This window comes from Monodon monoceros, unplaced genomic scaffold, assembly GCF_005190385.1.
Source record: "Monodon monoceros isolate NGI ecotype Baffin Bay Population unplaced genomic scaffold, NGI_Narwhal_1 Super_Scaffold_16, whole genome shotgun sequence".
Taxonomy (NCBI): domain Eukaryota; kingdom Metazoa; phylum Chordata; class Mammalia; order Artiodactyla; family Monodontidae; genus Monodon; species Monodon monoceros.
This window is the reverse complement of record NW_021703772.1, coordinates 50,346,434-50,418,522: the sequence shown is the minus strand read 5'-3', so window position 1 is coordinate 50,418,522 and position 72,089 is coordinate 50,346,434. Positions and strand designations below refer to the sequence as shown.

General features: G+C 39.1%; 1 protein-coding gene across 1 annotated transcript; it reads right to left on the bottom strand.

Moving 5' to 3' along the window:
- Window positions 1–35,763: 35,763 nt before the first annotated feature.
- On the bottom strand, window positions 35,764–70,054 carry FRZB (frizzled related protein). The gene is made up of 6 exons (XM_029225596.1): window positions 68,793–70,054; window positions 61,798–61,845; window positions 45,126–45,191; window positions 40,747–40,951; window positions 40,336–40,399; window positions 35,764–37,046 (listed from the first exon to the last, which is right to left on the bottom strand). The coding sequence occupies exons 1-6, from the start codon at window positions 69,268–69,270 to the stop codon at window positions 36,930–36,932; spliced, it is 978 nt and encodes a 325-aa protein (XP_029081429.1). The 5' UTR covers window positions 69,271–70,054; the 3' UTR covers window positions 35,764–36,929.
- Between the last annotated feature and the right edge of the window lie 2,035 nt (window positions 70,055–72,089).

Here is a 72,089-nt window from a genome sequence, read left to right as displayed (position 1 = left end):
TTTTAGGTTATCAGTATATGAATGGCTAGATCTACAGAGAATGGGAAACATGTTAACTGGTACACACACCAAGACTGTTTCATTTTTTTTTTTTCTATTTTCAAATAAATTTCCTTTAAGCTTATTATTGCCAGAAACACCTTAACAGTATCATGGAACAATCATCCTTTTTTTATTTTTTTCAGTATGCGGGCCTCTCACTGCTGTGGCCTCTCCCGTTGCGGAGCACAGGCTCCAGATGTGCAGGCTCAGCGGCCATGGCTCACGGGTCCAGCCGCTCCGCGGCACGTGGGATCTTCCCGGACCGGGGCACGAACCCGTGTCCCCTGCATCGGCAGGCGGACTCTCAACCACTGCACCACCAGGGAAGCCCCAATCATCCTTTTTTGATGTTTCAAGTATTGGAAACCAAAAACATTCCTTTCTAAACAGTGAAAATTAAAGTCCTCAATCTAAACTCTCAATTTTAAATAACAATGACTATTATAATGAAAAATGCATAATTTCAAGTAATTGCATTTGGCCTATTATTCCTATTTCGTCATAGGAAAACTGCGCTGTGGGACTGCCATATTTGAGCATGCTAGTGTTTTTGTGTTCTAGACTCAAAAGTACTAGAGACTTGAAAATTGAGCAAGCCAGGAAATTCATGTTCAGATGTGAATAATTCAAAAATAAAACAATAGTTATGATATTGCTAATAAAAGTTTAAGGGCTTCCCTGGTGGCGCAGTGGTTGAGAGTCCACCTGCCGATGCAGGGGACATGGGTTCGTGCCCTCGTCCGGGAAGATCCCACATGCCGCGGAGCAGCTGGGCCCGTGAGCCATGGCCGCTGAGCCTGTGCGTCCGGAGCCTGTGCTACACAATGGGAGAGGCCACACAGTGAGAGGCCCGCGTAGCGCAAAAGAAAGTTTAATAATATTTCCCCAGTATGAACAGTGGATTTTTCCTTGTATTCTTAGCTGCAATACGTATTTCAGAAGAACCATTTCAATTGGCTTAGGATACAATAAAATCTTAAGCCCCAGACTCACTCAAAGCTCTTAAATAGAAAGTTCTTGCTTTTAACCTTTATTCTAAAAAATTAAATGAGGTTAAGTCGTTTCCAGTCTGGCATGTAAGAAGCTTAGAAGTCACTTCTTCATCCTAACAATAAAGAAAAAGCTGAATAAACTGAAAAATCAACAATTCAGGGTCAGAAGTTGGGAATGAATGGGTGGAGCACAGAAGATTTTTATGCAGTGAAAATACTCTGTATGATATTGTAATGATGGGATGGATACATGTCATTATACATTTGTCCAAATCCATAAATGTACAACACCAAGAGTGAACCCTAATGTAAACTATGGTCTTTGGAGAATTATGATTTGTCGATGCAGGTCACCATTTATAACAAATATATCAGTTTGGTGGGGAATGTTGACAATGGGGGGAGTCTATATATATATAGGGGCAGGGAGTATATGGGAAATCTCTATATCCTCCTCTCAATTTTGCTATGAACCTAAAACTTCTCTTTAAAAATTATCTTTAAAAAAATCAACAACTCAGGGAATTCCCTCGCAGTCCAGTGGTTAGGACTCTGTGCTTTCACTGCCAAGGGTGTGGGTTCAATCCCTGGTTGGGGAACTAAGATCCTGCAAGCCATGTGGTGTGGCCAAAAAAAAAAAATCAACTCTTCTTAGATCCATAATGGAAGTGAATTCACAGGGTCAACCACTGTTTCCCCACCTCCAAATTGGAGAGACCAACAGGTGAATGAAGAGAATCAACAACTTACCAGAGCATAAACCTATAAACAAAACCTCCATGGGAACCCATGCAGGAGTATAATGGATGAATTGCTAGAGGCTAACTACGGACAAGTCAGAAAGAAAAACTCCTAGGGGATTCAGTCATTAGGGGCCCTCACACTCCTGTGTTTTACCTGCTGAAACTCTACCAAATTCTCACAGTGACTATCAGAGAAAAATCTCTTCATGCTTCCAGCAGGGGGAGGAATAAAGAACCATTTTGAAATATAGTAGAGCATCCTGTTCTTAACAAGACCTGCCCTCAGGAGAAACAATATAACCAGAGCCTAACCTGCTGAAGTTTTGTCAGAACCTAACTGACTCGGAGGAAGGGAAATAGCCAACTCCAACCACAAAAGGCAGAAAAAGAGCAGGAGACAAAAATAAGAACAAAGAACAAGAGCAACAAATGGAAAACAATAACAGTAGATATCAACCAACTATAACAATAAAACTTTTTGCCTTTTTTGTTTTTTTTCCAATTTTATTAAGAAATAATTGACATATCACTGTATAAGTTTAAGGCATGTAGCATGATGATTTGATATACATATATTGTGAAATGATTACAACAATAGTTTCAGTTAACATTGATCTTCTCATATATATACAAGGGAAAAAAAGAAGAAAAAATTAAAAAAATTTTTCTCCTTGTGGTGAGAACTCTTAGGATTTACTCTCTCAACTTTTCTGTATAACATACAGCAGTGTTAGCTGTAGTCACTTTGATGTCAATGGTCTAAATTCAACAATTAAAAGATACAGATTGTCAGAGTGGATCAAAAATTAAGACCCAACCATATGTTGTCTACAAGAAGTCAAGGGTTTTTTTTCTTTTTGAGATAGTGATTTTATTTCCTTTGGATATATACCCAGAAGTGGGATTTCTGGGTCATATGGTAGTTCTATTTTTAATTTTTGGAGGAACCTCCATACTGTTTTTCCATAGTGACCACACCAATTTACATTCCCACCAACAGAGTACAGGGCTCCCTTTTTCTCCACATCTCCACCAACATCTGTTATGTTTTGACTTTTTTTCTTTCAGTTTTATTGAGATATAATTGACATACCACACTGCATAATCTTAAGGTGTACAGCGTAATGACTTATAAAAAACCCACTTTAAATATAAAGTCTACATAGATCGAAAGTAAAGGGATGAAGAAAAATATATCATTCTAATACCAATCAAAATAAATCAGGAGTAGCTATATTAATTTTGGACAAAGCAGGCTTCAGAGTAAGGAAAGTTATCAGGGATAAAGAAGGGCATTGCATAATGTTAAAGGGGTCAATTCTCCAATAAAATATGACAATCTTTCACATATATGCACCTAACAATGGAGCATCAAAATACATATGGCAAAAAAAATGGTAAAACTGGAAAGGGAAATAAACACATAAGCTATTGTAGTTGGAGACTTCAACACTCCCCCTATCAGAAATGGACAGATCCAGCAGGCAGAACATCAGTAAGAACATAGTTGGACTTAATACCACACATCAGTCAACTAGATATAATGAACGTCTATAGACTATTTCATCCAATAACAGCAGAATACACATTCTTCTCTAGCTCACATGGAACATTCATCAAGATAGAACACATTCTGGGCCATGACACACACCGTAACAAATTTAAAACAATAGAAATCACACAGTGTATGCTCTCAGACCACAAAAGAATTATACTAGAAATCAGTAACAGAAAAATAACTGGAAGATCCTTAAATATGTGGAGATTAAACAACACACTTCTAAATAACACATGGGTCAAAAAAGAAATCAAGAAAAAAGTTTTAATATTTTGAACTAAATGAAAATGCAAACACAAATCATAAAAATTTGTGGGGTACTGTGAAAGCAGTACTTTGAAGGAAGTTTATAGCATTGAATGTATACAGAGTTGGCCCTTGAACAACACTGGTCTGAACTGCACTTATATGCAGATTTTTAAATTAATTTTTATTGGAATATAGTTGCTTTCCAATGTTGTGTTAGCCTCCACTGCACAACAAAATGAATCAGCCATACACATACAGATATCCCCTCCCTTTTGGACTTCCTTCCCATTTAGGTTATCCCAGTGCATTAGGTAGAGTTCCCTGTACTATACAGTATGTTCCCATCTGTTGTCTATTTTATACATAGTATTAATATATGCATATTTTAAAATACATACTATGGTACTAAATGATCCACAGTTGGTTGAATCCATAGATGCAGAACTGCATGTAAGGAAAAGAAGGCCAACTATAAAATTATACCAGATTTTCAACTGCTTGGAGGGTGGGCGCCTCTAATCCCCCCATTGTTCAAGGGTCAACTGTGTTAGAAAAGATTATCTAAAAATCAATCACCTAAGATTCTGCCTTAGAAAACTAGAAAAAGAGCAAATTAAATCCAAAGTAAGCAGATGAAAATAATAAAAATTACAGCAGAAATCACTGAAAAAAGGAAATAGAGGGGAAAAAAAAAAACAAACGTGTTCTTTAAAACAATCAGTAAAATCCCTAAGGACCTAGCAAGGCTAACTAAGAAAAAAAGAGAAGACACAAATTAATAATATCAGAAATAAAAGAGGGGACATTACTACAGATCCTGCAGATGTAGAAAGGTTAATAAAAGAATACTGTGTACAATTCTATGCCCACAAATTTGGTAACCTATATGAAGTGAACCATTCCTTGAAAGACACAATTTGACAAAACTTACAAAGAGAAAAGAGACAACCTGAATAAGCCTATACCTATTAAAGAAATTAATTCAATAATTAACAACCTTATAAAATAGAAAGCACCAGGCTCAGAGAGGTTCACTGGCAAATTCTATCAAACATTTAAGGAAGAAATTATACGATTTCTATACAATCTCTCTCAGAAAATAGAAGAGAAAATCAACTAACTCATTCTTTGAAGCCAGTGTTACCATAATACAAAAACCAGACAAAAACATTATAAGAAAAATACAGACCAACATTTCTCATGAACATAAATATAAAAGTCCTCAATAAAATATTAGAAAATCAAATTCAACAATGTGCAAGAAGAATTATATATTATAACCAAGTGTGATTTATCCCAGGTAGGTTGGTTCAATATTTAAAATCAAATAAGTAAAGGTAAAAAGTATAAGAGTGAAGAGTACAAAGTAGAAGTAAGAATTAAAAGGTGAAAGTAAAAGTGTAAAATAAGGTGAAAATTAAAAGGTGAAAGCAAAAGTTAAAGTGGAAAGAGTAAAAATAAAAAGTAAGAGTGAAAGGTTAGAAGTAAAAATAAAAAGTAAAAGGTGAAAGTAAAAAGCGAAAGTAGAAGCAAGGTGAAAAGAAAGAGCGAGACGTTAAAAATAAAAGTGAAAAGTAGAAGTAAAATGTGAAAGTGGACGTTTAAAGTGAAAAGTGAAAGTAAAAAGGTAAAGGAGAAAATACAAGTGAAAAGTGAAAAATAAAAGTTGAAAGCAAATGTTAAAAGTAAATGCGGACTCCCCTGGTGGTCTGGTGGTTAAGACTCCACCCTTCCACTGTAGTGGGTGCGGGTTCCATCCCTGGTCAGGGAAGTTCCACATGCCGGGAGGTGCAACAACAACAACAAAAAAAAGTGAAAGCAAAAAGTAAGAGCTCCTTAGAAGTAAAAAGCTACCTAGAAGTAAGTTAGAAGTAAAAAATGTGATCCATCACCTCAATAGGCTAAAGAAAAATCACATGATCATGTCAATAGATGCTGAAAAATAATTTTTTATATCCACATCCATAATGATAAAACTTCTCAGTAAGCTAAGAATAGAGGTGAACTTCCTCAATTTGATATATACATATACACAAAAAACCCTATGGCTAACATTACATTTAATGATGAGACATGAAGCTTTCCCACTAAGATCAGGAGTAAGGCAAGGATGTTCCCTCTCACCACTGCTTTTCAACATTGTAGTGGAAGTCCTAGCTAATGCAGTAAGAAAAGGATATAGAAGGCATACAGACTGGGAAGGGAGAAATAAAACTGTTTTTGTTCATAGGTGACATGATCATCTGTGTGGAAAATTCTAAGGAATCAACAATAACAAAAAATCCTTATAAGAAAATGCCTATAAACAATTATCATAAGGTTGCAGGATACAAAGTTAATACACAAAAGTCAATCACTTTCCTACACAGGTACACCTCGTTTCATTGCACTTTGCAGATATCATATTTTTAAATTGAAAGTTTGTGGTATTAAAATACTTTATTGCTAAAGAAATGGCAATTTCTTTAGAATATTGCATAAACTTAGTTGATAAAGCAGCAACAGGGTTTGAGAGGATTGACTCCAATTTTGAAAGTTCTACTGTGTGTAAAAAGCTAACAAACAGCACTGCATGTTACAGAGAAACCATTCATGAAAAAGGAAGAGTCAATCGATGCAGCAAACTTTACTCTTGTTTTCTTTTAAGAAATTTTCACAGCCACCCCAACCTTTAGCAACCACCACTCTAGTCAATCAACAGCCATCAACTCTGAGGCAAGATCCCCCACCAGCAAAAAGCTTACAACTCACTGAAGAGCTCAGCTGAGGGTTAGAATTTTTTTAGCAATAAAATATTTTTAGCGAAGGTATATGTACATTTTTTAAGATATGATGCTATTACACACTTAATAGAGTATAAGTATACAGTATACTACAGTATAGTATAAACATAACCTTTATATGCACTTGGAAACCAAACAACTCATGTGACTCACTTTATTGCATATTTACTTTATTGCAGTGGTCTGCAATTGAACCTGTAATATCTCTGAGGTATGCCTGTGTACCAGTAATGAACAAGTGGAATGTGAAATTAAAAAACACAACACCACTTACATTAGCACCATTCCAAATAAAATACTTATGTAGAATCTAACAAAATATGTATAAGACCTATAAGAAGAAAATGACAAAACTGAAAAACTACGAAACTGTAAAACTCTACTCTTTTCTACCTGTCCTGTCTACCTGTCCAACTTTACTTTCACTCTTTTTGATCCTTTCCACCTTCATTCTCACCCACATACTATACACTCTGACCATATGCAACTAATGCAACTGAAAGGTTGTACCATTTTTTATGTCTCTATGCCTTTGCACACACTATTCTAATAAGCTCTCACCAATAGTGACTGTTATTACCTATTATAAAGGACTATAGAAATATTAATATGCCCACTTCATGAAGAATAAAAATACAGAAGCTTAATTAATACAAGAAGTAAAGTATGTCAGAGTGATCTGAAGCACTCACAAAGGCAGGACCCTCTTCATCCTGAAACTGCTCTTGTCAGGGTCATCGATGGACTCTATCCTAAGGTCCCTTTTCTGCCCTCCATTTGCTTGACCTCTCGGTAGCACTGATCACTGTCCAGCTTCAACGACACTACATTCTCCTGGTCTTCCCCTTCCTCACTAGTCTGCCTAACTAATCTGCTTGCTTCTCTCCTACTTGACCTCTAAACATTAAATGTAACCCAGGACTCCATTCTCAGCCCTCTTGTCCTCTGCTTTTCTCCACCTATGTTCACTTGTTGGACAATCTTATGTGTTCCCATGGTTTCAGATACCATCTGTCAATGACTCCCACATTTGGGTCACCAGCTCCTTCTCTTCTAGGCTCCAGATTCATTTATCCAATTGCCTATTTGACATTTTCTTTTGGAGATATTAAAAGCATTTCAAACTTTACATAATCAGAACAAAGCTTTCTGTCTACCCGCCCCCCTGCAAAAAATTTCTGTTCCTTCCATATCTTTTCATCTCAGTAAAATGGCCCCACAGTTGCTTATACCAAAAACCTAGGAATAGTCTTTAATGCCTTTGTTTGCCTCCCCTTCTATATCCAATTCATCAGGAAGTCTTATTGATACTACTTCCAAAATATATCCTGACTTCTCCTCCTTCAGCTCCCCTGGTACTATCCTATTTCCAAATTTTAGCATCTCCTGCCTAGATAGCCAAACAGCCTCCTAGCTGGACGCCATGTCTATACTCTTGTTCTTCCACAATTTGTTATTCATAGAGTAGTAGAAGTGATCTTTACAAAGTGTAAATTAAATGTCACTCTCTGGCTGAAGAATCCCTCAATCACACCCCATTTCACTTAGAATAAAATGAAACCCTTCCCATGATCTACAACAATCTTGGTGATGTAACCCCTGCCAATTTCTCAAGCTCATCTGGCACTGCTCTCCCTCTTGCCCCCTACCCTCCAGCCACACTGGTCTTCTTTCTGTTCTATGAACTCCTCAAAATCATTCTCCACCTTTAGGCCTTTGCACTTTCTGTTGCCTCTACCTAGAATATTGTCCCCCAGCTATCTGTGTGATTGGCTCCCTCTTGTCATTTAAATCTCAATTTGAACATCACCTATAAAAGCCAGTTCTTGAAAATCTTGCTGCTCTTATTTACAACAAGTCTCGTTTAAGTGATTGTGTGTATGGTGATTCTATAAAATAAAACAGGGAACACCTGAGGAGGACACAGTTTTGGAGAAAATGAGTTCAATTCAGAACATGTTGAGTTTGAGATAGAATGCCACCAGGCATTTGAATGGAAGGGAAAGAGATATGATTGAACATGTACTTACCAGTGCAGAGGGGGCAGCAGAAGGCATGACAATAGGTAGGTTTGCCTCAGGAAATTAGAAAAGTTATAAAAGGACTGGTGGTAGAACACTATGAAATGATACCCATTCATTGATGAATATAGGAAATGGTTCCAAAAGGGCCTAGGGGATAAGAAGGAATAAGAAAACTAGTGAAGAATGCGTACACAAGGCAAAGGAGAAAGAGGTTTCCAGAAGAATGAAGTGATAAACTCCTATAAGAAATTGAAAGCGTAAATAAAACAAAAAGCGTTCAATGTTTTTGGAAATGATTGATCATTGATGGCCTGGGCTAGAGCGTCAAGCTGAACTGCAATAGGTGAGAGAGAAAGAGTGTAGGTGATGATACTCGCCTGCTTCTTTTATCAAATGTCTCCTTCACCAGACTTTAAGCCCCATGAGGGTAGAGCCCAATCTTTCCAGTATAGTCATGTTTTCCGGAACTCACTACAGTGTGAGGCACCATAGGATACACCGCTACCCTCAAAAGCACTTACTCAGTGAATGAATGAAAGGGAGCAGCTGGTGGAGGAGCAGGGATAAGGAGAAGAAAGGAGAGAGAAATGGAGAAAGGAAGGGAAAAGAGGGAAAGAGAAAGCCAAACAAGGAAAGATGCAGCAGTGGGCAGATGGAATCTAATTGTTTTCAAGATTAGAACATATTGAGCATATTTATATGTGGAGGCAAAAATAACCCAATAGGGAGAGTTTTCGGACACAGGAACGAGAAAGACAAATAGAAAGAGAAACCTCAGTGAGAGGGTAGGAGATGGGCTCAGAAACCAGAGGAAGGATGAATTTTATATTGATAATACAATGAAAATTAAGTTTCAGTAAGACCAGCAGAATGCCATTGATAAGTAAAGGGTGACTTTTAATTATTTCATTATACTAGTTTCCTACTGATTTAATCATGCAATTATGAGAAATAGCTATTATTTATATCTGATTTTAAATTCCTGATGAAATTCTTAATAACCCAGTTATCATTTATACTTGTTCCATCAGAATTTTAATTTTTAGAAAAACTTCCTACTTTAGCCATAAAACATATAAGACCAAGAATAAAGAACAAATATGCTTAATTTTCACATAAAATAAATGGCTGAATCTCAAATTAAAAAAAAAAAATTGTTCTGACTTGCCAGTTTCAGAACCAATAGAGGGAGACAGAAGAAACTGAGAAATAAGGTTCGTTGTTTGTTACAAAAAAGATTCCAGTCTAAGTCTCATCTATTTTAGTCCATGTCTTTTCAGGAATGTAAACTTCTCCCCACCTCCAGAAAAAAAAAAAAAAGGAAGAAAAGAAACTGAACAGTTACTAAACTCTACTTCAGCATTGTTCTAATATAGCCAAATTTCTTGTTTACCGAAATTGAACTGTCCTAACATTTGTCCTGTATGTTCCTACTTAAAGCTCTACTGATTTCTTTGTGCGTTCCAAAACCTTATTTTGGCCTCACCCCTAACCCAAGGAAACAAACCTGAGTTTTACTTAATTTGAATCTTAGTTAAAGACAGGCAAGAAATACAAATTTATTTTATGCTTTAAAAACTTGGTGCCTGGGGCTTCCCTGGTGGTACAGTGGTTAAGAATCCACCTGCCAATGCAAGGGACACGGGTTTGAGCACTGGTCTGGGAAGATCCCACATGCTGTGGAGCAACTAAGCCCGTGTGCCACAACTACTGAGCCTGCACTCTAGAGCCCGTGAGCCACAACTACTGAAGCCCGTGTGCCATAACTCCTGAAGCCTGTGTGCATAGAGCTCGTGCTCTGCAACGAGAGAAGCCACCACAATGAGAAGCCCACACACCGCAACAAAGAGTAGCCCCCGCTTGTGGCAACTAGAGAAAGCCCGCGCACAGCAACGAAGGCCCAATGCAGCCAAAAATAAATAAATAAATAAATAAATAAATTTTTTTTAAGATAAAATAAAAACGTGGTGCCTAACTAGGATCTAACATCAGATTCTTCATCTCTGTTTCATAGGGTATTTATCATGGCTGACCTCAGAGTTCCCCCTTTTGTAAGAAGATAGTGAGGCTCAGGACGTCAGTGACTTGACCACATGCCACTAGTTATCAACAAAATTAGGACTATCTCAGGTGTTCTGACTCCTCGCACCCTTCATTTCCCACTACCTGTGGGTGCCCTTTTAAAGTACTTGCAAATACATGTGGCTAAAAAATTGTGTTTCCAAGGAATAGTGTATCCCATCTGGTTCTTCTAAAATAAATTTTGAATTCCATTTTTCCTTCATCTCAATCGCACCTACTTTCACTCATTCAGAAGGTGGCATCCTGTTTGTTGATAATCAGAGCCCGTGTTCCCATTTTGCCTTCTGGGCACCTCTTCAATCCCACCCCCAACCCCCCAAACACACACATAAATGAAGTGCAGGGGCCTTCACACTCCAGGATCTCTTTTGACCAATGGGAGCCACTGGATGCATTTTTCCACCTTTTGCTCCACACCCATAATAGCCCTGAACACAGTCTCTCCTAGACTCAAGTAAATTTCTTTTCCCTTAAGCTCCAGGAATAGTCTCTTGCATCTCTGAAACCATCGTTCCTTCTAATTCTTGTTTCTTTACAGAGTTGAAGTTAGGTTGCTGTGGTTCTCCTAGAGAGGAGAATGAAGAAGGGAAAAAAAGCAGGGAATGTAATGCTTATAAAAGCCTGACACGCGAGAGATGGGGCAGTGACCAGCTGTGACACAACAAAAAAACATCCTTTACTTACATTTCTCATCACACTGAAGGAAAAATAGAGACTCTGACAACACTTCTTTAAAATTTCCTTTAAATCCTTTTACATCCATTAGAACTTTCCCTGGTCTTCTCTCCTCAAACTTCTTTGGTAAAACTTCTCCGCCCAGCCGGACTTCAAAAGTTCAAACCCTCCCCCTCTTCAATTTTGATAACACTCTCATCTTAACTTTTTTTCTTAAAGTCCCTTCCCTCCACTTCCTGCCCTTTTGGCACTAACTCTGTGCCCCTTCTCCAAATCTCCCCCGTAAACAACAATAACAATTTCAGAAGTTTTCTAGGAGTGAAAGTACCTTAGGATACACAGAATGAGTCAGGATTCGTATTAGCGCAGTGGTTCTCAAAGTGTTGTCCCTGCGGCAGCATCAACGAGCACTGGAACTTGACAGAGACAGAAATGCTCAGGTCCCAACCGAAACCTACTTAGAAATGCCGGGGGTAGGGCCCAGCGAGCTCTTTTCACAAGCCCTCCAGGTGTTTCTGATGTGAGCTAAATTTTGAGCATATAATAGTCATCATGGTCACCTGGTTCTCATTCAACAAACACAATGAGTATAGATCAGAACCCCCATGGAGCATTTAAGACCAAACCCCTAGAGACCAGTCTCAATTGCACTATGATGGGGCCCAGAGTTTCTAGGTGATTTTACTGTTTGGCCAAGGTGCTGAAACATTGCAGTATCCTCAAATAAGAACTAACTAGGGAAACAATTTTTTACAGTTGTGGAGGGTTTCAGGAGTGGGGGAGAAAAGGGATGGTGCTGGTTTCCTGGTTTAAGTTCAAAATATTTAGCTATCTTTATAACTTTAATTCTAAAGTAGTCATTAACATAAGTATGCAGCAAGACTGCATGTCCCATTTTTTAAATCTTGCTTCAATAAAATATATAAACGATCATTAGAATTTCTGAGCACATGTGATAGAACTGCTTAAAGTAAGTAAAACTATTCCGAGCATTGTGGACACCTAGATTGGCAACAGAGCACTTGTGGTTCATTGATGGCTGGCTGGGTGCCCTCCACCTTAACAAATTTAGCAACCCTTCAGGTTGGTGCCCTGGCCAACTGGCCTTCTCACACCCTCCTCTCAGCCCCCAATCCTTTGGAACACAACTACAATTCTGCTAATGTCTTCAAACAAAGGCATCATTTTATTCAGCTTTTATTAATAGCAGCAAGTGTTAGAGACTTTGTAGACTGAACCCCGTGGGGAAAAAGTTAGAGACCAGGTGTGGATTTAAGCATTATGCCACCTCATCAGTCCATTTTTCCACTTTCTTTTCATAAGGACCAAAATAGACAATGTAAAAAATACCAATTGCAATATTCCAAATGGAAATAAGACACTGCTTTGGGAGTTCACTAGTGAAGTTTATGTTTAGATAAAATAACAAAGAACCACACAAATCTCTACCTTTTCTGGCTTAATCTGCCTCCATTACTGCCAGCTGATTTGATTTGGGGATTTTTTTTTTTTCTTTCAATTTAAGTAATCACCTGGCATGTAGCTAGAAATAGTATAAACTTTTTGTTTCAAGAAACTTAAAAGTTGACCCATGTATTCAATTTTTAGTACTTTTATCTTGGTTGCATGAATTACCCTGATTAGAAAATCAATTGCAACACAATTAGCCAAAAATCCCGTGTGTTATCTGGTTACCCCATGAACAATGGCCAAGCTGAAGTTCAGGGAAAATTACCAAAAACATGTGGTATTTATAGGGAATTTGAGCACCAGCTTGTCTCTATGCCCAACGACAATAAAACACTTTAAATATCTATTCTGTGCTTGCAGTAGGTTAAATGAGCATGAAGGAAATACATAAGACGAGCACTGTGTCTATCCTCCAAGAGAAAGCACATCTGTTCTTTTGCTCACGATAAACAGTGCTGGGAGTGGATACTCACTGCAGAAAGCTACCTGCTGAGAATTCCATAAAATCTTGAACCTTGTCTTTGAAGTTATTTGCAAAACTCAGGGAAAACAGAAGTTGGGAGAAACACCGTAGAGAGATGGAACTTGAACTCTCCCCCCTGCAAACTACTGATGTGCAGAGCATGAAAGTAGCTGGGCAAGACATGGGCAAATTTGCATGAGGCGATTCCAGCCCCCTTCTGAGCTTCCAAGTGATTGACAACTGTCAGAGAACCCAGAAGGACTTAACCAAAGAAAGGCCCACTGGCAGGAGATAAAAACACACTGTGGTAGTAGAGAGACCAGCCAGGGAGCATGGCCGCTGCAACTAGTGGATCACCAGAGGGACAGAGAGCTTCTAGGCCATGGTGGTGGCAGATCCCAGTCCTCAACCTGCCCAGGCGAGGCGGCCTCTTGGCTGAGGTGGCCCCAAGGCAGGGATCGCCATTAGACCCGTAAAATTAAAGCAGCAAAGTCCGCTCCAGCCACGTTTCTGAGGCTCAGCCAAAGGGCCTGCAAACCCTAAGATGATGCTTTTTGGTTTCTTAGAATAGACCAAATGTACACAGAAACCTCCAAGATCGAGTGATTCCTCCTCCCCTTTGAGTCATTATTACTAATAAAATTCTAATTCTAAGGAACTACAAAAGAGTAAAACTTGGAATTTAAAATATGACAGGCTTTTAAAGAACCTCTGCTGAAGGTAGATAACACCGTCAGCCCGGGAAGGCGAAACATGACTTCTTCCTTAACGCTTAGCTGTTTTCCAAGGAGTCTGCTGATTCGACAGCTATATTGAGCCAAAGTTAAAACTGGACTTTCTCTGCTTAAAATTACATGATTTTTGAATACAGAAAAGATGATTATCTAAATCTTGGTAGAATTTAAGGGCCAAAAGCAGGATACAGAGGAGGCAATGCTGAAGTGAATCTTGGAAGACGTGCGTAAACTAGTCACATTATCAAAGGGCAGGATTGCTGGACCCAGAGAGGCAGCAAAATGTAAAACCCTGAAACTTCAGCAGAGAAAAGTAAAAATATTTTGTGGCCACAAAAAGACCTTTAAGATGCTGATTATATATTGTATCATAAAAATAAAACCTACAGATTGTAGTTCACAATGTGAAAAATACAAATATAGACAATTAAAAACTCACAAAAATAGGCAACACTTACAAACTTCACCAGTAGTCAGATAGCACGTTCAGTGTTTTCCAGGCATCATCTCACTTGAACGTTTAGTAGTCCTGTAGGGTAGGTAATGGTATTACTCTCCCTTTAGAGATGAAAAAGCTGAAATCTGACAGAGCTCACCCTCCTGACCATGACATGATTATATGGCCTCATCGTTATAAACTCCTCCAAGGATAACCAGTGTACTAAGATTCCCAAAGATGTTTATCACCAAAGCACATGTAGTATGAGAATTAATTTCTCGGCACAAGTTGTAAAAGTGAATGCTTGGGCTCTCAGATCCCTCTATTTTTCACCACTTTTTTCTGGTACTTTACAATTTTTGATGATTTTTTTGTGTGTGTGTGGTACGCGGGCCTCTCACTGTTGTGGCCCCTCCCGTTACGGAGCACAGGCTCCGGACGCGCAGGCTCAGCGGCCATGGCTCACGGGCCCAGCCGCTCTGCGGCATGTAGGATCTTCCCGGACCGGGGCACGAACCCGTGTACCCTGCATCGGCAGGCGGACTCTTAACCACTCTGCCACCAGGGAAACCCAATTTTTGATGATTTAATGCATTATTTTTTCCTCTGCATCTTTCTCAAATCATTTTCAGACTGCCAACTATACTTTTTGAATCAGTATATTTGGCTTGACAGAAATGGGAACCAGAAAAAAAGATGTTTTGATGTTCTAGCATTTTTTTAACATTTTTTTTTAAAGCAACTGTAATCATTATACGGTAACTTTGAGTCCTGCTTTATTCATTTAAATTATAACATAAGAATTTCTTGCATTATTAAACACTCTTACAAAAACATTTGAATAGTTGATAGTATTCTCACAATTAACTAAATCATAGGCCTTTTAACCAATTCTGTCATGTGACAGACATAAAGCTACATTTGAAGTATAAAATTTACCTTAGCTCTAGAGATCTAGAAACTAATCAGAGGGTACTGCTGTCAGAGTTGGTACCTAAAAGACTATTGCAATCAGTAAATTATATAGCCTGTCACACTTGATCAATTTTTACCATATTAACAGTGATTACATGTTTCTCCTGTTTCACTGGGAAATCAAATCATTGACTACAGCTGGCAATATTTTATTTTACATGGAACACGGCAGCTGGAGGAACGCCAGGCTAGCCTTGAAGAGGGCTTTAATGGATGCAAACATTTAGGGGCAATGTCTTGTGCTGGCTGAATTTCTTTCTTTGCTAACCTTCTACTTGGTGTCTGAATATTTTCAGAAGTACACACAAGAGTTACATACCCTTCACCGAGGCCCAAGGAGAACCCAGGAGCCCAACAAGCTTTACCCCAAGAATACAAAACAACCCTCTGACCATCCAGGATACGTCATAGGTACTTCTTAACAGCGGTGTTTGGAAACTCATTTGATCCCCTCAGGTTTTACAGCTGTTTCAAATCAGTAAGTAAGGACAATAACTTCAGAGAACATACTTTGAATACCAGTAATTCTTGCTGCAGGATTTTTATAAGCAAGAATGAAATAAAAATGAGAAGAGAAAAAGAGAAATAAAAACTTTTCCTACCACTTTGGTTTATAAACTCTTCCTGACATGCACCATGTTTTACCTGAATCAGTTGATTAAACAAAGAAAGGTTTATGTGTGAGTGAGAGAGATGCAGATTTATCAATATCATGTTTATTCATTCAGGAATATTAACATGTAGTTGCAATTGTTTTGTTATTAGAAAGAAATATCAAACCCATTCTACCCACATAATCCACAAAATTTGAATCAACACGTTGTATAATTTATAATTTTTCCTAAAGTTGATTCATTTTCATTGGGCACTGTAAGAAAACGAAAAAAAAAAAAGATCATAGGAAACATTCTCTAGGACATATCCTTGATTTACTAAAAATAGAGACAGACACAAAGAACCCAATCTTACTACAGCTGCTTTTTACTGCACACAACAAAGAATGCTGCTGTCTACAGTAAAGGCACACTTGAAGAAACAAAAATAGCCTTTAAAAAATTAAGTTATTACGGGTTTCCCTGGTGGTGCAGTGGTTGAGCCCGCCTGCCAATTCAGGGGACACGGGTTCGTGCCCCGGTGCGGGAGGATCCCACATGCCGCGGAGCGGCTGGGCCTGTGAGCAATGGCCGCTGAGCCTGCACGTCCGGAGCCTGTGCTCCGCGACGGGAGAAGCCACAACAGTGAGAGGCCCGCATACAGCAAAAAAAAAAAAAAAAAAAAAAAGTTATTACAATATGTCAGACTTGAATCTTTAAAACACAATTGAGGATCAACTGGAATCAGCTGATGAAAATATTTTTATTCTAATAAATAGCCATATACATTTACACACACACATACATATACACTTCTCACAAGTCTAGCCTTCTATGTTAATTTTAAAACTTTGATGTCAGCATTTTAATGCTTGTATATATTTTCACTATGTGCATGTCAACATAAGAATGATTGGAGGGGAAACACTGTCGCTCTCTGGAAAGAAGCTGAGGGTGGTCAGGAAGGCCTCTTTGAAGAGGAGTCACTTGAACAAAGATCTCAATGAAGTGAGGAGGCCAACCATGAGGAAATCTATGGAAGAATATTCCAGACAGGCAAAGCCTTTGCAACTGACATCTTCATCCCCATTTTACAGAGGAGAAAATTAATACTCAGAGAAGTTGAGTAACTCATTAATAAATGGCAAAGTTGGAACTCAAAGCCATATCTTGGAAGACTAAATTTTATGCTCTTTTTGTATGACCACAAAACATTCATATTTTAAAATTTTCACCTGATGGAAGAATAACCCAATACCTATATGTGGACTTCGAATTTAAACATGTACCTTATTGAGAGGAGCTTCAAGATGGCGGAAGAGTAAGACGCCGTGATCACCTTCCTCTCCACAAATACATCAGAAATACATCTACATGTGGAACAGCTCCTATAGAACACCCACTGAACACTGGCAGAAGACCTCAGACCTCCCAAAAGGCAAGAAACTCCAAACGTACCTGGGTAGGGCAAAAGGAAAAAGAATAAACAGAGACAAAAGAATAGGGACAGGACCTGCACCAGTGGGAGAGAGCTGTGAAGGAGGAAATGTTTCCACACACTAGGAAGCCCCTTCGCGGGCAGAGACTGCGGGTGGCTGAGGGGGGAAGCTTCGGAGCCGCGGAGGAGAGCGCAGCAACAGGGGTGCTGAGGGCAAAGCAGAGAGATTCCCGCACAGAGGATCGGTGCCGACCAGTACTCAGCAGCCTGAGAGGCTTGTCTGCTCACCCGCCGGGGTGGGCGGGGGCTGGGAGCTGAGGCTCGGGCTTCGGTCGGATCCCAGGGAGAGGACTGGGGTTGGCGGCGTGAACACAGCCTGAAGGGGGCTAGTGTGCCGCGGCTAGCCAGGAGGGAGTCCGGGGAAAAGTCTGGAGCTGCAGAAGGGGCAAGAGACTTTTTCTTACCTCTATGTTTCCTGGTGCGCGAGGAGATTAACAGCACCACTTAAAGGAGCTCCAGAGACAGGCGCGACCCACGGCTATCAGCGCAGACCCCAGAGAAGGGCATGGGACGCTAAGGCTGCTGCCGCCGTCACCAAGAAGCCTGTGTGTGAGCACAGGTCACTCTCCACACCTCCCCTCCCAGGAGCCTGTGCAGTCCGCCACTGCCAGGGTCCCGTGATCCAGGGACAATTTCCCCAGGAGAACGCACGGCGCGCCTCAGGCTGGTGCAACATCATGCCGACCTCTGCCGCCGCAGGCTCGCCCCGCATTCCGTACCCCTCCCTCCCCCTGGCCTGAGTGAGCCAGAGCCCCCGAATCAGCTGCTCCTTTAACCCCGTACTGTCTGAGCAAAGAACAGACGCCCTCAGGTGACCTACACGCAGAGGCGGGGCCAAATCCAAAGCTGAACCCCGGAAGCTGTGTGAACAAAGAAGAGAAAGGGAAATTTCTTCCAGCAGCCTCAGGGGCAGCAAATTAAATCTCCACAATCAATTTGATGTACCCTGCATCTGTGGAATACCTGAATAGACAACGAATCATCCCAAATGGAGGAGGTGGACTTGGGGAGCAAAGATATATATATTTTTTCCCTTTTTCTCTTTTTGTGAGTATGTATGTGTATGCTTCTGTGTGTGATTTTGTCTGTACAGCTTTGCTTTTACCATTTGTCCTAGGGTTCTGTCCTTTTGTTTTTTACTTAAAAATGTTTTTTCTTAATTATTATTAATATTATTATTTATTTATTTATTTTGCGGTACGCGGGCCTCTCAATGCTGTGGTCTCTCCCATTGCGGAGTACAGGCTCCGGATGCGCAGGCTTAGCGGCCATGGCTAACGGGCCCAGCTGCTCCGCAGCATGTGGGATCCTCCTGGACCAGGGCACGAACCCGAGTCCCCTGCATCAGCAGGCGGACTCTCAACCACTGTGCCACCAGGGAAGCCCCCTTAATAATTATTTTTTACTTTTTATTTTAATAACTTTTTAAAATTTAATTTTATTTTATTTTATCTCCTTCCTTTCTTTCTTCCTTCCCTCCTTCCTTCCTTCCTCCCTCCCTCCCTCCCTCCCTTTCTTTCTTTCTTTCTATTTTTTCTCCCTTTTATTCTGTGCCATGTGGATGAAAGGCTCTTGGTGCTCCAGCCAGGCATCAGGGTTGTGCCTCTGAGGTGGGAGAGCCAACTTCAGGACACTGGTCCACAAGAGACCTCCCAGCTCCACGTAATATCAAACGGCTAAAATCTCCCGGAGATCTCTATCTCAATGCCAAGACCCAGCTTCACTCAACAACCAACAAGCTACAGTGCTGGAAACCCTATGCCAAACAACTAGCAAGACAGGAACACAGGCCCACCCATTAGCACAGAGGCTGCCTAAAATCATAAGGCCACAGACACCCCACAACACACCACCAGACATGTACCTGCCCACCAGAAAGACAAGATCCAGCTTCATCCACCAGAACACAGGCACTAGTCCCCTCCACCTGGAAGCCTACACAACCCACTGAACCAACTTTAGCCACTGGGGACAGACACCAAAAATAACAGGAACTACGAACCTGCAGCCTGCAAAAAGGAGACCCCAAACGCAGTAAGTTAAGCAAAATGGGAGGACAGAGAAACACACAGCAGATGAAGGAGCAAGGCAAAAACCCACCAGACCTAACAAATGATGAGGAAATAGGCAGTCTACCTGAAAAAGAATTCAGAATAATGACAGTAAAGATGATCCAAAATCTTGGAAATAGAATGGAGAAAATACAAGAAACGTTTAACAAGGACCTAAAAGAAATAAAGAGCAAACAAACAGAGATGAACAACACAATAAATGAAATTAAAAATTCTCTAGAAGGGCTCAATAGCAGACTAACTGAGGCAGAAAAACGGATAAGTGACCTGGAAGATAAAATAGTGGAAATAACTACTGCAGAGCAGAACAAAGAAAAAAGAATGAAAAGAACTGAGGACAGTCTCAGAGACCTCTGGGACAACATTAAACGCACCAACATTCGAATTGTAGGGGTCACAGAAAAGAGAAAAAGAAAGGGACTGAGAAAATATTTGAAGAAATTATAGTTGAAAACTTCCCGAATATGGGAAAGGAAATAGTTAATCAAGTCCAGGAAGCACAGAGAGTCCCATACAGGATAAATCTAAGGAGAAACACACCAAGACACATATTAATCAAACTATCAAAAATTAAATACAGAGAAAAAATATTAAAAGCAGCAAGGGAAAAACAACAAATAAAACACAGGGGAATCCCCATAAGGTTAACAGCTGATCTTTCAGCAGAAACTCTGCAAGCCAGAAGGGGGTAGCAGGACATATTTAAAGTGATGAAGGAGAAAAACCTACAACCAAGATTACTCTACCCAGCAAGGATCTCATTCAGATTTGATGGAGAAATTAAAACCTTTACAGACAAGCAAAAGCTAGGAGAATTTAGCACCACCAAACCAGCTTTACAAAAAATGCTAAAGGAACTTCTCTAGGAAGGAAACACAAGAGAAGGAAAAGACCTACAATAACAAACCCAAAACAATTAAGAAAATGGGAATAGGAACATACATATCAATAATTACCTTAAATGTAAATGGATTAAATGCTCCAACCAAAAGACATAGACTGGCTGAATGGATACAAAGACAAGACCCGTATATATGCTGTCTACAAGGGACCCACTTCAGACCTAGGGACACATACAGATTGAAAGTGAGGGGATGGAAAAAGATATTCCATGCAAATGGAAATCAAAAGAAAGCTGAAGTAGCAATTCTCATATCAGACAAAATAGACTTTAAAATAAAGACTATTACAAGAGACAAAGAAGGACACTACATAATGATCAAGGGACCAACCCAAGAAGAAGATATAACAATTGTAAATATTTATGCACCCAACATAGGAGCACCTCAATACATAAGGCAAATACTAACAGCCATAAAAGGGGAAATCGACAGTAACACAATCATAGTAGAGGACTTTAACACCCCACTTTCACCAATGGACAGATCATCCAAAATGAAAATAAATAAGGAAACACAAGCTTTAAATGATACATTAAACAGGATGGACTTAATTGATATTTATAGGACATTCCATCCAAGACAACAGAATACACATTCTTCTCAAGTGCTCATGGAACATTCTCCAGGATAGATCATATCTTGGGTCACAAATCAAGCCTTGGTAAATTTAAGAAAATTGAAATCGTATCAAGTATCTTTTCCAACCACAATGCTATGAGACTAGATATCAGTTACAGGAAAAAAATCTGTAAAATATACAAGCACATGGAGGCTAAACAATACACTACTTAATAACGAAGAGACCACTGAAGAAATCAAAGAGGAGATCAAAAAATACCTAGACACAAATGACAATGGAGACACAACGACCCAAAACCTATGGGATGCAGCAAAAGCAGTTCTATGAGGGAAGTTTATAGAAATACAATCCTACCTTAAGAAACAAGAAACATCTCAAATAAACAACCTACCCTTACACCTAAAGCAATTAGAGAAAGAAGAACAAAAAACGCTCAAAGGTAGCAAAGGAAAGAAAACATAAAGATAAATGAAAAAAAAAACCCATAAAGATAAATGAAAAAGAAATGAAGGAAACGATAGCAAAGATCAATAAAACTAAAAGCTGGTTCTTTGAGAAGATAAACAAAATTGCTAAACCATTAGCCAGACTCATCAAGAATAAAAGGGAGAAAACTCAAATCAATAGATTTAGAAATGAAAAAGAAGTAACAACTGACACTGCAGAAATACAAAGGATCATGAGAGATTACTACAAGCAACTATATGCCAATAAAATGGACAACCTGGAAGAAATGGACAAATTCTTAGAAATGCACAACCTTCCGAGACTGAACCAGGAAGATATAGAAAATATGAACAGACCAAACACAAGCACTGAAATTGAAACTGTGATTAAAAATCTTCCAACAAAGAAAAGTACAGGACCAGATGGCTTCACAGGCGAATTCTATCAAACATTTAGAGAAGAGCTAACACGTATCCTTCTCAAACTCTTCCAAAATATAGCAGAGGGAGAAATACTCCCAAAGTCATTCTATGAGGCCACCATCACCATGATACCAAAACCAGACAAAGATGTCACAAAGAAAGAAAACTACAGGCCAATATCGCTGATGAACATAAATGCAAAAATCCTCAACAAAATACTAGCAAACAGAATCCAACAGCACATTAAAAGGATCATACACCATGATCAAGTGGGGTTTATCCCAGGAATGCAAGGATTATTCAATATACACAAATCAATCAATGTGATACACCATATTAACAAATTGAAGGAGAAAAACCATATGATCATCTCAATCGATGCAGGGAAAGCTTTTGACAAAATTCAACACCCATTTATGATAAAAACCCTGCAGAAAGTTAGGCATAGAGGGAACTTTCCTCAACATAATAAAGGCCATATATGACAAACCCACAGCCAACATCGTCCTCAATGGTGAAAAACTGAAAGCATTTCCACTAAGATCAGGAAAAAGACAAGGTTGCCCACTGTCACCACTATTATTCAACATAGTTTTGGAAGTTTTAGCCACAGCAATCAGAGAAGAAAAGGAAATAAAAGGAATCCAAATCAGAAAAGAAGTAAAGCTGTCACTGTTTGCAGATGACATGATACTATACATAGAGAATCCTAAAGATGGTACCAGAAAACTACTAGAGCTAATCAGTGAATTTGGTAAAGTAGCAGGATACAAAATTAATGCACAGAAATCTCTAGCATTCCTATACACTAGTGATGAAAAATCTGAGAGTGAAATTAAGAAAACACTCCCATTTACCATTGCCACAAAAAGAATAAAATATCTAGGAATAAACCTACCTAAGGAGACAAAAGACCTGTATGCAGAAAATTATAAGACACTGATGAAAGAAATTAAAGATGATACACATAGATGGAGAGATATACCATGTTCTTGGATTGGAAGAATCAACACTGTGAAAATGACTACTACCCAAAGCAATCTACAGATTCAATGCAATCCCTATCAAACTACCACTGGCATTTTTCACAGAACTAGAACAAAAAATTTCACAATTTGTATGGAAACACAAAAGACCCCGAATAGCCAAAGCAATCTTGAAAAAGAAAAACGGAGCTGGAGGAATCAGGTTCCCTGACTTCAGACTATACTACAAAGCTACAGTAATCAAGATAGTACGGTACTGGCACAAAAACAGAAATATAAATCAATAGAACAGGATAGAAAGCCCAGAGATAAACCCATGCACATATGGTCACCTTATCTTTGATAAAGAAGGCAAGAATATACAGTGGAGAAAAGATAGCCTCTTCAATAAGTGGTGCTGGGAAAACTGGACAGGTACATGTAAAAGTATGAAATCAGGACACTCCCTAACACTACACACAAAAATAAACTCAAAATGGATTAAGGAACTAAATGTAAGGCCAGACACTATCAAATTCTTAGAGGAAAGCATAGGCAGAACACCTTATGACATAAATCACAGCAATATCCTTTTTGACCCACCTCCTAGAGCAATGGAAATAAAAACAAAAATAAACAAATGGGAGCTAAAGAAACTTAAAAGCTTTTGCACAGCAACGGAAACCATAAACAAGACAACCCTCAGAATAGGAGAAAATATTTGCAAACAAAGCAACTGACAAAGGATTAATCTCCAAAATTTACAAGCAGCTCATGCAGCTCAATATCAAAAAAACAAACAGCCCAATCCAACAATGGGCAGAAGACCTAAATAGACATCTCCCCAAGGAAGATATACAGATTGCCAACAAACATATGAAAGAATGCTCAACATCATTAATCATTAGAGAAATGCAAATCAAAACTACAATTAGTATCATCTCACACCAGTCAGAATGGCCATCATCAAAAAATCTACACACAATAAATGCTGGAGAGGGTGTGGAGAAAAGGATACCCTCTTGTATTGTTGGTGGGAATGTAAATTGATACAGCCACTATGGAAAACAATATGGAGGTTCCTTAAAAAACTAAAAATAGAACTACCATACGACCCAGCAATCCCACTACTGGGCATATACCCTGAGAAAACCATAATTCAAAAAGAGTCATGTACCACAATGTTCATTGCAGCTCTATTTACAATAGCCAGGACATGGAAGCAACCTAAGTGTCCACTGACAGATGAATGGATAAAGAAGATGTGGCACATATATACAATGGAATATTACTTAGCCATAAAAAGAAACGAAATTGAGTTATTTGTCATGAGGTGGATGGACCTAGAGTCTGTCATACAGAGTGAAGTAAGCCAGAAAGAGAAAAACAAATACCGTATGCTAGCACATATATATGGAATCTATGAAAAAAAAAAGTCATGAAGAATCTAGGGGCAAGACGGGAATAAAGACACAGACCTACTAGAGAATGGACTTGAGGATATGGGGAGGGGGAAGGGTATGCTGTGACAAAGTGAGAGAGAGGCATGGACATATATACACCACCAAACGTAAAATAGATAGCTAGTGGGAAGCAGCCGCGTAGCACAGGGAGATCAGCTCGGTGCTTTGTGACCACCTAGAGCAGTGAGATAGGGAGGGTGGGAGGGAGGGAGATGCAAGAGGGAAGAGATATGGGGACATATGTATATGTATAACTGATTCACTTTTTTATAAAGCAGAAACTAACACACCATTGTAAAGCAATTATACTCCAATAAAGATGTTAAATTAAAAAAAATGATTGTAAATTACTTACTTTCAATTTTAAATGTAGTGGCTAAAACGTCTTTTAATGAGGAACAAATTTTAAACTGTTCTATTTTTAGCAGCTTTCAAGGTTTTACTTTCAGTATTTTCAAAATCTTACCTTTAAGAAAATGTTGACTGGCATTTTAAAATATGCCTCCAGATCCTATGAGCCATTTTTCATGGTCTCTCCTGGGTTATCCAGGTTAATAGGTAACCCTCGCTGTTACACACACTACACCATCAGGGAACAGCTTTAGGGGTAAAATAAGTCTCATAGGAATTTTTTTCCGGGATTATTTCAATAACACCTCAAACAGACATGTCTTAGGAGTTTAGAACAGTTTATAAATAACTTTAAGTAATAAAATATATGCCAAATTGTAACCTATTAGTAACAAGAGAATGACTTCACACAATTTTAAAAACGGGTAACTTCAGTTTATGTTACCATGCCACACCTACTTGCCAGCAAATGCAAACTGTATTTTATTAATTTATTTTTTACCTCAGCCTATAAGCCTGCAGTTCTGGCTTCCACGGGTGTCAAATGGAGCTGTTGTGTTCGTACAGTGTCTTTTGTACCATCACGTGTGGGAATTTAGTAACCTTTTCACCACCACAATTAGAAATAACAAAGAGGTAAGTATTCATTCAGTATAAATTCTGAGCATTAGCAGCTGGCCCAGGACTGGTAAAGTTATTAGAGTGTCTCATATCTGGTTCACTGTGTTTCCCCCTTGGTGAACTATGCGTTGAGGTAGGGTTCTCATGCTTGAGGCTAGGCAGCAGTTTATAGGGCAAAAGGCAACAGCACAATTTAACTTTTAGTTAAGTGTTTTTCCATAAATTGGGCCACACATTCTTACAAGCACCATTGCACACGGTTTGGTTCTGAGAAGATTTGCAAGCGCTTTGTGTCTTTTGTTAGTGCTGACATACAGTTTATCCTTGATTTAGCAGACTACAGTTACACAAGACTTTTCTTAATTGCTTTTCATGCACAGTTGGGAGAAACAGCAGGCAGCCTCTACGTGAAAGTTTTGTGACCCCGAAATGGTAGCTTGAAGGGCCTCCTTTCCTGTGTTTATTATTGACAATTCAATTAGCATGCCAAAGCAGCTGTGGGCTGCAGAAGGCGGGGTCAATGGAGTCGCACAACAACTAATTTTATTAATATGCAAAGCAGAGAGGCAAAATTGGCTGCCATGTATTTATGTCCTGTACTTACTGAAGAACACAACAGACAGGGGAAAGTCTAGCCAGTTTTCCCAGATTTAGATTAATCTTATGAAAAGTCACAAATTTAAGCTTATTTTCCCCCCCCATTAGTGGCTGATGAAAGTTATCCATTTTCTCACTCTTCAAGCTTTAACAAAAACCATACTTGGCGACACTGAGATAAAAGACCTCATACTCATTCAGGGTGTTCTTTTAATAAAAAGTGATTTTTTTTAACTAAAGGCAGGCCAACAAGATAAGTTTCATTTAAGGGTAATTCATGGACAATGCATTCAACAATGATATTCAGGTAGCCATAAGCATACTGAATTGTTTAGTTGCTCATAGTAGTTCCAGTATAACTGGTGAGACAACCCAAACAGTGCCAACAGCTACATGTAGGTAGGTAAGCTGAGGGGACTCCAGGGGCAGAATGGGGGAAGCTCCTGGCGTGGAATCTGTCTCTGTAAGTGGATCTGGGGGCAGTTTCCAGACAGATGCTCCACGTTCTGCTGGTGCAGCCACTCTCTGGAAGCCACGTGGCACTGGTTCCCTGGGGTGCCTGGTAGAGCTCGGAGGTGACGGCTGCATCTCCAGGAATTTGGTATTGAGATTGGCTATAGCAGCAGGGTTGACCATCAGATCCTTGGCATGTCACAGCCAGAAGGAGGGAAGGGTCACTTTTCAGAGTTCACACTTGGTGGCATTGGCGTCCCAGATCCTAACACTTATTTTATTTTTTTATAAGCTGACACTTTTTATCCTTTATTTTATTTTTTGGCCATAGCACGTAGCTTGCAGGATCTTAGTTCCCCGACCAAGGATCGAACCCATGCCCCCTGCAATGGAAGTGCGGAGTCCTAACCAGTGGACTGCCACGGTATTCTCGTTAACACTTACTTCTAATACCTTAGTTTGACTTTGGACATCACTCTTTTTTTTTGTTTTTGTTTTTGCGGTACGCGGGCCTCTCACTGTTGTGGCCTCTCCCGTTGCGGAGCACAGGCTCCGGACGCGCAGGCTCAGTGGCCATGGCTCACGGGCCCAGCCGCTCCGCGGCATGTGGGATCTTCCCGGACCGGGGCACGAACCCGTGTCCCCTGCATCGGCAGGTGGACTCTCAACCACTGCGCCACCAGGGAAGCCCTGGACATCACTCTTGGCTGATGGCTACAGAGAGTCTGAGCTGGAGAAAAAGACCTCACAAGGAAACAGCTTAGGGTGACTGTTCTTCCTGCTGTTTGATTTATATACCAAAAATTCTGCAATGGGCAGAATTTGAAACTGCATTACTTTTCTTTCCAGCACTATCAGCAAGGTCTCCTGAATCATTCCATTCTAATCCTGTCATAGTTTAGCCTCTTTTCCTACCTTTCTCTAAAATGTTTTTATCATGCCATTTCTTTGTACTTCTTTAGGCTTAACACCCTAATGTAAGAAACCCCAGAAGTATTAATTTCACCCCAGACGTTCTTACGTTGGCTTTCCTGTGGTGTTCGTCATCTTCTGCTACCTTCCCCATGCCTACCTTTTTTTCCCCTGAGATTAGACTTCTCATCAAATACTACTAGGCTTCAAAATAAGTATTTCACAAATTGTGTGTGTGTGAGGGTAGTAGAGGGCAGAAATCCCACAAAGATAAGATATAAAAACCCCTAGATCACCAACTCTCATCAAAAAACAGAGAAGAATCTGAAGAAAGGGGTTCTGAAATAAAATGGAAACTCATTCATATAAAATCCACTCTTGGAAGATTTCGTATAGAGTTGAATGCTGAGTTGACTGACATTCTTCACATTGCACAATTAGAGATGTCAGTCCCTAAGAACCTTACTTTGCAGCCTAATGATCTCCTTCTTGCATTCCATGTTTATTTCAGTGCCTGTGTATTTTCTAAAAGCCTAATGAATGAATGTAATTGTTTAAGAATAATATAACTTTTATTGCTTTTGCAACTACTGATTATGTTTACTGGTCTATATTCCCTAAGGAAAAGGTAAGAATTTTTTGTAAGACAAGCATAACAGTTACTTTCTCCTCCAGTATCTTCACTTACAGTTCTTTGAAATTGTCTCTAATGCTACAGACACCATCACACACAAATATGGATTTGCCAGGATCCTAAACGCTCAGATTGTGTTTAATTATAGTTGACACTTTAGAACTTTCAGTTACACGTGGAAGAAATTAGAGAACCAGATTAGCCAATGCTTCTCTTCCCTGCTTATTTGCAAAAATGTGTCTTTAACTCTAGGAAAACATCTCCTAATTGAAACGTCCTAAAGTCAAGGTCTTAATCCACAGGCAAACACAATGTTGGCTACATTTCATGTATGCTTTCAAAGCCTGATCTGTTCATTGATTGGAATGATTCAGTGGCAGTCATATAATTGTTTCCCACAGGCTACTAAGAAATGTAAACTAACTCAGATAACAAGGTTAAAGTCTGATTTATGAAGATGGTACACATGCTTCACATACCTAATTCATTCCTGCACACTCAAGTGGGATTAAATAATGCAGAATCATGTCTAACTCCGTAATCCTGCTCTTACATCACCTTCAAAGAAATGTCAGCGTTGACATATTCACACATATAAAGCCCTATCCATTATATTAATAAATGCCTTCCTAGATATTCCTAATACAACTTGTTGTGATGATTGCAACCTTCTGGCAGTAATTCTTCCCACCTCCAATATCTTTTTATTAGGTCATCTTTGACTTTTTTTTTTTTTTGGCTGCGTTGGGTCTTCGTTGCTGCGTGCAGGCTTTCTCTACTCGTGGCGAGTGGGGACTACTCTTCGCTGCGGTGCACAGGCTTCTCATTGTGGTGGCTTCTCTTGTTGCGGAGCACGGGCTCTAGAGCACAGGCTCAGTAGTTGTGGCGCACGGGCTTAGTGGCTCCGCGGCATGTGGGATCTTCCCGGACCAGGGCTCGAACCCGTGTCCCCTGCATTGGCAGGCGGATTCTTAACCACTGCACCACCAGGGAAGCCCCATCTTTGACTCTTTTCTCTTCCCAGCTCCCTATATCCAACTCATCAGCTAAGATTTCAAAATCTAACATGTATCTTAAATCTGTCCAGTTCCCTCCATAACCACTACAACCACTGCTCTAATCCCAGCACCATCTCTCACCTGGAATATTGCCACAGTCTCCTTTCTCTAATCATGCTCCCAACCTCATATCAATTCTTATCGTCTGAGCAATCTTAAAAAACATAAATCTGATCATGTCATTTGCCTGCTTAGAATACTCCAATGGTTTTCCATATCACTTTGACACAAACCAAACTCCTTCATATGGCCACCATGGCCCTCTATGTTTGCCCCTGCTACCTTCCGCAATGTTCCCTCCTACCCTTTCTCTCTATTCCCCATTCTACTCCCAAGTGGCTGGGCAATTTCCAGCTTTGGGATTTTCAAATGGCCCTTCAACCCAACTGGACTACTACCCCCGCATCAAGCATGGCAGGCTCCTTCCTATCCTATTGGAATCAACTAAAATGTCTCTTCTTCAGAGAAACCTTCCCTAACCACTAAGAATGAATTCAGACTTTGTGAGCCCTGAAGCTTACACAATTTGGGAGAAACTTTTTTTATGGGAAAATTTTAAATCTTAAATTTGTAAATCTTATAAAAACACACCATCATGGGACCCCTGTGACTGGGACAAGAGAAGGGCCCTAAAGCTTAGCATCATAACCCTCACAGAGACTCTCACTCCATGACTACCATTGTCAAGCAGGTCCTTGCCATCCCCACCCCCACCTCCACCCCATGGCCTCTATCAGTGCATCCCCTTTACCTTTCTTAGCACTTCTCACAATTTGTCACTTGTCTCATCTGCCCCCTGCATCAGACCATACCTTCCAGCAGGGCAGGTACCATACAAAAACACCCACCACCAAACATCACATCAAAGTGCCACTGAATGAGTGGGTGACAAAGTGTCCTTTGAGATGAACAATGCTAGATAAATGTAAAGAACTATTTTACGATTTAAATTTGCATGTCATTAAAGCAGGCTGGTTTTCTGTCCCTCTGTCCCATGAGAAGAACCTGGCAGTCCAGCAGTTAGGACTCCGCACTTCCACTGCAGGGGGCACAGGTTTGATCCCTGGTTGGGGAACTAAGATCCCACATGCTGTATGGTGTGGCCAAAAAAAAAGGAATCTTACAGTATGACATAATGCCTGGTATGGAGGAAACACTTGCTATGTCCTCTCTATCTACTCCAAGCCTCAGGAATTTTTAAGCCCACCTAATTTCCAGAGACAAAAAATCAGTTGTCCAAGAGGTGGGCCTGGTTTGGGTCAGGATCACCATCCTCTTTGTTTTGGGGGTAGAGTTCTGCATCAACATGACTCTGGCTGTGGTGACACTAGTCAGGGGCCAGGTGCCAGCATCCTCTGGCATCCTCTTCCCAGGCTCAGGCCTCTCCTCTTTGGATATGTGTACCCGTTGCCTCGTTACATTCACATTTTTGTGTGTTGGCCTGTCCTCATCACCGCAAGACGTTTCCCCAGTCTCCAGCCTGTGGCTCTGAGAAGGGCATCATGGAAAGGGGCTGGAGTTTGTCTCCAAGGAGAGCTAACACCTGAATCCAGGTGTAGTTGGATCTCACACACTCCTTCCTGAATTTGAAGGAGAAAAGTAGAACCTGAAATTTTTCTGACTTACTAAGATGATAGTCAACAAGTCTGAAATACTTTCCAACTTGGCTATTTAGTGTAAAGTATTAAACAAGTACTTAAAAAAAAAAAAGCATAGTTTTTATAATTGTAGCTAAATATTTCATGTATCTTGACATTTTCTTGCACTAAAACCTGCAATGTAACCTGCCAATAGCAGGAATAATTATTAAACCTTAGAATTATCTACCAATAGAAATCATTAAATGACTTCCAGCATACTCTTTTTGAATGGGAGAGATATAAATAAATCACTTTCTTAAATGGTTTAAATTTGGTTTTACCTGGACTAGACAAGGGTGAGTGGGGTTGCTCTCAGGTTTAGAATGCTACAAAAATCTTGTCTACCTTCCACCAAAAATCTCTCAAAGTCTTCAAAAAAGAATAAGCTGCACAAATCCAGAAATGACCTTGAGGTTCTTCTGTATTTATATGAAAAACCTGCATTTCATTTGTTGAGTGACTCAGGATCTATGCTATTCATTTATTTGTGGCAGGTTAAACAGTCAGCTGGAGTGTATATTTTATGGTTAAATTAACCTGAACTAGGTTAATTATGGTGACAATTGAACCTCAGTCCTATACCTTGCAGACTGGACCTTGGTGAGACCATATTCCACTCTAAGCTACAGTGTATCAAACACAAACTTCTGATTGGAAGCAGTTTCAGAATCAATTTACATTCAAATAAAAAGGCACTCCAGTGAGAGGCACATCAAGATGTTTAAATTATGGGGCATGTGGGGTTCATCAACCAAGGAAAGCCGCTGTAAATCAAGCTTATGGTGAATGGGTTAAACATACAAGGGGGTTTTAGTGCATGAGCAACACTTCCTAGTATCTTTTTCTAGTTTTAGCAACTTAAATGGAAATCTTAAGGAAATAGCAAGGAGTAAGTAAGGTTTTTACAAATGACAACTACCAACCATATTTATAGTTTTCCACTGGTCCTGTCATGCCAGCTTTAAAACTAAGGAATAACTAGCAGTAGGAACACATTTCAATATATACCAAACTAGAATGAATAGGAGGGAGGGCAAGAGAGAAATGAGGCCGGCAGTGTGAAGGGCTTTTAAAAAGAATTACCCTTTGTTCTTGCTTCTTTTGTAGATTCTACCATTTTGTATTATATGTGGATTTTCCTTGCTGGATTATCCTATTCCACATCTTACCTTCATTTCCTAGCCCTGAGCCTTGCAACAAAATAGGTGTTTGTTGAATGGGTGCGCAGTAACCAAAGTGGCACTCTCTGTCTGGATATCTAAGCACTCATTCATGCAGGACATTATTCCTAAAGAATGTGCCTTTGCAGGAACAACAACAACAAAAATATTATTTGGTGGTCAAATGGATCCTATGAATAATTGTTTAAAGCAGGGAGACAAAACACCTCCCTTTCATAGCTCTCCCCTTTCAATCCCCTTTTCTTTACTCTAGGCACTCTGTGCTCTCGTGCAGCTTCTAGGGCCTCTTTTGGTCCTAGCTACTTAATTAATACTAAAGAAATGCTGACTTGATATGTTTCCCAAGCACTTGCATTTTAAGCAGATTCCTAAAGAGAACAATGTTCAACCCATAAATTGAATTTCTAATGGTAAAATTTTAGGCAAAGTCCCTTTTAAGCACAAATCTAACTTTTCTTAGTAGTTAATTTCTCTATGCTACCAAAACCACCTATTTCATTAAGTCCAACAAATGATAAAACAATTCAAACTAGTCTAGCATTTGACTAGATCCACAAAGATAGGCAAACTACAACCCAAAGGCTAAATCCAGCCTACCTCCTGTTTTTGTAAATACAGTTTTATTAGAACACCACCATGCTCACTCATGTATGTATTGTCGAGTTTGCTTTTGAGCCTCAGTGGCAGAGCTTGCAACAGAGACTGTGTGACCCACAAAGCCTTAAGTATTTACTATGCAATCCCTGGGTTAGGTTGTTCCCTTCTTCAGCTGGCTCTTAGGTTATCTTCTATTTTTCCAGTATGTACTAGTCCAAGCCCTTGTGAGTTATTCTTATTTCCAAGTTTCAGTAAAAGCTGCCTCTGTTTTGAGAACCCTCAGTGTGTAGCCTGGAATGCAGAGCCTGCACTTTTGAAACATAAACACTTTGTCTCGATATAATTTTAGTACTTCTGGAACTCCCTAGGAAATGAAAAACACCAAGAAGCTCCTCCGACAAAATTCAGCTCATATTGAGAACATGTATCTTTGCAAGAGGTCTCTTCTTGCTCACCTAAACCAGGAGCAAAAACCTTTTTTGGAGAGCCAAACTTTTTCCAATAACATTAAGAGAAAATTGTTTGACCTGCTTTGCTCCTTGATGTGAAATAATTTATTACTTATAATAGATAACAGTAAAGTATAAAAGTCCAATTCCACTTAAAAGTTGAAAGATTAAGTGAATTAATATGGAAGTTGACATCTCCATCGAGATGAATAGCATAAAGATATGAAGCTTTCTATAGTTTTATCATCCTCTATATTTAAAAGTGATTGGAGAAGTATTCTGGTTGATTTCCAAAATAAATCACATTTGAAATAACTTTGTATCAGTGATGTAAGAATTTGTAGAATTGAGTACTATGCTGTTTTTACAAAATCTTATCTTTTTCAAAATTGAATAAGTATTCATCTAGTCTCCTGATCATGTTGCTTTCTAAGCACATCTGCCTGGCTGGAGGAGGTAAACGAAGACGATTTCAATCATCTTTAACTTGAGGATGAATTGGGGGACTTCTTTTGAGTCTGGCATCGTAAAGATGGAGGAGAGAGACCAGGACAGCAGGTAGGATCACTTGGAAGCTGCTTTTCTTCTCCCGTTAAGCACTTGTGAGAGAACTGTTTGAGAGCTGAGTACCCATAAAAGTATTCAAGAGTAAAAGGTGGAATGATTCTGACACTTATTAAGCACCTCCCATGCTCTAGGCACTGCCCAACAGGCTCCACCCAGCTCAGCTCACCTGATCTTAAAACTTGGAGTGTAGACTAAACAGCCAGTAAGTTGCAAAGTGAGAATTTGAATCCAGGTGCCTTAACAAAGCTCTTTTCAAGATGTGATAAGGGGACCATTTTGAATGATTGAATGTCTCTAAGGAAAAAGGAGTGAGGGCAGCTGTAGTTCCAGGTTGATGGCACTGCTGGGTGTTTACGTCAGGAAGCACTTAGCTTTTTATGAGTAATTTCAAAGGTGAAGAACATATAACTTGGGGAATAAGATGGTCTGAGGCCCAGCTCTGCTACTTACATAACTCTGAAGTTCTAAATTCTTGATTTCTTCATCTGTAAAATGGAAATAACAATTCCTCCTTCACGGACTTTCAAGGATTACATGAGGTAATACACATGCCAAATGTTTTGCAGAGCACTCGAGCCACTGTTAGACATTAGTATCCCTAAGAGGTAAATTATCAAAGGCATAACTATACTGTTTTTGGTAATATTAGTACAGCTGGCAACCATATTTTAAAATTCTATCGGTTGGATTTCAATAACAGTATTAGAAATCTCCGCTTTACCTCACTTTCACCCATGTTCTTGAAGGCTTGTATTATTAAAATATTAAAATTCAGTCTAAATAAACATCACTCTTGAAATATTTAATTTTTCATTTTACTTGTTGAAAGATAATAGCAAATAATTTCTTGCAGAAGACAATAAGTAGTGCTATTTACTTCACAGTGATTACAATTTTTGTATTTGCCTTCTTAATCTGTAACAGATGTGGAATGACATGGCTTTGTCTCACCCCACCTCCAATGCTCAGTGCAACATATGGCACTGAATCAGATTACACTCTGGACGTGACACAGTAAAATACTCACGTATCCATGAGGAGAATCCAAGTTTGCTGTTATTGTACTTTTTGCTAGTTTATTCAGCATGCGTCTAACATTTTTGGTGTTGTTATTTGGCTAGGAAAATTAAAATCCTGAAAGTGAACAAAATTTTCCAAAGAAATGTTAAATTAATTTTGTAGATCTCAAGTTACTGACAGGGAGGCATATATATTAAATTTTTAGTGGCTTTGAAAGTGAATACTTGTCAGAAAAGCCTGTAGAGGGGCATTAATGAGATGTATTTGTATTACGGCAATTACAGAGTAGAAATAATTTTGCAGTCTGGTTAGAAACATGACCATTAAGATAAAAAAAATCATGTCATCCTCCAAAATAGGCCTATACATAATTTATTAATGGATATATTGCAACTATCAAACTGAAAAAGCAAATGTACTTTATTCAGGGACCTTATACCATTAGAAATTGTAGCTGACAGAGGCTCATACTGATGAGCAAAATAGAAGGTGGAAAAAAACACAGCTGAATCTAAAACTCTGGTCCTCTTTTGCTTATAAATATCACAACTGTATATGTATTGAACATAAATTGTCTCAAACCTCTACACAAATATTATTGCCCTCTCCCCAAAAGAAGAAACCTGCAGGAGCTGCAAACAGCTGTGGCTTTCATTGTACCTCAAAAGATTTTGCTACTTAAAATTCCTCTTACTATGGTTTGGAAGAGTTGATGACATTTTGTGGATTCGAGAAACCAATTCCTTTAAATCTCCTGCAGTCAGTTCTTGCCCTTCTTTCCTCATTAACATGAAAAAGGCATGAGAGAAACAGGAAGAGGCAGAAGTGCTAGTTTCCAGTCCTCCGTCATTGAAGCTCAGGTTGAGGTCAGGACGAGAGATACTGAGGTGAAGTTCATCCACTGTGGGACTTCACTACTACCCCGTGACACCCAAACTCCCCTTTGTGGGCTACAACAGCAGCATCTGGAAAGAAATGACCCTGTCTTAGCCATCTGAGAGTAAAGCCCAAAGGGCAGATGGTGAAAATACCTGAAAGCAACCATATGGCAGCTCAAAGACTATGTGGTCCTGATGTAGGCAAAGGTGAGAACTCCTTCTTCTGGGATTGTGGAAATTGTTGGGGTTTGGGGGTCAGTCAGGAGGCAGGGATGTTCTCTTACTTCCAAAAGAGGGAATTTAGATCAATTGTTATTTACCATTTTAGGAAACTTTTGTTCAGGAATGAATTTCATTCTTGCATGTTTGTCCTTGTAGAAGGAAACAGCACCATTTGCTTCATAAGTGTTTCCTTTTCAGCATACCACAGCTTAGAAATTTGGTTCTATTAATACTAATATCAAATATGTAAATTTAAGAGAATGAGACTGTCAAGTGATGGGCACAGGCTCTAAAGAACCCCTGCTGGAGGAAGAAGTGAGAGCATCATTTGTTCCCCATGGTCCCTGGGGGACCCCACTGCAGCTTGGGTAATGAGAATGAGCATTTGTTTCAAAAGTCAGAATCACCTCTCTCCTGACCACCATCATTCCTTTTATTAAGCATATTTTACTGAGCATTAAACAGCACAAATCCAAATGATAAAGTGCAGGCCACTGCACAGGCCTGTAATTCAGTTCAGCTTGGGTGTGAGTGTATGGACACACACCCCACGCTAACACACACAGACACACCCACACCCAGAATCTTGCACATTTTACCATCCTGCAACTACAGCATTTTAGAGAGCCCCATATCTTTAAAAAAATAACACCCTGGTGCATATGCGTACACACTTTCTTTTCCTGGTCAAATGCAGCAAGTGAGATTTATTTTAAAAGAAGAAGAAAAAAAAGACTTACACCAATGAGGTTATCTAAAAGGAAGCAAATTAAACAGAGCCATACTGATAACAGCTGATGTCTGGTTATAATTCACTTCCCTAATGCTGATTAATATATTCACAAACAAATCGAATGTGTTGCCAAAAGAGAAACGCTGCTGTTAACACCCCAACAGCTACTGGTTTCAGTTGTGCTTCTCGATCAGGCAAAATGCTCTTTCCCCAGCTCCTAACACTGTTTATTTTGCTTCCTGCCAATCTTGCAAATAATTCGTCTTGCGTGTCGTTTCCTCATAAATGCTTCCTGGTGCTTGATCACTTTGCCTGTGTGGCATTTGATTGCAAACTGCCATTTTACCTTTATAAACATTTAGAACTTTCTAAGCGTGAGGAGAATGCCCAAAAGGCATGCAAAAATGAGGCTGTAATTAGATCAGCAAAGTATGCCTTACAGCCTATCTAGCTTTCTGTGTATACCAGAAATCTCTCTTTGCATCCAATATTGCATTCCCAATCTGGGTGCAGAGCAGTAAATTAACATTTACTCCAGCAAAGAGGCCCTGGTATCAACATGTTTAATTTATTATTATTGCAAACGACAGTTTTCCCATGATTAGTGAAATAGAATACATATAATATATTTAAGGATCTGCACCCAGACCACAAAAAAGGGGGGTAGGGATGGAGGGTAGGAGAAAAGCAGAAAATAAAAGAAAAAATAGAAGTAATATCAGTTACCACCTGCTTTTTGTGGTTAAAAAATAGAATATGACGTGCAATAGTGCAATTTTCCTTTGCTAGTCCAGCGACGCAAGTCTTAATAGGAAGTCCACTGAGGATTTTCTGCATTTCAGGATTTAGTTGCGTGCTTGCCGGGGGTTAGAGTTCCTACCAGACTTCTGACTCTGAGTGGAATCACTATGGCTAGAATCACTTTTATTCAGTCCAAGATGACGGAGCTTCATATCCCAGCGCTGTGAAATTTAAAACAGAAAACGGTCACAAGCACATATTACCAGGGTCATCACTTCTATTATTCTAACAACTGAGTAAGACTGCAAAATCAGATCTCAAAAGCATTTTACTACTTTTCCAAAAGTATAAAAATCTATATCCCAGGGTAACAATGAGATGGATGCTATGTAAACATAATTCTTTTATTTGAAAAAGCACAAAATTGGCCACTTGTATCAGTAATGCTTTCATATCAAATCTTTAACTTAAAATATCCAATAAACGGTGACACAAATATACATTGATATCTGTGGGTATTTCCTGAGGTAACATACACAAGTCTAGTACTTCATGGGTGACCAACAAATGGAAGATTTACATAGAGAATTTGAAGAAAGGGCTACTTTTTATTTTCCTCTCTTATGACTTGTAAAAACACAGTCTTTTAAACCTGTGTGATTTGAGCGGTGAAAAAAATGAAAATGGGGGGAGGGGGTAGAGTCCCTTAAAAATATTTCCTAAATAATATCTACCAAGTGCAACAAAACAGAACAAAGTTCTGCCCTTATTCTACGTTTTACAAAGCAGACATCACCAATGTTTCTGATAACTACAATCAAGCTTATTAATATTTCATATAAACAATTTCAATAATGTTTACATTATTGAATATAATAATTTAAAAGGAAGTTATATTATGGTATTACAGGTAGTAAATAAGAATAAGGGCTATAGCAGTACTTCTTAAACTTCAATGAATATAGAAATAACTTGGAGATCTTGTTAAAGTTGCAGATCCTCATTCAGTGGGTCTGGGATGGGGCTCAAGATTTTCATACCTAACAGGCTCCCAGGTGATGCCCGTGTTGCTGGTCCAGGGACCACACTTTGAGCAGCAAGGAGCTAATGTCAGATGGCCCAAGTTCAAATTCTAACTCCGTCAGTTACCATTCGAAGATTCTTGGACTTACTAGCCCTTATCATTTACATATTAGAATTAATTCTAGCATCTCCTTAGTGTTCTGAAGATTCACAGATGAAAAACATATAAAATTCTTAGTAGATAACAAATTCTCTATTTTCAATTACTGAAATTACTGAAAGTAATTCTTCATTTTAGCACACTTAACTCCACAATCTTATTGGATTTTCATATAAAAAAAAAAAAGTCTGAATTTCAGCTCCCCAAGGCAGGTCAAATATCTTGATTTGAACAACCTGCTATTACAGAAACTTAGGTTTAAAAAAAAAATTTGCATTGCAAAACCATAAAAAAAGTCTTTATTTAATTCTTGATCTATCCCTGAGCGCAAAAAAAAAAATCAGCTGAAAAGGACAACTTTTATTTTAAAAAAAACCAGTATCCTCCATAAAACTCTTTTTTACATCTTCAGAACTGACTGGAAAACTACAGTAAGGATCTCAGTAATTCTAGCCAAAAGAGGTTTCCCATTCATGGTCTTTAACCCTGAGTTCTGTATATGAATTAAAAATTGTTCAAGTTATTTCTTCCCTTCAGCATGTTTAAATCCAGACTGAAAATATAAATGAGTTCACAATAATAACTGTGAGTTCCCTGTAGAAAGCAATGGAAAATATCTTTGCCTTACTAAGAAAAAGGACAAACGCGCCATGTGTCCTGGGTCTTTACACGATGGTAATTGTTTTGGTACCAAAAGAGAAGCAGCAAGCCGTGTTATATGCTTTGCAGCAATTCCAACTGGCACAGGAATTTAGGACAAATTCCTGTTCTGCATTAGCAAGCAGAAAACGGAATTAAAAGGACAGTAAGAGATTCCAATACACTGAAGAAGAGCTACTTTTTAACAGACACCAAACAAATTGAAAAGAGATACAAATAGAGAATTCTCATGAGTCTGAACTTGAAATACATCTCACTTTTGACAAAATACAGGAGCAGAGGTGGGGGTGGGGCGGGGAGGGAGGGATAGCTTTCTGGAGGGTATTTTCTCCCTGCAAAATAATGCCCTCTACGTTTCTTGTAGGTCACTTAAACTGAAATGTGTCTGCTGTGTCAAGTGCCAGGTGTATAAGATAAACTGCCTGGGGGTGTTTAACTTACACTTGTAAATGTTTCCCAAGCCTTCAGACTCAGAGGGAAGAGGATATATTATGTTTGGTACAATTCCCACTCTCCCCTCCCCCCCCTTTTGCCCACTACACACACACACACACACACACACACACGCGCGCGCGCACCGTTTTTGATTCTTTGCCCTTCTGTGCCTACTACCCACATTCCTTTTGTTGAAACAGATTTGCTTAGTAAGAGGAAATGGAACCTTCTATAATAAGGTGATTTACTGTGATTTTTTTTAAAATGCGTCACTTACAGAATCTAAGAGTCATTGGCTTAAAAATAAAGCTATGGGGCTTCCCTGGTGGCACAGTAGTTGAGAGTTCGCCTGCCCATGCAGGGGATGCGGGTTCGTTCCCCGGTCCGGGAAGATCCCACACGCCGCGGAGCGGCTGGGCCCGTGAGCCATGGCCACTGAGCCTGCGCGTCCGGAGCCTGTGCTCCGCAACGGGAGAGGCCACAACAGTGAGAGGCCCGCGTACCGCCAAAAAAAAACAATAAAGCTATGTTTCTGCTCTAAGGACCTAATCTGGTCAGATCTGTTATATACAGATGAATGTGGCTGCACCTTGTACATAGGAACTGGTGTCTATGCATTGGGACAATATTGGCAGTTTTGTACCCAAGCTTTATTCTCCCCTTCTTCTCTGACTCACAGAACTGCAATTGTTCAAGGAACCAACATATTCAGCTAAAAAAACTACATTTTCTAGTTCTCTTGCAGCTAGGGATGGACAGGAGACCTAGTCCTAAGTAAAATTGCTAGGTAGGATGCTTGGAATCTATTTTTACCTCCCTTTTCTTTCTCCCTGAAATGTAGGTGTGATGTGGAGGTAGGGCAGCCAACCTGTGACGTCCAGCTAACCTTGAATATGGAAGCAATATCTTTTAAAATGACCGATCCGTAAGCTAGAGGGAGCCTGGAGCCCTAATGATAATGTGGAGCCACCAGAGCAGGGCTGGCCTAACTACAGCTAGACTTCCCATGGTGGGAAGTTAGACAGCTGTAGTTAGATCTCTGATACACACACAGAGAATTTGCTCCTTAAATGAAACAGACATTACAGACAAACTCAGTTCTTGGAATATTAAATATATATGTATCAGGTTTTAATATTTCTCATGAAGTTGAGGGCAGCTATTTTGTTTAAATGACTGTCTTTCTACTTTTATTTTCTGTTTATCATTCTGAACATAAAATTTAGGCTTACCTTAACTTTTTTACCAAGTCGATCCTTCCATTTCTCAGCAATAGAACCTTCCACCAACAGTAATCTATATTTTTAAAGAAGCAACCATTTTTGAAACATTAAAATATATTACTGAAAAGTACAAGGGATCATTGTCAGAAAGACTTACTGTTTATACTAGACTAGGACAGCCAAGTTTTAGAACAGTAATTCTAACTAATTGGGAGTCATGGACCCCTCTAAGAACAAACGAAGCTATGATCCCTCTCCCCAGAAAAATGCACACCCACAAATTTCCCACATATACTTTTGTATCCAATACATGAAATTGAAGGACCCAACTAAAACTGATCTTTAATCCCTCAGAAGGTAGACAGATCCCGAAGTAAGAACCCAGGAGTCATTATTCTGAATCCTTAAGGAGCGAATTACCTGGAGCGTTCCTCATCTTCATAGCCCATGATGAGATACTCTTCATTGACGTTAAGTGGAGGACACAGGCAACCAGAGCTGGTGTAAAGGTTAACAGTGTCCCTTGGAATGTTTACCAGAGAAGCCTTTAAAATCTCCTTCACCTCCACTACTGCAGTCACATCATGGCACTTGATCTTCACTTCTTTAACTTTAGCCCGAATGACTGGGTAAAAGACAATAAAGCTGATGTGGTAATATGATACACAATAGGCACCCCATTCAAAAAAGACACATAGGCTTCTTTCTAGTCAATTCATATCCACTTAATGCTCAAAGAATAGAGAGGAAAAGTCAACCATATATTTTCACCTTAGACAGTAGTGAGTGACACACTACACAACACACCTGCCCCCTTAATGTTCAGCCCTGATCCCCTTTGCATGTAAGTTTATATTTGTGTGTATTTGCATGTAAGTTTATATTTGTGTGTATATAAGCATACATGTGTGCATGTATTTCATGGTGAGAAACCATTTAGATAATCAAAGATTGAATCTGGATGTAATTTTCCTTCAAAATTTCATTTTGGATGTGTGTATATGTATATGTGCAGTTTCAATTGTGCCAAGAAGAATTTAAACTATATTAATTTCACTCTATGTAAAGACCTAGTACTTAAATATTCTTTGTTGCTTTGTCAGCATTCTTCTATAGGGTCTATTAACAGATTTTCTAAAGAGTTGGGGTTTTCTTTAGCGTCATAAAGTTGTTCTGTTCTACGGTGTCCCCAAGCTTGTTCTTCCATCTTTCCACCTTCCTCATCTTAGCTCACTGTTCAGACATCTGCTCCTTTCTTCCTTTTTTTCAGTATAGATTATCTTTCATACCCTCCTTTAGGTATACTGCATTTTCTTTTTGAATAAAAACTGTCGCCACTCATGTGCTATGGAATGTGGTCTAATATGTCAATTGCATTAATTTACCTCTTTCAAGGGATATTCTAGCACCCAACTTATAAGACTCGGTTTGACTTCTCAATATAAAGACAAACTGCCTTAAAAATAATTCAGTTGCAAAGTCAAAGTATTTGACTCAGAATCTAGAAAGTACAGTTCTCCTTCTTTTCTGTATTTCTCTCCTTTGGAAGAGCCAAATTCTTTAGATTCCTACTTCTGGTAAATGAGCTTTTTACTTTTTTTTTCCTAAAGGGGGAGTTTGAAAAAGCCTAAGAAGAAGCAAAAATGTCAATTAGTAAGAAGCCAGTGGCTTTTGACCAGGCAGCCTCATTGCTCTAGTTCAATATCCATGGATGTTATACAGAGGAAAACACAACATATCCAAATGAATGTACTTTTTGAAAGGCTCTTAGGCATATATCTGTAAACTACTTTCATCTGAGTCCCTTCCCACATATTTTAGGGGTTTTGAACTACAAAGAAAAAAGTAATCCGTGAAAATATAAAGCCAGCTAATAAGCCATTGCCTCCCATCAATGCCCCAATTTCATACAGAAACTTATTCAATAACATTCCACCAGTACAAGACACATACAATAAAAATTAAGCTACTAATTCTAAAAACTTTGGGACAAAACCTCATTTTTGCTTCACAGGTATTTCAATCTTCAGAGAACTAGTTGCCTCAAGTATGAGAGCTTATATTAAGCAAAATGTAACTGCCCAGCTGTCCCTGCTTGGTGTGATTTGTGAGTGAAGGAGTCCCTTTTTATTAGTGTTCTACTCTTATTTTAACAAAAGATAAGATTGCCCTTTTTGAAATGTCATTTGGGAGAATCAGATGATAGATTCACAACCCCAGCTAGCAGACATTTTTGTGCGTCCTGGCTTATGTGAATGTGCTTCATAGCATTCATCAACTATCGTAGATTAGTGAACTGTGCAAACCTTCTCAAACTAATGATTTATTTACCCGGTGTGTCTACTATTTTCATTAGAAATTTTTAGCACATGTACCCACTCCAAAATAAATATCTCTCTACAAGACTTACTTTATTATTCCAGCAATTTTGTTAAAGCTCAAGAGCTTTTAACTGAATTAATCTGAATGAAGCAGAGGTTTTATCTGAATTATCAAATGCTCCCACCCCCACTTTGTTTTCTCAGTAGACACATGTAGATATTTAAGAAAGACAAAAATCAACATATTTTGGAATTTAAAATGTATTTTCTTTGCAGAGTTTTTCCTTCTATTTAATCATTTCAGTGCCTGCCTTCCCCAAAGAATCTCTGAGTAAGCCTCAGACAAGTGAAAATCCTTAAACTATGGGCAATCTAGTTATTGTTTGGCTATGAGAAAGAAATTATCTTTTTTCCATTAACTGTGCTCTGTATCCCATTTTCGGTTGTAATTTTCACTCAGCTACCTCGTTGCTGATTTTCTCTTCCCCTGACTTGTACCCAGTAGTATTTTATCTTTTAACAAAAATAGCAGCACTAACCACTGCAGCACTAAGAAGGTTGGGTGTAGTAAAAATTAATAAGTAAAATAAATATAAATTCAACTAAAATTCCCCAATATAAAATTTCTATCATGCTTTTGTTTTTAATATAACCATACTTAAAAGTTCATATAGCATTTTTCAGTCTTACAAAGCTAATCTCCTAAAAATTAAGACTTCCTTTTTCTTGTGATAGTTCATATCACTTTGTAGAGGAGAGGGTCCTCAGATGAGCAGCCAGGTAAACATTTCAACCTTGGAAAGTGTGTCTACCATTGGCTAAGAGAAACTATAGATTCCTCTAAAGATGTTAGTAAACAAAAAATAAAAATTGATTCCGTTGAAGAAGAACTTGAGAAACTAGGTATATTTATTTTAAAGAGATTTAACTACACTGAATTTTTTACTTGATACCTTTCAATACACAGTATTCTCAAAGATATCAAAGATTACTCTTACAGAGATTTACCCATTTCTCTCCATCCAATTCCCAAAATTATAAAAGCAGGATAAGTGTGCCGTGTATGTCCTATATTCTTTAAAGTAGGGCATGTAAACTCAATAATAAAGCCCTCATTTTAATAATGTAGGTGCATTTAAAAATCTATTTAATTGCCATGTTTATTCATTTACTCAGCACCGACAGAGACAGTAACATGAACTTTATTAATCTCATAAATGCCACAGGGGGAAAATCATAATAAAATGCCTATGGAATACAGCAAATACTGATTTGTTCCTTATTTTATCAACTGGAAAACTCTATTATTGACCCTTTGAAATATAGCGGTAATTGATATTTGTGACTCTGAAGCATCCCAGTACCCAAAAGTAATTCTGAATAATCAAAGGAAAGACAACTTAGGTTCAATAATCATTGATAAAATAAGGATAATAGAACGTCTCATGGCGCAGTTGAGAAAATCACATAAGACAGTGTATAGAAACCGCCTAACACAGTACTTGGCACAGAGGCAGCAGGTTTTTTCCTCCTCCAGTTAAATCTGTCAGCTACATTTAGATTGGTAGCTCTTCAATTAATATTTTGTTTATCAGAATACCACATGTCTAGGTCAGTCTAGATAACAAAACATTTCCTTAATTGAATACTAACAACTTTTGTGTTACTTTCCAACTCTGCCAATGTTTTCCATGAGTTAGACTGAAGAAACCCAGTTTGATTCTTTTAACCACTCATAACACATTGAAGTGCTCCTCTGTTTACCCCACTTACTGTTCACCCCCGTAAATCACAACTGATGACCCATTGCAGCTCCAGATCCTCCCTGGCCCGTCAGAAAGGGAAGAGTCCTTCCCATCTGTTTTGAAATGTATCTCTGTGTACTTAACTGCATGGTTCTAAGATGCCAGCAATGCTGCCTGATACGCTTCAAAAAAATCAAGAATTTGTTGAGAATGGTCCCCTTATGAGACTGTTTAGTTGTTTGGAACAGGGAGAGTTTGCTCTTAAAAGTTGTCCTTGTTGGGGCTACCCTGGTGGTGCGGTGGTTAAGAACCCACCTGCCAGTGCAGGGGACACGGGTTTGAGCCCTGGTCCGGGAAGATCCCACATGCCGCGGAGCAACTAAGCCGGTGCACCACAATTACTGAGCCTGCGCTCTAGAGCCTGTGAGCCACAACTACTGAGCCCGTGTGCCACAACTACTGAAGCTCACGCGCCTCGAGCTTGTGCTCCACGACAAGAGAAGCCACGACAACGAGAAGCCTGCACACCCCACGGAGCCCCCACTCGGGGCAACCAGAGAAAGCCCACACACAGCAATGAAGACCCAATGCAGCCAAAAAAAAAATCAATTAAATAAATCAATTTAAAAAAAAGTTGTCCTTGTTTGTTTTTAAGCCTCATTCTTATTTACACACACATACACATCATTTCTTAACTCAGCAGTTTATAAATCAATCATGAAGTTATCCTTACCATAGTTGTAATTGTTTCGGAAATAGGTCTTCTGTGTAGCTCTGATAGGTTTACATTTGCAGCGTTCTAAAAAATATAACATTTTATCTATTATAAGCAAAACTTCAACATCAGCTTTCTTTTGTTTATGCACGTTTTTTGGTAATATTAGATCCAAGTTCGGTAGCAAGGAGGCTCTTAGTAATTCTACGTGTCTGGTCTCTTTCTCCTGGAACCACATTCACGTTTATTCTAGATACATAGCCTCTTATTCAGTGTCAAATGCTCATAAGTTCCCATTCTCCAACAAACCACCCAGATCCTGAGGAAACACTTCATCACCATGCGGGAGGAGAGCATGACTCCAGAGTCCTGAAAGAGACATGCTTAGTGCTTGTGGCAGAAGAATCAATGCCAACTGAGAGGCAATTTATGCTTATGCTCAGGTAACTGGTTTACCCCTGTGCAAGATCACTTGCATTCACGGACATTTTACAGGTTACACAGCACCCCTCCAAATATTAGTTTCCGGATCTAAAAGCAACTCAGTGAGATAAGCAGGTATTGTTATAACCCAGTGAACTTATTGAAGAGGCATGAGTTCCTTCTTTTTTATTTAATTTTTACTTTTTAAATTTTTAACTGAAGTATAAATAAGTTACAATATTATACTTGTTTCAGGTGTACACCATAGTGATTATCATGACTATCTTCTACAGGCAGAATAACTGCTATTAAACTCAATGGTATTTTTATGTTTATTGGCAGAAATTACTAGATACATATTTCAAAATGAGAAGTTCTGTGCTTTTTAAATATTTGGTGAGTGGTGACCAGAACACATATTCTATGTGACATAATACAGGTGTATGTAATAAACGTAATTATCTCAAAATGTTTCATGTATTGGATAAATCATTTAACATCTTGGAGAGTGGATTACTATATTGTTTATAGATTACTTAGCTAAGAAATATACAATATATATACATCATACATCATAATATATATACATCATAGTAAATTCTTAGTCATTAAAGTCAATATAAAAATAGGAAATAAAACACAATTACCTTAGAAAGCATTTTAGTTTATGTAAAGATTTCTTTAAAATAGTACCCCTGAGAAAGATTCATTGAAGATGAAATGGTATGTGTTTCTTCTATTTTCACACAGAAAAAGGAAAAATGAACACATGAACCACAGAAAAGAAGCCAACAAAAAATTTTTGTTTAAAAAGTGTTTTATGTTAGCATGGAGACTAATAAAAGGCAGAAGCTTTCCTTGACCATTTGACATTGTGTTTTCTAATCAAAATAAATGTTATTTCCAGTTGAACTCACAGATAACATGCTTTGAAGTAGTAGTCCCAAGGGATGTAACACCTCACTACCCGATTTTCAATTCTAGAAATAAGCGTCTCTACTGGGGACAGGTGCTGGTCTCCAAAGCAGCAGCAGCAGCACTGTTGTTCTCACCCAGGAGAGAAGTGAGGATGTCCTCAGGGCTACACACAGCAATTCTCTTGTTCTGCAGATAATTTTTAACACTGTTTTTGTGGAAGAACAATCTCAGCCCAATAAACCATACGTAACATCAGTGCTGGTTGCTATTTTGAAGAAGACTCTTCAAAAAATAACTTTCTTATTAGCAAAACATTTGTATTCCCATTTAAAACAGAATAGAAAGTTATCTAGTTCTATTGTTTTATTTTGTACCAAAATATTACACATTTTTAAAAGAGAGATATTCTTGAGATTGACATTATTTCTGAAGAAATATATGTTATGGTCTTTGACTTACAAATTATCCTCGCCCATATATAGATATGGATTTATGCTTTTCTACCTCTTTATATTTTTTTAATTAAAATTTTTTTTTTATTGGGGTATAGTTGTTTTACAATGTTGTGTTACTTTCTACTATACAGTGAAGTGGAGTTCCCTGTGCTACACAGCAGGTTCTTATTAGTTATCTATTTTATACATATTAGTGTATATATGTCAATCCCAATCTCCTAATTCAGTTATGCTTTTCTATCTCTTTAAAAATAGATATTTATTTATTTATTAATGAATAGATATTTATTCATTAAAAATAATGAATGTAGATAAATTATCTACATATTTGTAATTCTTCAGAAAATTGCACATGTTCTAATAAAAAATTCTTGGCAAAAATACACCAGCTGTTACTGGATTGCATCTAATATGTTGTTGTTACCATATAGCTTTGCTTGAAGCATAAAAAATGGATTCTAAAACACTTTCCAGGCAGAGATTTTTCAAAAAAATTATATCATAAAACAATTTAGGAAGATTTCAAGTAGGTGTTTCCACAACCATATGTACAACTACAGGGCTTCCCTGGTGGCGCAGTGGTTGAGAGTCCACCTGCTGATGCAGGGGACACGGGTTCGTGCCCTGGTCCGGGAAGATCCCACATGCCGCAGAGCGGCTGGGCCCGTGAGCCATGGCCACTGAGCCTGCGTGTCCGGAGCCTGTGCTCCACAACGGGAGAGGCCACAGCAGTGAGAGGCCTGAGTACAGAAAAAAATAAATAAATAAAAGCTTGAAACTCATATGTACAACTACATGTATTAGCTAGTCTCTTTCCTAATAGCTAATGACCTAAGTAATTATTTTCTTGGGACTAAATTTTGTTCCTCCTCAATGCACTTGTTTCTGCTGCTGGCCTCAGAGGTGGCAATGCCATACTATATGTTTGAAAACTTTCCTATGCTCCAAACCTTAGCTCTTGCTATCAGCAAATATCTGTCTGGTTGAAGTAACTAGTAGCTCAAAAAATAACAGAGTAATAAGGAGGAGTGGAATTTTATATCTACAAGGCTCAAATACAGAAGAACTTTCACTTACTTATGCTAACTCAACTCAAACATTCATATCTGAAGGTTTTCATGAAAAGTGTATTTTAGATCAACATATCTGGAAGATTATCCCTTTTCTAAAGTATTTCTACCCACATCTACATATATGTCTCCAAAAGCCCAAGAACTGGGAAATGGCCAAAAAAAAAAATCATAGAGGAATACACTGCATGCATTATTTACTACATTTTTTTGTACCAGCCACCCTAAATCAGACTGCAACAGCTTCTTTTTATTTTACTACCAATAGTTGATTTCTCAGACTTTTTATTGGGCCAGTAGCATCATCATCATATCTACTTTAATTCACCAATAATTTTGCCACTAGTGTCCCTCCCCCAGCTTGCCAATGGCACAGGTCTATTATTTTACTGAGCTTTGCACAAAAGACCACTAGATATTGATTTGCTTGCATTCCACCGTTAAGAAGAAAAACATGTAAAGGAACTGCCTTGGTGCTCTTATCTAAGGAAAAAATACGGCAAAATTTAAAGGAGTTGGCTGTGACACAGTAAAGAAGTGACAAGGAGTTCTTCTAGTGTGGGGAAAGTTTTAATATTAGCAATTCATTCACCTCGAAGTCTAGAATTAAATATAACCTGAATCACAGGATAACATGCAATCCTACATCTCACAAGCATCTGTGGAGCACAACCAGGAAACTGTCTTGGGCAGCTTTCCCTCATATTCTCTAGTTAGATTCTCTCAGCTACTCTTCTACAATCCAAGATCTCCTACTCCTCTGCTAATGAAACTGAAAACTGTTTATTATCCTAGTATGAACATGAGTTTACCACCCCAGAACACATAGGAGTTTGTGAAATTAACATGCCCAGTGCTGCACAGAACCTGGTCTGCAATTCAGGGGAGCTGCCCTATGGTGCACTGCAGTGCCTGAGCCAGGAACAGCTTCCCTGTCTCAACACTGGGGCTTCTGAGAAACAGTTCCGAGTGGGAAGTCATCACATCCTTCTTTATTCATTTTTTTACACATAAAAAAAGAATCAGCTCATTTATTGAAAATACATAAAGACAATAGTCTTTTTTAAAGGGTTCCATGATTTTACAAGTCTAAAAATTATAAGTACCTGACAATTATGAAATTTGATACTCACCGGACCTTAACTATTTAAGGCAACCTTGTTTGAGTTCAAGCTTAAGTGTGATATGACTTTCTAACTAACCCTGACCTTTGTTTGAAATTGACTTCTGTTGGGTCTTCTCCAGAGCTGTAAGACTATAATTAACTTTGGCAGATTCCAAACCCCCTATAACCTTTCATGTACCATGACTTTGGAATACTACCATCTGTTAGTGAGTACTTTTCTGTTTTTTTTTAGGAAAAGGCCTTAGATCTGTGCTCAAGATTTATTTTCAAAAAGAAAATACAATTCTATTTGCATTACAATTTCTATTATAACTCTTTCAAGACGGACTCTAATCAGATCAGAGTTTAAATAATTTTAATTTGTACCAAATGAACTATATGTTTTATATTTGACCCTGAAAGCCCACTTGTCCACCTTCGCTCCATTTTAAGACACATAGGAGCAGACCACAACAATTTTTAAAACAGATGTAAAAAATAAAATGTTATGATCCTTAACTATGACTTCTTTACTGAGATCCAGATCTATATTTTCAATTGCCTATAAATGGTGTCCATGAGCCAGGCTTGAGTAATTTTAAACATATGTCAATGTCCATCACACCATAAAATTGTCTTTCTTCTATAGAAATAGCGTTTTCTGACTCTACAACCCTGGGATAGCTATGCTTCTCTAAATATAAGATGGAAAAGGAAAAGAGAACTAACATTTGTTGAAGCCTTTGAGTCACTTACATATTAATTCATTCATTCTACAAATATTTATTGGGTGTCTATTACATGCCAAAGTCTGTGCCAGGCATGTAGGACACCTGATGAGCAATACAGACAATTCAGAATAGGGTACAGACATTGAACAAATAATTACACACGAAATAATTTATTTTCATATGTAATACATCCTATGAAAGAAAAGTACAATGTGCAGTGAGAACATACAATTTGATGACCTAAACTAGTCTGGTCTTCAAAGTCCTCTGAGGAAATGACATTAAAGCTTGAAACCTGAAAGATCAGCTGTAGCTATCTAGGCAGGAACTACATCTTTATACATAAGATAGTGAAGAAGAAGACCATAAAGGAGACTGAGAAGGCACATCCAAAGATGGGGAAGAAATACAGGAGAGTATAGAGTCAAAAAGCTGAAAGAAGATGGTGTTTCAAGAGAAAAGGAGAGCTCTCTTTGAGGAGAGCACCCTCAAAGCTCAGATGACTTAAGAGAGGGTCCATTAAATTCAGTTGGCAAGGGGACTTCCCTGGCAGCCCAGTGGTTAAGACTCCACGCTTCCACTGCAGGGGGCGTGGGTTTGATCTTGGGGAACTAAGATTACGCATGCCGGGGGGCCAAAAAAAATTTTTAGTTGGCAAGGAAAACGTGGGTGAAAGCCAGAGGGACACTCTATCCACTGCACAAAAAGAAAAAGGAGAGAGGGGTACTGACGTTGACAGTTTCTAAATCTGTTGCTGGGATGATGAGAGTTCCCTCTGTTGGCTTTTACTTTCTCACTGAAGGATGAAGCCATCAGCTGCAGGGAATGAGAGGCTAAGAGAAGCAGGGTATGGAAGAGTAAGGAGAGAAGAGAAAGTATAAAAGACTTATTTTGGGCTTCCCGGGTGGCGCAGTGGTTGAGAGTCCGCCTGCCGATGCAGGGGACATGGGTTCGTGCCCCGGTGCGGGAGGATCCCGCATACCACGGAGCGGCTGGGCCCCTGAGCTCAGGGCCGCTGAGCCTGAGCGTCTGGAGCCTGTGCTCCGCAACGGGATGAAGCCACAGCAGTGAGAGGCCCGCGTACCACAAAAAAACAAACAAACAAAAAACCCGGTTATTTTATTGAGTGGAAAGGCAAACTTTCCAGAGAAACAAGGTAGGGTTGCTAAGCAATGTTAATCATGTATTTGAATTTTGTCTTGAACTTAAAGTAAAACCAGTCACCCTAGCCAAGTAATCTTCTCCAGCATCAGGAGTTGAGAATTTGCCAGGTGACTAAGGCAGAAGAAAAGATAGGCAAGGGAATTGAGGGTATTTTCAAGGGAGTGATTATTACAATAGACTATGAAATCTCAGGTAGAAAAGGAGGTTAGGGTTGAACAATAATAGTAAGCAGTATATGATGAATAGGTAGTCCCAGTGGAGTAACATTTTAGCAGCGATGATACTAAAGCACATCTTCTGGAATGAAGAGATGGTAGGCAAAGAAGTGGATACTTGAAATTAAGATTACAGAGTTGGCATCACTGCTAGATGGCAAGGTACAGAATGTGCCCATGGAAGTGGATGGCTGGGGTAGAACAAACAGGTTAGTGAAGTGAAGGAGTCAATGCACTAGACGGATGATCTACTTTATCATCAAAGTCATCAAAATGGCAACAGGGATGGGTGCTATTATGGAACATGTACAGATAGAGCTTAGTGCAGGGTGGGCAATGTATCATTTGGCCTTCTGGAAGTCAGTTTCACTACCCTTCTAGAAAAAAAGAGATGGTGAAACATCCCTAGATTCCACCCCTAGGACCACCTTCCCTCTTCCCAAAATTACAAGTCATGAAATGGACACTGTATTGAAAATCTAGAGGATATTATTATTCCTGGTGCAGTAAAAAAAAAAAAAACAAAAAACTAAAACAAACAAAAAAACAGAACCCTAATGTCCTGATCTCAATAATGAAGGAAAAATTTTAAAAAGAACAACAATGCATCTGTTACAGAATCAGGAACCATGTTGATCTGTACCACTAAGAAGATCTATACCACTGAGGCAGAGTCCAGGAAACACCATGGTTAAAAGGATGGACTTTTATTGTGAGACACAGCTGGGTTTGAATGTAGGCTCCATCTCTTGCTATTTTTATAACTTTTAATATCTAAAAGGTGGTATCTTGCAGAATAACTGAGAGAATTAAATGAGATAATACACATAAAATACCTTTCACAGTACCTAGCACACCACGGACCATAAATGTCAGATTTATTTTTGTGCAAGATTCACTGGGAATCTTAATCCCTCATTTGTAAAGACCATTTAATGAGTAAGATAAGCAATATTTTCCCAAGGCTCCTTGCCACCTACAGAACTGCGGTGCCTACCAAAAGTAAGCAAAGTGATCAGAATTTTTTCAGTAGTGCCTGACTCTGCTATTTTGATTCAGGTACACCAAGCTAATTTCTTTCCTGATGTAGGAAGTCCATTTGAACTATTATGTACACATTCAAAATTTGAAGGATCAAACTTAGTGAGCCAAAATGATCATGTATGTGGCCATTCTAATAAACATTAGTGCTAAAGAGTATGGCAAAATTAAGGGCACATGAGTTTAAATCCCATCTCTGTCGCTTCCTACTTATGTGGCCTTGGGCAAGTTACAAAACCCATTTCTACACTAATGCTGGCTACCTCAGAGGGTTATTGTAAGAATTTAAAGAGTAATTCACATAAAGAATTTGGCACAGAGCCTGGTACTTAATCACTCATTGGATGTTAGCTAGTAGTAGTAGTAATATATAAGCAAACCAAAAAGATTGGAAGGAAGATACTTAACGCAAATTCAAGAGCAGTTTATGAAACAGAAGAGATAATTTTCTAACAAAAAAATGATCTATAAGTTTGAGGATAAAAATTTGCTAAATTTTCTCCTAGAGATAGAAACTTCATTTAGATGATTACATTTAGTTTGGGAGGAACTGTATAAAAAGAATAGAATTTAGAAATCATATTGGTATTATGACCACAAACAGGCATACTATTTCACAATAAAATGATACACAGAACTAAATGGGTAAATCTCAAAAGCATTATACAAAACGAAAAGCAGCCAGTCACAAAAGAGTATGTACTGTATGATTCCACTTCCATGAAGCTGAAGAACAAACATTAGTTTATGGTAATAAAAATCAGACCTATGCTCACCTCATGGTGGAGTAGGTGATTGACTCGGCACAAGGGAATTCTCAGGGGTGATAGATATGTTCTTTATCTGGATCTGGGTGATAGCTACATAGGTATATACATTTGTCAAAAGTCAATGTGCCATATACTTAAGAATTGTGCATTTTACTGTAAGTACTATTGACATAAAAATTCATACTTACATGAATTCCTTTCATTTTTCCATAAGGTGTCATGACTTAGCAGCTGTTCATTACATGTTTAAAATAATATTTATTTCCTAAACATATACATTGGGCAAAAATATCATATTAGATTCTATTTTGGATTAGAGCAGTATGTGGAAAATGCAATGAAGTTGATTGGTGAACTCAGGTAATATAATCAGGCTTTAAAAAGCAAAACTAACATTTGCTTAATTTAGCTCAAAAAACAAACCTTGAACATTGTAATAAAGGTCTCAATTCACAGTAATTTGCACTTTGTAAAAGGGAATTGCCTAAGATTGAGGGAACTAACACTATATTAATATGAAAAGGAAATTTAGTTTTATTCCTTTAGGATTTATGTCACTGGAAATTTTAAAATAAACTGTCTTTCAGAAGGTTTCTGGATCCACAAGTCATTCAGGATATACAAAATGTAGAGAACCAATGTGATATGCCTGTTTTCTCCTGTGAGATCTGAAGTGTTAGTTTTGTGATATATAAAAGAGGTCAATTAAGAGGGAATTCCCTGGCAGTCCAGTGGTTAGGACATTGCCGAGGGCCCTGGTTCAATCCCTAGTCGGGGAAATAAGATCCCCACAAGCCACTCAGTATGGCTAAAAAAATAAAAAGGTCAATTAAGAGAAAAGCAAAGGGTCTTTCAGAACATCATGCATCCACTCAATGTCAACCACACAGAAAAGAGGTGGGAGAAAAGGGTAGTGCAGTCAACTCTTCACTCCCTCCCTGTTCTTGGCACCAAGTATGCCTGGTACAAGGGGTGGTGAATGGTGGGTGGATGGACTAATAAGTTTATTGGTAGATGGACTATGAAGTTCCAGTACTGGGGATCTGGGAAAACAATGGTGCCACATACTAAAACAAAAGTTGCAAGGAGTAAATTTTTAATGAAAAGAAAATTATTAAATAATGTAGTATTTGAAGTACAAATAAGCTGCCCAGGTGGAAGTGTTTACTGGAGGAGAAATGTGGAAATCTACCTGCGAGAGTGATCAGAACTGTCACAAGAGTGATAATTAGGCCTATGTGGCTGAATGACTTCCAACAGGAAGAACTCGTAAGGAGAAGCAGAGGTCAAGCACAGAAACTTGGGGAATGCCCCTGGCTGGTGGACAGGAGGAAAAGAACTAGGACAATCTGGGTAATAGCTCAGGGAGAAGAACACTTAGGAATAAGTATTAATCAAAAGTGTCCAGGGACTTCCTTGGTGGTGTAGTGGTTGAGAATCTGCCTGCCAATGCATGGGACACGGGTTCGATCCCTGGTCCGGGAAGATCCCACATGCCATGGAGCAACTAAGCCCATACGCCACAACTACTGAGCCTGCACTCTAGAGCCCGTGAGCCACAACTACTGAAGCCTGCGTGCCCTAGATCCTATGCACGGCAACTACTGAGCCCACGCGCCGCAACTGCTGAAGCCCACACCCTCTAGGGCCCATGTGCCACAACTACTGAGCCCACGTACTGCAACTACTGAAGCCCTTGTTACCTAGAGCCTGTGTTCCGCAACAAGAGAAGCCACCGCAATGAGAAGCCTGTGCACCGCAATGAAGAGTAGCCCCAGCGCAACTAGAGAAAGCCTACTTGTAGCAACAAAGACCCAACACAGCCAAAAAAGAAAAGTGTCCAATACTGGAAAGCAGTGAAAAAAGCATATATTTGTAAGCTACTATATAATTACAAAATACGATTTCTATCTATCCTAATTTTATTTTCAAATAAAGGGTAGAAGTTGCCACAAGTGAAGTCAGCCTCTATAGTCAGTATACATTTGCACCAAAGGAAAAAAAAAATTGGACTCCTTCCCAAAATTAGTAGGAAGCCAAAGGGGAGGAAATAAATTTGGAGAAGGAAAGAGAGAGAATGGGTCTATGCTACCCAAGCTAGGCATTGGTCATCCCAATAAAAGGGGTGGGGGGGGGGGGGGTGTCCCGGCGGGGCTGGGGGGGGGGGGGGAAAGAGGGGGGGGGTTGGGGGGGGGGCGTTGCCACGGCAGGCCTGGCAGGTGCAGGCAATCAAGAATCACGTTACTCAGCTGCTCAGAGGAATTTCTCAGAAGCACCTTGGAAAAAGGGTCAGGAAGGTGTTAGTGAAAACTGGGAGAGTACCCAACTTAACATCAGCAGATATTACTCATGTTTCCCTAATTTGAAAATATATCAGATATGGGACTTCCCTGGCAGTCCAGTGGTTAAGACTTCGCCTTCCAATGCAGGCTGTGCAGGTTCGATCCCTGGTCGGGGAGCTGGGATCCTATGTACCTCCTGGCCAGAAAACCAAAACGTAAAACAGAAGCAATATTGTAACAAATTCAATAAAGACTTTAAAAATGGTCCACATCAAAAAAAAAATCTTAAAAAAAAATTTTTTTTAAAGAAAATATATCAGAATTCAGCAGTCAATATGATCTGATTTTATATTAAAAAAACAGACCCAGAATAACAGGTTAAGTAATTTGGTCATGCTTACACAGTTAATTAGTGTCAGAATTTACTAACTATATCACCTCTTTGGGGAAATTTGTGTTTTTCAAATACAAAAGCTCATAAATTGGTCACCATCACCAAGTAGAAAACTGGGGCGGGGGGGGGGGGCAGGATTCTTTTTCAGAATTGTTTTAATAAACAACATATCTTTTCATTACACCACTTGAATACCTGCCTTAATTTTCTGTGTTGATTTGACAGACGAAGTGACTCAGCAGACTAGAACTAAAATTGTTTTTCTCCATATTCCGTGATATGGAAACTAGAGAGAATGTACACCTTATTATGATAGTGGATTTACAACAGCAAAACACACTCACAAACTGGAAGCTGCTCAGACGGTCACTATCTCCCAAAAGAGAAGACTGTTAGCCTTTGAGGCAAAGGATAAATTAACTGGAGAGAAAGAATTTCATTTCCAGATTCCAGACAGAAACAGCTTGACACTTTTGAAAGAGGGGTTATGAGGGTTACAATGTTTTTGTGTCTTCCTCATTTCCTGCTTTATCATAATCGACCTCAGCTGTTACATTACTCCAAAGCACAAAATTTTGAGTGTGAACAAATTTTCTTTTCTTTTGGAACATGTGACTATGTCAGTGTGTTTCTTCACAAGCAAATGAGCTTGGTTTTGCCTCCCTGTTAATTTGTTTTCATCACTCCCATTATACCAGGGGACAGGAAAACATTTATAAAAGAGAAACAGTAAACACTGAACCCTGGAACACTGTATTCATTCTAGGTAGTTTTACACATTGAACTATCTTTGTGTATGAATGTATAGTGTCATTAATGTCTTCTCTCTTTCACACACTGAAGTGCTATATTATTCTAACCATAAGTTCTAGACAAATTGATAGCACATGCATGCGCTTGGCCTGAAATTTTGACTCACTAATTGTACTACACACTAATGAGGTTTTCTGTTTGTTTTCAGCAAATGTGAATAGCAGGAGTGATCCTTAAAATAGCACCACTACTGGACACCAGTGATTTCCAGCTAATTTTATGACACTATAAAAACACTCAATTACATTAAAAAGGTAACAACATAATTCTAAATAAATCATTTTAATTCACTTCTGTTTTTTAAAAGATAAATGTTTGGTGCACACTGCCTCATGTCAAATACTTGTCACTCTGATAAGATTCAGTGGAAATCAACAGTAAAAACTCTTCCAATCTAATGAAAATTGATGTTTCAAATTTATTTACAACTTACTAAAGATTCCACTTCCACCTATAAGACACCTTACAAGGCAGTACATACAGACCCAAACCAGTGCACATTACTATTTCCAGAAAGTAAGAAAGAAGTATACAGTAACTAATTGTAGTTGTAAAGTTCCTGCAGAAACAAATGCAGCATTAGTCATAGTAAAAAAACAAAACAAAACTAGAAACAGTGCAAATGTCCAGGAACATTAGAATGAATAAATGAAGTGTGGTATACTCACATGATAGAAAACTATATAGCAATGAAAATTTAGAAGTTCTGCTATACACAGCATAATGAAGAACAAAGGAAGCCCCACACACGCACGCACACATGCACACACACTATATATATATTAGGATTCCATTCATAAAAGTTGAAAATCAGGCAAAATTAATCTATGCTGTTAGAATTTCTGCTAGTGGTTACCTCTGGGAAAAAAGGTGGAAGTAGTGGTTTGGAAGAGGCACAAGGAAGTGTTTCTGGAGTGCTGGTAATTGTATACATCTTGATCTGTGCAGTGGTTACATACGAGTGTTTATTTTGTGAAAAGGCACTGGGCTGCATGCTTATGATTTGTGCCTTTTCTGCACGTATGCCATACTTCACTTAAAGGTTTATTTTATGGAAAGATGGAGTAAGTAGACTCCATCATGTCTCTCCCACTGAACACAGTTATCAAACAGAACGCAAGATGTTGCTACTTAAGGACTCTGAAAAGTAAACAGTAGCAGGAAGTTTGAGGAGAAGCTCAGTACCATCAGACTGACAGTGGGTTCATCATTCTTTCCACCTCTGGTACCTCCCAGCCTGGTTTCAACACAGCCAGGAAGTAGTATCATGCAGAGTCCTCCAGGAAAAGCCCCCTGGTTCTGACTCAGGAAGTCAGAAATGGTCTCCTAACACTCCATTCTCTTCTATCCCCATCTCTGAAGCAATCGTGGGACAGTGGTGGCAGCAACAGCTGCTGCAAGGGAGGTCCTTGGAAGCCTAAAATGCCGATGGAGGGGAACCTTCCTTTCTGATGTGGTGTCAAGAGACTGGGACAAACCCCCATTGCTTTGTCCTCCACCACTTGGCCCCTGATACAGAAGAAGTCACAGGAAGTATATCACAGAGTGGGATAAATAAAGCTCCAGCTTTCTGGCCAAAGGACAATAAGGGGGAGCCCCCAAGGAACAGAAAAGTACTAAGGCAATCACAGAGAAGGAGGAGCTTGGGAAATGATCCCATAAAAATACTTATGAACTGCTGGGCTCACCCCTGGGTATATGTGAATCTGACACTAAACAGTATACTATAGACTTTGAAAACTCGACTATGGTATAAATCACAGCCCTGATCTCACACTGGCCACTGAGTAGTATACACATGGGATAGATCTGAAAGGCACTGCAAATGCCTTTGGAAGTGGAACTGATATTGAAATCACAACCCACAGAAGACTACTCAGAATTTGCAGCCTAACCCAGTTAGGTAGACTGCTGCTAGAACAAAAATATCACCATTTCCCATAAGATTTTAAGGACCCAAAGTCTTAGAACATAATATTCAAAATGTCCAGGGTCTAATAAAAAATTACTCTGCCCATGAAGAACCAGGAAAATCGCAATCTGTATGGGAAAAGACAATCAGATGACACAAATGTTGAAATTATCCACCTATGATTTTAAGGCAGTTTTATAAAAATTCCCCAAAAAGTAATGGTGAATACCCTTGAAATGAAGGGAAAGATAGAAAGTCTCAACAGTGAAATTCAGGATATAATAAAGAACCAAGAGGAAATCTTAATTTTGAAAATTACAATAACGGAAATTTAAAAGTTCATTGGATGGGCTCAACAGCAGAATGGAGAGGACTAAGGCAGGAGTCAGTAAACTTGAAGACAGGCCGATAGAAACTATCCAATATAAAGAACAGAGGAAGGCTGGGAGGGAATGAGCAGAGCCTCTGGGACCTGTGGGAAATATCAAAAGGTCTAAAATTCATATCATCATCAACTCACAAGTAGAAGAGAATGTGGTATAAAATATTTTTTGAAGAAATAATTGCTGAAAGCTTCCCAAGTTTGAGAAAAGGTATAAACTTATAGATACAAGAAGCTCAATTAACCCTAAACAGGATAAACCCAAAGAAATCAATGTCCAGACATACTGTAATCAAACCGCTAAAAGGTAAAGACAAGGAAAACACTATTGAAAGCAACCGGAGAAATCTGATGCATTACTTACAGGAGAACAACGATCTGAATGACAACCAATTTCCCATGAGAAACACTGAGGACAGAAGTAAATGAACTAACATTTCTTAAGGACTGAATGAACTGCCAACCCAGAATTCTATATCCAATGAAAATATCCTTCAGGAATGAATATGAGATAAAGACATTTTTAGATGAAGGAAAACTGATAGAATCTGCTGCCACCAGAACTGCTCTAAAAGAAGTATAAAGGAAGTTCTTCAGACACAAGGGAAATGATACTAGAACATCAGGGAAGAAGGAAGAAGAACAAATTATAAACATCTGTATAAATACAGTAGGCTATTTTTCTCCTCTTAAGCCGTTTAAAACATATTTAATGTTTGAAAGAAATATGAATGGTTCAAAGAGAATACTACATTGTCTCATGGAAACAGATATATATATATATATATATATATATATATATCAGACAGACACATACATGGCTGTGTCTGTGTGTGTGTGTGCACATGTGCACATGAGAGAGAGAGAGAGAGAGAGAGAGAATGAGAGAGAGATACATTCAAATAACCCAAGAGAAAGCTAGGAAATTGGAAACAGGAATGAAAAAGAGAGGGAACAAACATAAAACAAATAAAATAGTGGCTCTGAATACAAAGATATTAATAATTACAGCAGATGTAAATGATCTAAATATACTAATCAAAAGACAAAGGTTGACAGAATGGATAGAAAACCAACACCAACAAAAAAACCAACTATATGATGTCTAGAAGAAATTTATTTAAAACATAATGATGTAGGTAAGTTAAAAGTAAAAGGATAGAAAAAGATACACCTTGCAAACACTAATCAAAAGAAAACGGGAGTAGCTATATTAACGTAAAACAAAATAGACTTTAGAAAAAAGAAAATTACCAGAGATAAAGAGGAACACTGCATCATGAAAAGGGTCAATTCACCAATAAGACATAAAAATATTAAATGTGTACACACCAAATAATATCACCTTTGACTTCATGGAACAAAACTGACAGAACTGAAAAAAGAAACAGAAAAATCCACAATATTTGGAGACTTAAACATTTCTCTCTCAGTGATTGATAGATGTAGTAGATAGAAAACCAGCAAGAATATAAAAGAACTAAAAAAAAGTATCAATCAATGAATCTAATTGACATTTAAAGAACATTCCACCCAATAACACCAGAATATATATTTCCAAAGTGCACATGAAACATTCACCAGGATAGATCATATCCTGGGTCATGTAATAAATCTTAACAAATTTAAAAGATTAAAATCATACAGATTATATTCTTTGACCATAATGGAATTAGAATAAAAAATTAATAGCATAAAAAGAAAAGAAAAACCTCCAAACAGCACCAAATTTAACAACACAATCCTAAGTAAGGCATGAATCACAAAGGTAATCTCAAGGGAAATTATAAAACATTCTGAACTGAAGAAAAATCAAAATAAAACCTACCAAAATTTGCAGGATGCAACTAAAGCCATTCATAGATGCAGAGCACCTAGAACTCTTAAGTATTGCTAGTGCAAAACTGAACAGTCATTTTGGAAACAGTTTGGCAGTTTTTTATGAAGTTAGACATACCTCTATCATTTAGCCCAGTAATCATATTCCTAGATATTTACCCTAGAGAAATGAAAACTTACATTTACACAAAAACCTATACACAAATGTTTATAACAGCTCGGTCGATGATAGCCAAAAAGTGGAAACACCCTAAATATCCTTCAAGATGTAAATGGATAAACAAATGGTAATACATCCAAGTAATAAAATATTCAGCAGCAAACTGGAATGGACTATTGATACATGCAAAAACTTAGATGAGGGCTTCCCTGGTGGCACAGTGGTTAAGAATCTGCCTGCCAATGCAGGGGGCACGGGTTCGATCCCTGGTCTGGGAAGATCCCACATGCCGCGGAGCAACTAAGCCCTCAAGCCACAACTACTGAACCTGCGCTCTAGAGCCCGCGACCCACAACTACTGAGCCCACTGCTACAACTACTGAAGGCTGTGTGCCTAGAGCCCGTGCTCCACAACAAGAGAAGCCACCGCAATGAGAAGCCCGCGCACCGCAACGAAGAGTAGCCCCACTTGCCGTAACTACAGAAAGCCCACACGCAGCAACAAAGACCCAATGCAGCCAAAAATAAATAAATAAAATAAACAAAAATTAAAAAAAAAAACTTAGATGAATCTCAAAGGCATTTTGTGTGTGAAAGAAGCCAATGTCCAAAGTTTACATACTCTATCATCCCACATATGGCAATCTCAAAAAGACAAAAGTATAGCAATGAAGAACAGATCAGGGATTGCCAGTGGTTAAGGGTGGGAGAAGCTCAAGGGAACTGGGGTTTTCTTGTTTGTTTGTTTTGAGGTTGTGGAACTGTTACGTATACTGATTGTGGTGGTAGTTACACAAATCTAAATATGCATTAAAATTCATAGACCTATACACCAAAACAAAAGATCAAATTTTACCATGTTAATTTAAAAAATAAAATTAATACAAATAAATATTTTTATTTGTTTACTTTCCAAATATAAGACACAAACTTCCCCAAATAAGATTTGAATATCTAGGTAACATCAAGACTAATCTGACCACAAAAGAAAACTAGGAAGATAGTGATATACTCACCACTGCTTGCCCCTCTACAGTTTCCATTACTAGAATCCATAGGAAAATCTGAAAGGAGGTGATAGAATAAAGTAAGAATCATAACATGTTCATTATTATTTCAAGAATTCCCATATTAAAATCTAATTCAGTCACAAGTTGATTTGGGTAAGAACCCAGGTGTCTCAAGGAAATTGATTCTTGTTAGTGTTGTAAGGTTGACACTCTATCATTTGTAGGTCAAATAAGGACACAATGTATTCTTTCATGTGATTGACAGTTGATATACTCTTTTGAATCTTCATCAACTGTGCATACTATTTCAGTATTTAACAAACAAAGTTTCTGAGTTTCACAAAAACTTCCTGTAGCTTTAAAGCCCATGAATATATTAGGTATTCACCCAACACATTTCTTGATGGCTAAAAGAACTAAATACACCTCTTCAATAAACAGATGTATCACACTTCACTGGCATACATTTTAATCCTTAGTGCTTAAGGAAAGCATGCAGAAAGCATTCTTGTGCTCTGGGTTAACTGCACACTAAACAGTTCGTTTGCATAAAGGAAGCCTACCATCCAGGGGACTACTCAAGCCAGTGTAATTAACAGACACAGTAATAATTGGAATGTGCCATCAACTCTTTTCATGATCCCCAAATCCCAGAAAATGATAAAATGATAAATGGTAATGAAAACGGTAATTATGTAAAGTTCTTCTTTGTTCTAGTTTAGAAATCAGCCTCTAATGAATAACACTGAGTGCCCCAGCAAAGCACTATGCTGTACCTAATTATATGTTCTTACTGACACTTCAACTCAGTACACTTACACGAGCATTTTACATTTGTATTAACACTTTATGTTAAATGAGTTTAATGCCTCTGTTTATCCTAATAGAAAATAATGTTCTTCCTCTGTCCTTTTTCTTCACAGGTCATATCATGAATAAATTAAACAAGGAGGGGTAATACCATTTTAGAACATAACACCCAAAATTACAACTAATGAATTACTTTCCCAGGCTTAGTAATCATTAGCTGGTATTTTAAAAGGTATATCCTAGGGAGTTTCCTGGTGGCCTAGCGGTTAGGATTCTGGGCTTTCACTGCTGTGGCTAGGGTTCAATCCCTGGTCGGGGAACTGAGATCCCGCAAGCCTGCAGTGTGGCCAAAAAAATTAATAAAAAATAAGAAAAAAAGCTATATCCTAGGAAAGATGGCAGTCACCAAATAAAAATATAGATAATTAGGCAACAAAGACTTGATTCTAAAATGTTTGGTTCCACTCAGGTCAGATACTATGAATTCTATTCTTGAATAAGTCTAATATTCATGTGATAATATGCATATGATTTATACAAAGATGATCTCTCCATAAATTAAAAAAGTATATTGATCCACATTTAAAATAATTGCTTAATGTCAAAAGGTTGAAATAAAACTGAAAGATAAAATTCTTCTCTTGGAAAAAGAAAACCCCTTTGAAGCAGCTGAACCTGGGAGCTTGGTTTTCTTCTTTTACTCTTATTCACAGGAAAATGTTTCTACACTTTTTTAAGTGCTTAGACATCAATTGTTAGAATTATAAGAGAGAAAACCAAAGTTTGCTGATCATAAATAATCCAAAAAAATGTTTTCAGAAAGTTAAACTTAGGAATTCTAACAAAATTATCCTAAATTAAAATAGTGGGTATTATTAGTAGGTTTTAATGCCCCAAGGATTTCAGGTAGGGGTCATAGAGGTTTCCAGGAGAAGAGTTTTAAAAAAGAGCTGGAGAAGGAAAGGAGGGTTTTCCAAATAGAGAATAGCACATGCAAAGGTCTGGGGTGAGAAACCACAGGACTCATCAAAGGACCTGCAAGTCTTCCAGTGGGGCTAATAGAGTGGTGTAAGCAGAGAGAAAGGAAACTAGAGAGGTAAGAAGGCATGAAATCATGAAGACTAGAGGCAGATATCAAAGGATTTTAAACAACAGATTTGTACTTCAGAAAGATCACCCTGTTGGAATAGGGAGGCATCATACTGGAGGTCAGCAAGCCAATTATCATTCTAGCTCCATAATGCATGGAAGAAATGGTGAGGCCAAAACAAAGAAAGTACCATTAGGGAAGAAGGGGAGGGAACTGGATTCAGAGTAGATCTAATAGCACTTGATACCTATTGAATGTGGGGGATAAAGAAAAGGGTGGAAGCAAAGCTGACTCCCAGGCCTGGAGTATGGGTGTGGCGGTGCCTCTTAACAATATAGAAAATACTAGAAGAGAATAGTCGTATGAAGGTAAGGAGATGATGAGTTCACTCTGGGGCCTGCAGAGACTGAGGGGCTCAGGGTTAGACAGGAGAGTCTGGAATGTATGTCTTCTGCTGTCTCAGAAGTGCAGAGAAGTACTTGTCTCTTATCTCTTGGAATCCATTGTCCAGGACTGTCTTCTATTCTCTTAGGCCATATATAAATGGGCTTTTGAAATGCAATGAAGAAAACTTGTTCCTTTAACTGAAATCTGATGGTTGAAAGACACAGATTCTCTGTACAGTTAGTATCACCTATTTCTTCATAAGAGAGGAAATATAGCTTAGAACAGGTCCTGGTTTGAATCTTCTTTCTATTAATAGCTTTATGGACTTGGTGCACTTAACTTCTCTAGATGCTTCAGCTTCCCTTTGTGCAGATAAGAGTAATAGTATTATACCTACCATGCAGTTATTATGAGAATTAAATAAATTAATATGCACTGCCCACTTAAAACAGCACCTGGAACATACTAGGTGTTGTTAGTTCTTATTCTGTGCCCGCCAATGATTCTTGTTCTGAGAATGACACGTCCTCTTCCCAATCACATTAATGTTGATTTACGATTTATCATTCACTTCACATGAATATTTCTTTTTGTTCTTCACAATCTCAATGTTAAAGTCAAATGACTTGCTCAAGGTACAACATTAATGGCAAATCTGGGATTCCAACTAAGGGCCCATAACTTTAAAACTGGTGGTCTTTAAACTGAGGATATATAGCCAATTCTTAATCATTTAAAACTCTGTATGGTGGTTCTTGGTCTCCTCTTTTGATACACCTAGTAGGAGGGGAAAGGACAAATATAACTTAGTCATTTTTGCTATTTATAGCAAACAACTATTTAGAATTTTGTGGGAACAAGATAAAAGTGAATTATTGAAATACAATTTGGAAACTACATAAGATTCCATTATAATTGTGTTAGCTATAAATAGAATTTAATATCATCACATTCTAAAATACTCTTCTCTACCCCATCCAGAGTGCCTTTCGATATTTTACATTATGAAGAAGCTTTAGAATCATGTTTTCTCTCTAGTCTTAATCTAAAATGTCCATTTCTCCTTTCCATTCCATTTTCCTCCTCATATCACACTAAATAATTCTCCCTTCTTGGTATTTGGCCCCTCAAATATTTGTAGAACAGGGCTAAAGAAAAGGCTGCCTGTTCCCCTGAAAGTGGAGAAATGATTAAACAGCAGTGCATGCATGTGAAAGTTGGCACAGCTCTGCCAGGCGAGAGAGGGCTGGGAGAAATGTGCTGGGCAAGAGCTGGGGTGACAACAAAAAGCAGCAATGACTGAGGAGCGATTATAAAGCCCTTGGCATGGCAAACCAGGAGGCTGTATAAACACCAGTTAACTATCATACCATACATTTTCTTAAACACTCAACGTCTACATTTCTGAGATAAACTATTTGTAACTAACAGACATCCATCAGACTCATTCTTTATACCTATTGCTCCCAAAGGGATTTGTTCTTGAGCCTGAGGTCCAGGTCCATTTGTGTACAATGAAATACTAAGTTTATATTCAGGAGAAATAAGATCCGCTTTCCCAGTTAGTTCTCAGCGTGAAGCTTGTTTCCCAGAGTTGAATTGATAAAGATCTAGGCCGTATCTGCATTTACCAACAGACCATGTTTGTCCAAAAAAACAAACAAAAAATCAATTTGAATAACAATGATAATAATGGTAAAATAGCAACAGCAGCAATTTGTTGAAGACCTACTATGTACCAGATGTCCATGGGATGTAGGCAGTACGTCCCCATGTTACAGATTAGAAAACTTTGAATTGGAGAGGTTATATCATTTCCCTATAGTAACAGTTGGTATGAGGCCAGAGTCAAGATTCAATACCTACCTAGTCTGCCCCATTCCAAGCACATACCCTTTACTCACTATACAATATTAAAGATTTGACTAATGTCTTAATTAACTGGCTGGATGACTAAATTGAACTGAATTCTCAGATAAAGCAGGTGTACATGCAGTCTCAACTCTCTAGTAAATATAAAATGTGGAAAAAGAATAAACTTCATGTGAATTTCTTAGTAATAATCAGGAAGATACGATATTTTCTTTATAAAAATATGTTTGCCCCTAATATTTCAAAACAAAAAGTAGTTTGAAGCAATATTTCATTTCAATAAGATTTTGCTTTGTAAAATGTCCTTAAACTTGTTGGTGGAGTCATAATGTACTACAGGGGAACAGATCTGAGTGAATGGTAGGATTTGAAAATCCTCTTGACATTGAAGGAAAGTAAAAGGTGGTTCCATTTTATTCAGGGAGACCTCATTTTTATATTCTGCTAGATTCTAGGCATAAGACATAGGAACTCTGTTTATACCTAGAGGAAGGAAAAAAAAAACCCTGCTTTGTGAACTACCATATCCCACTGAACCAAGGAGCATATTGCATCGTAAATTAAACTGGCCACATGTGGTAGTTCCTAAGTAATTCCAGGTGCCTGACAGTTTGACCCAGGATAGGGAGTGTAATTTTCAGCAAGCTGGCCTTGGAATCCACCATTCCATTCCCCTTCCCCACCTCCCCTTCAGCTCCCTCCTGCCACAGTCTCTGATTCACACTGAGGGTTATGGTAAAGGGAAAGGGAAGGGAGAACATCACTAAAATACAGTTCCAACTGCCACCTACCCCTACTTCTTTTTCTAGCAAGGATGCTGTCAGCAAAGCACATTATGGCATTTGAAAGCAGCTTAGCAATCGGGTTCCATGGACTGACAAATTGTTTCCATGCATGTCCTATTTGAGGGCTTCAATGAGGCAATTGTTCTACATTCGGTCTGATGATAGGCAACTTAAGGGACACTTAAGGAAACTGCTTTCCATTCATATTGACCATGGCTTTTGAGAGCCATTAACCTTGCCAAACCTCTCTCATTTGAGGTGCATCTCTAAGAGAAGTTTCAGAGCAAGAGGAAGAATGCATTTCAGTGTGAACCACAGCCACCTTATTCCTAGCCCTTGGCCTGAGAAGAGCACCAGCATTTAACTAATCTAAGCGTCTGGCAGACCAGGGCAGCAACTGAGCTCTCCCAGTGTCTGCACAGCCTGTAACGTTAATGAGTACAAAAGCTCAAGAGTGCTCTTTTAGACCAAAGATTAATAAGAAATACATTTCTTTTTGATTATTTTAAACAACCAGTTGTTGGTTCGTCATTAAAATCAAGACGACTATAGGGGTAGTCAAAGGTGATAAACTGAGGTGACCATCAAAAATCTCTTGAAATCTTTCTGTTCAGTTTGGTTTTGTACAAGTACTTTTCCCCTCCCCACTCACTGTATGTTAAGTGGGTCAATGTGCACAGAATGCAATTTTTCCAAATCAATTCCCGGACCACCAAGAACTATTTTACCTAGAAACGGACTAAGGACATGAGCTTAGGCTGAGCAAGTTGAGAGGCAGAAGAAAAAGTTGATGCCCCAGAAATGAACAGAGAAGGAGGTATAAAGACATCACATCTAAGGGCAGAGTTGATCTGGGGAGGGTGTGAAAGAGGACCAATCATAAAAGATTGGGTTTATATTTAAAGTATATGAAGGGTGAAATTTTCGCGTTTTGGGTGATTGGTAGGAATGATTTTGAGTTAGAATTAAACAGACTATAATGAACTAGATTTAGCTGGGGTCTTAAGAGTTATGACTTCCCTAATTAGACCAAACACTAGTGAGAAAACAACTTGTGATCGATTCCATTTACTGTAGAACTGCAATAAAGTTTTACAGTAGGGAAAGATTGAAATGAACCGGTGGTTGATGCACACAGAGAAAGGGCATAAAATAAAGTATCAAAGACAAATTATTTGCATAGCTTAAGAGTGGGATAAGGGGTGAGATTAAAAATAACATTACATGAGTGTATGATGATAACACGCCTTAAATATAACTCCTTTCATCCATATGTCATTTACAAAATGACTTGAAGGCATGTGGGAATGTGAAAGGAGCCCAGCAATTTCACTCCGCCAGCTCTGTGGCTGCAGGAAGTTTTAGGAGCTAATTAGCAGTGGATGGCAATGTTTCCCAGCTATTTCAGTCTGGAATGGAAGAACAATTTATCTCATTGAAAGGAGGGGGAAATTTAAGGTGAAGGTAATTGCTCAAACTGGATGTTGAGCAAACACATACCACTAACATCTGCGGGTTGGAGTAAGGTTACTGGAATTATCTTGGCATTTTTAACGATTAGAAGAAAACAGTTCTTCAGTTCTCTGTTTTCACCATACAATCTTGACAAGTAGCTAAACACAAGGAATATAGAAAACTGATGACTGAGAATGCAAGAGAATCAGGCAAGAAAGTTAAGTGATTCTAAACAAATTAAGAAAGTAAGAAAAAAGCATCACTATAGGAGATGTGGTTACTTGGACACATAAAGAAGAAGCGAAGGGGCAGTGTTGAGTAGAAGTGTGATGGGAGTGGAGGGAACTGAGTGTTTTAGAAAGACAGATCGCCTATTGAAATAGAGTGCATCTGTTGGAAGGGTGATGAGGTGAGAGAAAAAAAGGCATGGTGCTCGACAGAGCAGTAATTAAGAGAGACATTAAGAGAAGTGATCCAAAGAGAAAAGACAGAAATCAGAGAGTAAAGGCGAGTAACAAGGACTCCAAGAAGTAAGCGGCTGGAGGACGCGCTTGGGCGGGGGGGAGGGGGGGCGTCGCAGGTTGTGCAGTGTCAGGACTCACCGGCTCCGTCTGCAGTGACGATGGCCTCGGGAGAGATGCACACGCCGCGGTCATAAACCGGCAGCTCCTCACAGGCCAGGCTTTCCGGCCACGAGTGGCGGTATTTGATGAGGATGGGCTCACAGCCCTGCCGGGCCCGCTCGCACACAGACTTGCAGGGCTTGATGGGCTCGTGCTGGAAGTCAATGGTGCAGATGGGCGCGTACATGGCGCAGAGGAAGAAGAGCAGATCCGGGCTGCAGTGGGTGCCCAGCAGACCTTCGAACTGCTCGATGGCCAGGATGGCGTTGGCCTGGGTGCTGTGGTGCAGGTGGTTGGGCATCTTGGTCATGTTCCAGGGCAGGGACTTGCACAGGGGGATGCGGACGGGCTCACAGGCTGCCGCCCGCGCTCCGGGCACGCGGAGCAGGCAGAGCGCAGCCAGGGCGAGCAGCCCGGCCCGCAGCAGCAGCATCCCTCCCGGGCTGCCGCAGACCATGATCCCGGCGGGACGGGGCAGGGTGCAGCAGTGCCGAGGACGCCAAGAGGCCCGCTCCGCCGTCTCCTCCTCCCCCCTGGAAGTGGACACAATGATCTGGGAGCTTCTCCTCCCCCGGCAATCTCACAGCTTCCTTGGATCAAATTCCCCCAATGGGGTACCACGAGCTTCGCCGAGCTCCAGCCGCCGCCGCCCCTGCCGCTCCTGCAGCTCTGGCTGCTCTTTCCCGATGTCTAAGCCTTCTGGGGCCGCAGCATCTATTTATTCCTCGCTCCCTCCGGCAGAAGCATCGGACTTCGCAGATGAATCAGATGAGAGGAAAACAAGAGGAAGCGAGGGAGAAATAAAAACAAAAGTAGAATTCAGCTGAGGTAGTTGGAGCTCTGGGGTGTCACCTCCCCTGCATTACAAAAAGGTGCTAAAAGAAGCATGAAATTCTCCTAAGTGAGGAGGAGGACCAGAGGGGGCTTGGGGAAGGGGGGAACCAGAGGGCAAGGACTCCTAATGCGGGAGGACGGTGCAGGAAGAGTTTGCAAGTCTCATAGGCTGAGCAGAAGGTCCAATTTTTGGTGTGAGCTGCGGCCAGCCAGCCGCAGGCAGGAGGGCACCAGCAGGAAGAGCCTCGACGGGAGGTCTGTGGCTCCGACCCTCTGCTCTTCACTTTCCTACCTACTGACCCGACAGGCAGCTCCGCCCCGGTGCAGTCCCAGCCCTCCAGCGCTCGCTCCCCTTCCCGGGAAGGGAGTGAGGGGTCCGGAGAGAGGTCTGTGGGTTGGAGGCGGAGGAAAGGGAAGCCTGGAGAAGCAGTGAGGATGCGAGAACCCAAGACAGAGCAGACTTGAGACGACCACCTCTTCCCCACCCACACACGGGGGAGCACCCCGTCAGCCCCCCACCCCCGGCTCCAAAGGAGAGCCCCCGGCCTCTCACTGAAGAGCCCACCCCAAATCCCCACGAAGGAGTGCCCCCAGTTCCCCACTTGGGAACCCACCCGAGCCCCACGCTCCCTGGAGATATTTCCTTTAAGCAAACTATAGCCTCACCTCTGTGATCACCGGCTCTGCAGAAAGTCAGACCTGAGGGGGGAAGACTTAAGCAACGTCACTCAATGTCCAAGTCGCAGGAAACAGGGACCCCTGCAGCGGTGTTGGAGCCTTATCAACCCAGAGCTCCTGACTACAGAGGTCTGCATTTTGAGTAACTAGGTGGAGGGAAATCGCCTTTCATACAATGAGAAGAAACGCTATATAATTACAAATAGGCCACCAGAAGCAAGATATGGGTGGGTTTTCTGTTGTTGTTGATATTTTGTTTTTCCTTTGCCCTGCAGAATTAAAACTTTTGAGTTTTGCTTTTTAAGCTTCGAATTGAAAATAGCTTTAAAGTACCTGGGCATTTTTTTTTTCCCGATTTTACTCACTAAAATAAAATGGCATTTATTAACTCTTCTCACCAATAATTTCACCTAACACTTGAGAGATGTGTAGGAAAATTACACTACACTGGTAATGATAATGATGATAATGACAACAATAAAACCCTTTTCATCCAAATGAGCTCAATCTAGAAAAGAAAATGGAAAACAGATCCCCTCCTGGTCTGCTCCTTCCACTAATGAGCCGCCTCTTTTCCTCCCTCTCCGCCTTCCTCCCTTTTCAGGGCAAATTGTAAATGAATGACCTACAGAGGCACTCCTACTCTGCCCTTTCAATGGGAAATTACTGAGCAAAAGGATTGCAGAATGTCAGAAAACACAGCCTTCATTGAGAAGAGAAGGAAACAAACCCTAAAACAAAACAGGAAGTCACCTTTGCTCTGCATCAGTGAAACATTTCGCTGCTTTAATCCAGCCATTTATCACAGTCAATAATAAGCAGACAAAAGATGCTTCCACTTTAGAGCACCAAGTGAGATGGTTTCCATTCCCCAGCATTGACTTGACAGCACTTATAAAATGTCAGTGCTAACCTGAGTTTATGGAATTTTATCTCTAAAATGACCATAAACAGCCATTTGGGACTGCAGTAAATTATTTCAGAAGGAAGTTTGTTCCACTTAGGAGAAAAGAAAAAACAACAGATGGCAGGTAGGGAGTCATTTAAGTGAGTATACCAACTTTGCCTGGCCTACAATTATTTAGTGTCATTTAACAAAAGAAAGCCAAAAATTATATAAATGAATTAGATGAAAAATGATTTAGTAAGTAAAATTTAGGGAAAAAAACAAATATAAAAACAGTTAATAATAGAGCCTTTGGGGGGGCTCTGTAAAGAAAATGTAGGTGGAATCTTCAATAAACTAGAAGGAAGAAGTGAGGAGTAGATATAATAGATTGTTTGATAAATATATTTTCCTGTTCATCTTAAGTCTTAACAGCATGAGGGAAAAAAAATGAGCCAGTTGTTTTAATGGTTCTACAATTATCTGAAATAAAGTGTGTTTGCCTTCCCCTGCACATAAGTCAAATATCCCCTTTGTCTAACATGTATCCTCACAACTTTTCTATAATCCAAATTTCTCTTTATCAAAACCTAAAATAAATTTCAGAAGCCTTTTTGGGTTTTGGTTTTTTTTAAATTTATTTCTTTATTGAACTATAGTTGATTTACAATGTTGTGTTAGTTTCTGGTATACAGCAAAGTGATACCATCATATATATATATTATTTTTCATATTCTTTTCCATTATGATTTATTACAGGATATTGAATATAGTTCCCAGTGCTATACAGTAGGACCTTGTTATTTATCCATGCTATATATAATAGTTTCCATCTGCTAATCCCAAACTCCCAATCCATCCCTCCCACAAGCCCCCTC

What these genes read in the sequence shown, in the direction of transcription:
- FRZB (XM_029225596.1), bottom strand. Translation starts at nt 69,270, where the DNA reads ATGGTCTGCGGCAGCCCGGGAGGGATGCTGCTGCTGCGGGCCGGGCTG. An exon ending in CGTCACTGCAGACGGAGCCG is followed by an intron (nt 61,846 to 68,792) that starts GTGAGTCCTGAC and finishes ACCTCCTTTCAG; the next exon opens with ATTTTCCTATGGATTCTAGT. An exon ending in GACTTGGTAAAAAAGTTAAG is followed by an intron (nt 37,047 to 40,335) that starts GTAAGCCTAAAT and finishes TAAATTTCACAG; the next exon opens with CGCTGGGATATGAAGCTCCG.